The sequence below is a fragment of the Globicephala melas genome, chromosome 15 (assembly GCF_963455315.2).
Source record: "Globicephala melas chromosome 15, mGloMel1.2, whole genome shotgun sequence".
NCBI lineage: Eukaryota > Metazoa > Chordata > Mammalia > Artiodactyla > Delphinidae > Globicephala > Globicephala melas.
The window spans coordinates 55,863,387-55,924,334 of NC_083328.1; the positions used below are offsets into that span (position 1 = coordinate 55,863,387).

Genomic DNA, 60,948 nt, shown 5'->3' on the forward strand with positions numbered 1-60,948 from the left:
CAAAGAATATATACAAATGGCCAACAAGCATATGAAAAGATAATCAACATCACTAATCATCAGAGAAATGCAAATCAAAACCACAATGAGATATCACCTTATACCCATTAGGATGACTACTATTTAAAAAACCTAGAAAATAACAAATGTTGGTGAGGATGTGGTGAAATTAGAACCCTTGAGCACTGTTGGTGGGACTGTAAAATGCTGCAACCACTATGGAAAACAGTACAGAGGTTTTTCAAAAAATTAAAAATAAAACTACCATATAATCCAGCAATCCCACTTCTGGGCATATACTCAAAAGCAGGATCTTGAAGAGATATTTGCATACCCAAGTTCATAGCAGCACTATTTACAATAGCTAAGAATCAGAAGCAACACAAATATCCATCAACAGATGAGTGGATAAACAAAATGTAGTATATGCATACAATGGAATATTATTCACCTTCAAAAAAGAAGAAAATCCTGTCACATGCCACATTGATGAAACTTGAGGACATTATGTTAAGTGAAATAAGACAGTCATTGAAAGACAAATACTGTATGGTTCTACCTATATGAGGTATACAAAATAGTCAAATTCATAGAAACTGAAAGTAGTACGGTGGTTACCGGGGGTTGAGGGGAAGGGGGGAGGGGTGGTGATTGTTTAATGGATATAAAGTTTCAGATTTGCAAGTTTAAAAAGTTCTAGATCTCTGTTTCAGAATAATGTGAATATAATTAATACCACTGAAATATACACTTAAAATGGTTAAAGTGGTAAATTTTGTTATGTGTCTTTTTGTCATAATAACAAATTTTTAAAAAATCAAATTTCTATCCTTCTTTTCTTGCATAATTATATTCCAGAATAACCAAAAAATGATGACGGAAAGTTCTTCATAGATGAATCACAGCTAATAAATGCAGAAGGAATGACAAATGTAGAAAAATCACAGTTTCACAACCTCTAAAGAAATAATGAATCTAGGCAAAAAATGGCTACACGAACCATTGTGTGAAGTTTGTGAGGAAGCTTTATAACGAAGAGACTGGGCTGACAACACCTAAACTCACAGTTTAGTCTTAACATCCTAAATATATGACAGGATATTACAGAATTCCTAATGTGATGCAGTAGGAAATATACAACACAACCTATGAAATGTACTTGCTAAAGAAATAAAGACAAGAAAACAGAAACACAGAAAAACAAAACAAAATCTAAAAACACCCAGATGAATATGTTAAACAACATCATGAGGAGATGGCATGAGCAAAAATGGCAGAGTAAGGATCTCTGAAAATTGTCTCCTCCATAAAAGCAAAATTCATCAGAATTAGCTTTTTTACAACTCTGGTAATTAACCAGGGTTTATTGTTAACAGAGTTATTTATTCAAAGAAAAACAAGTGAATCTTATTAAGAACAGTGAGCTTTGTTGCATTTTAACTTGTCTTCATCTCATTCCCCACTCTCCAGCTCCACAGTAGTCTTAAGAAAATAACAACCCACAGTCTCAGTGAAAAGTAGCTGCCTGGCAGCCACCAAGAGCACCACAGAGTTGGAGCGCTTTCAAAACTACAATCCTTAAGAATTTCCATAATTTGACCAGTTTGATGATTCCTTGGAAGATCTGCAGACTTGCAAGGCTGTCTGTATTTGACCCGACTCATTGCTTTCCAAATATGAAAAATGATTAAAGGCAAATGCTTAACTCCATGCTATCTATAGTGGTGGACAGCAGTTGGATCAAACATTAGACTAACCAAAAATTTTAAAGGAAAACATTAAGAGTGAGATATCCATAGGGACTTTGAAAATCTCTGACATACTCCTGGGAATCTAGAAGACCACTTGCATGCACAGGGCTGCGCACATGCTCAGAAAAGGCCTGAGAAGGCCCTCAATTCTCATCCCTGGCTGACTTTGAGGAGATACACAAGCAAGAGAAGGCAAAAGGAGGAAGGGGTATCAATTGCCTGGCTGAGTGTTAAGTTTGTGCCTCAATATGAACACAGATCCCCTTGGCCAAGAATGGGAGACTTATCTAAGGAAATCTCTGTTTATTCATTATCTGACAACTGAGCTACCAAGCAGACATTTCAGTGGCCACACATGACAAACAACACAGACTTTACAGAAGTAGTTCAGAAAAGTCATTAAACAAACAAAAAACAAAAACGCTTACAAAAAACAGCAACAATGGGCTTCCCTGGTGGCAGAGTGGTTAAGAATCTGCCTGCCAATGCAGGGGACACATGTTCAAGCCCTGGTCCAGGAAGATCCCACATGCCGTGGAGCAACTAAACCTGTGCACCACAACTACTGAGCCTGCCCATGAGCCACAACTACTGAAGCCCTGTTACCCTAGAGCCCATGCTGCACAAGACAAGCCACTGCAATAAGCCCGCACACAACAACGAAGAGTAGCCCCCATTCACTGTAACTAGAGAAAGCCCGTGCACAGCAATGAAGACCCAACGCACCCCAAAATAAATAAATTTATTAAAAAAACAAACAAACAAACAGCAACAACAACAAACCCTGTTGGGGAGGAGGGGGAAGAATCTGATTTCCAGACTTGCCATACTGTATTTTTTTACAGGCTGTATTTTTAAATGTACAGATTTCAGCAAAAATTTAGGAGACATGCAAAAAATCTAGAAAGTATGACCCATATACAAAAAAAGGGCAATCAATAGAACCTATTCCTGAGAAACCTAGATGAGGAATTAACTAGACAGAGACTTTAAATCAGCTACTTTAAATAGAATGGAGCAATATTCATCCATAAAGAGGAATGAAGTACTGAAACATACTACAACATAGATGAATCTTGAAAATATTAAGCAAGGTGAAAGAAGCCAGTCCCAAAAGACATATACTATTCTGTTTGTATGAAATGTCCAGAATAGGCAAACCTATGGAGATAAAAAGTAGATTAGTGATTGCCTAGGACTGGAGAGGGTAAGTGTGAAGGCATGGGAAGTGACTGCTCATGGGTAGGGATTTTATTTTGGTGGAGGAAGGAGAGTAAGTAATGAAAATGTTCTAAAAATGACTTTGGTGGTAGTTGTTCACATCTATGAATCTAATAAAAACCACTGAATTGTACTCTTTAAATGGGTGAATTGTATGGTATATGACTACATCAATAAAGCTGTAATTTTAAAAAATAATAAAACTAGACCTAAGCAAGAAGTGCAGCCAAGGTGTGACCATACAAGGGAAAATCATTTCTTTGCCAAATGCTGCTTACCCAGCTTCTTCACACTCAAAGGAACTCTTGAAAAAAATTGTACTTACATACCATGTCTACTTTAACTTGCCACAATAACCACTTGTGCCCATTCAATTCAGCCTTGATGATTTAGATGCTGATGCACTGAGAGAGAGTCACTTGCTGGCTTAAACTGCTGCATGGAATTAAAGTGGAAACCCGCTACTATTCATTTATTCATTACTTCAGTAAGTATTTGCTGGGGTTTTTATTTTCTCCTCTTTTTTGCTATTGTGGTTCTGTTTTACATTCTGGTTATTGTTTTGTCTATATTTTTATTTTTTTAATTTTTTCTAATATATCTGTTAGTTTTCTAATATATTTTAATTTTGCTCTTTGTTATTTTTCTTCTCATTTTTTCTGCCACCCCATGTGGCTTGTGGGATATAGGTACATGAACAAGGGGTGGGCGCTGAGCTCCTACAGTGGGATCTCTAAGTCCTAATCACTGGACTAACAGAGAACCTCAGACCACAGGGAATGTTCATTGGAACGAGTTCTCCTAGAAGTCCTCATCTTGGCACCAAGAACTAGCTCTACCCAACAGCCTACAAACTCCAGTGCTGGAAGCCTCAGGCCAAACAACCAGTAAGAAAGGAATAAAATTCCACACATCAAAAAAAAAAAAAGTGAGACAACAAAAAAATATGTTACAGATTAAGGAGCAAGGTACAAACCTACATGACCAAATAAATGAACAGGAAACTGGCAACCTACCTGAAAAAGAATTCAAAGTAATGATAGAAAAGATGATCCAGAATCTTAGAAATACAATGGAGGCATGGACTGCGAAAATACAAGAAATGTTTAACAAAGACCTAGAAGAACTAAAGAACAAACAAACAGATGAACAACACAATAACTGAAATGAAAAGTACTGTAGAAGGAAGCAATAACAGAATAACTGAGGCAGAAAAACAAAGAAGTGAGCTGGAAGACAGAATGGTAGAAATAACTGCTAAGGACCAGAATAAAGAAAAAAGAATGAAAAGAATTAAAGACAATCTCAGCGACTTCTGGGACAACACTAAACACACTAACATTCAAATTATATGGGTCCCAGAAGAAGAAGAGAAAAAGAAAGGGTCTGAGAAAATATTTGAAGAGAGCATAGTGGAAAACTTCCCTAACATGGGAAAGGAAATAACCACCCAAGTCCAGGGAGCACAGAGAGTCCCATACAGTTTAAACCCTAGAAGAAGCACACCAAGACACATATTAATCAAACTAACAAAAATTAAATTCAAAGAAAAAATATTAAAAGCAGCAAGGGAAAAGCAAAAAATAACATACAAAGGAATCCCCATAAGGTTATCAGCTGATTTTTCAGCAGAAACTGCAGGCCAGAAGGAAGTGGTAGGATATACTTGAAGTGATGAAAGGTTACTCTACCCAGCAAGGATCTCATTCAGATTTGACAGAGAAATCAAAAGCTTTACAGAGAAGCCAAAGCTAAGAGAATTCAGTACCACCACACCAGCCTTACCACAAATGCTAAAGGAACTTCTCTAGGCAGGAGAAACAATAGAAGAAAGAGAGCCACAAAAACAAACCCAAAACAATTAAGAAAATAGTAATAGGACCATACATAACAATAATAACCTTGAATGTAAATGGATTAAATGCCCCAACCAAATGACACAGACTGGCTGAATAGATACAAAAACAAGACCCTTATATATGCTGTCTACAAGAGACCGACTTCAGACCCAGGGACATATACAGACTGAAAGTGAAGGGATGGAAAATGATATTCCATGCAAATGGAAATCAAAAGAAAACTGGAGTAACAATACTCATATCAGATAAAATAGACTTTAAAATAAAGACTGTTACAGGACATAAGGAAGGACACTACATAATGATCAAGGAATCAATCCAAGAAGATATAACAATTATAAATATTTACACACCCAACACAGGAGCACCTCAATACATAAGGCAAATGCTAGCAACCATGAAAGGGGAAATCAACAGTAACACAATAATAGTAGGGAACTTTAACACCCCACTTACACCAATGGACAGATCATCCAAAAAGAAAATAAATGAGGAAACACAAGTATTAAATGACACAATAGACAAGATAGATTTAATTGATATTTATAGGACATTCCTCCTGAAAGTGGAAGAATACACTTTCTTCTCAAGTGCATATGGAATTATAGGGGTCCCAGAAGAAGAAGAGAAAAAGAAAGGGTTTGAGAAAATATTTGAAGAGGTTATTCTCCAGGATACATCACATCTTGAGTCACAAGTCAAACCTCAGAAAATTTGAGAGAATTGGAATGGTATCAGGCATCTTTTCTAACCACAGTGCTATGATATTAGAAATCAAGTACATGTTAAAAAAAACTGTAAAAATCAAAAATACATGGAGGCTAAACAGTGCACTACTAAATAATCAAGAGATCATTGAAGAAATCAAAGGAGAACTTAAAAAATACATAGAAATAAATGACTTTGTAAACATGATGACCTGGCACTTCCCTGGTGGAACAGTGGTTAAGAATACACCTGCCAATACAGGGGGACACAGGTTCGAGCCCTGGTCCAGGAAGATCCCACATGTCCCAGAGCAACTAAGCCCATGGTCACCTGTGCTCTAGAGTCCATGAGCCACAACTACTGAGGCTGTGTGCCACAACTACTGAAGCCCACACATATAGAGCCTGTGTTCTGTAACAGGAGAAGCCACTGCAATGAGAAGCTCATGCACCACAACGAAGAGAGCCCTCACTTGCCACAACTAGAGAAAGCCCATGCACAAAAATGAAGACCCAACACAACCAAAACTAAATATATTAATTATTTTTTTTAAAGTAAAAGAAAATATGACAACCTCAAACCTATGGGATGCAGCAAAAGCAGGTATAAGAGACAAGTTTATAGTAATTCAATCTCACCTCAAGAAACAAGAAAAATCTCAAATAAAAAATCTAACCTTACACCTAAATCAACTAGATAAGGAATGAAGGAAACCTACGGTCAGGAGAAGGAAAGAAATCATAAAGATCAGAGCAGAAATAAATGAAATAGAAATGAAGAAAATAGCAAAGATCAATAAACTAAAAGTTGGTTCTTTGAGAAGATAAAAAAATGGATAAACTGTTAGCCACACTCACCAAAAAAAAAAAAAAAAAAAAAAAAGGGAGAGGACACAAACAAATAAAATTAGAAATGAAAAAGGAGAAATCAGAACTGACACCACAGAAATACAAAGGATTATAAGAGAATACTATAAACAGTTATATGCCAATAAAGTGGACAACCACAAAGAAATGGACAAATTCTTGGAAAAGTACAATTTTCCAAGACTGAACCAAGAAGAATTAGAAAGTATAAACAAACCTATCACAACTAATAAAATTGAAACTGTAATTAAAAATCTTCCAACAAACAAAAGTCCAGGACCAGATGGCTTAACAGGCGAATTCTATCAAACATTTAGACAAGAGCTAACACCTACTGTTCCAAAAATTGCAGAGGAAGGAACACTCCCAAGCTCATCCTATGAGGCCACCATCACCCTAATACCAAAACCAGACAAAGATGCAACAAAAAAAGAAAATTACAGACCAATCTCACTGATGAATATAGATGCAAAAATCCTGAACAAAATCCTAGCAGACAGAATCCAACAGCACATTAAAAGGATCATACACCATGACCAAGTGACATTTATCCCAAGGATGCAAGGATTCTTCAATATATGCAAAACAGTCAATGTGATACACCATATTAACAAATTAAAGAATAAAAACTGGGCTTCCCTGGTGGCGCAGTGTTTGAGAGTCCACCTGCCGATGCAGGGGACGCGGGCTCATGCCCCAGTCTGGGAAGATCCCACATGCCACGGAGCAGCTGGGCCCGTGAGCCATGGCCACTGAGCCTGTGCATCCAGAGCCTGTGCTCTGCAACGGAAGAGGCCACAACAGTGAGAGGCCCGCATACTGCAAAAAAAAAAAAAAAAAAAAAGAATAAAAACCGTATGATCATCTCAACAGATGCAGAAAAAGCTTTTGACAAAATTCAACACCCATTTACAATAAAAACTCTCTAGAAAGTGGGAATAGAGGGAACCTACCCCAACATAATAAAGGCCATAAATGACAAACCCACAGCAAACATCATTCTCAATGGTGAAAAACTAAAAGCAGTTCCACTAAGATCAGTAACAAGACAAGGATGTCTACTCTCGCCACTCATATTCAACATAGTTTTGGAAGTCCTAGCCATGGCAATCAGAGAAGAAAAAGAAATAAAAGGAATACAGATTGGAAAAGAAGAAGTAAAAGTGTCTACTGTTTGCAGATGACATGATACTATACATAGAGAATCCTAAAGATGCCACCAGAAAACTACTAGAGCTAATCAATGAATTTGGTAAAGTTGCAGGATACAAAATTAATGCACAGAAATCTCTTGCATTCCTATACACTAACAACAAAAGATCAGAAAGAGAAATTAAGGAAACAGTCCCATTGACCATTGCAACAAAAAGAATAAAATATCGAGGAATAAAACTACCTAAGGAGACAAAAGACTTGTACTCAGAAAACTATAAGACACTGATGAAAGAAATCAAAGATGACAGAAACAAATGGAGAGATACACCATGTTCTTGAATTGGAAGAATCACTATTGTGAAAATGACTATACTACCCAAAGCAATCTACAGATTCAATGCAATAACTCTCAAATTACCAGTGGCATTTTTTACAGAACTAGAACAAAAATTCTTAAAATATGTATGGAGACACAAAAAGCCCCAAATAGCAAAAGCACTCTTGAGGGAAAAAAACAGAGCTGGAGGAATCAGACTCGCTGACTTCAGACTATACTATAAAGCTACAGTAATCAAGACAGTATGATACTGGCACAAAAGCAGAAATACAGGTCAAAGGAACAGGATAGAAAGCCCAGAGATAAACCTACACATCAATGGTCAACTAATCTCTGACAAAGGAGGCAAGGATATACAATGGAGAAAAGACAGTCTCTTCAATAAGTGGTGCTGGGAAAACTGAACAGTACATGTAAAAGAATGAAATTAGAACAGTCCCTGACACCATACAAAACAATAAACTCAAAATGGATTAGAGACCTAAATGTAAGACCAGACACTATAAAACTCTTAGAGGAAAAGATAGGAAGAACACTCTTTGACATAAATCACAGTGAGATCTTTTTTGATCCACCTCCTAGAATAATGGAAATGAAAACAAAAATAAACAAATGGGACCTAATTAAACTTAAAAGCTTTTTCAAAGCAAAGGAAACTACAAACAAGATGAAAAGACAACCCTGAGAATGGGAGAAAATATTTGTACATGAATCAATGGACAAAGGATTAATCTCAAAAATTTCCAAGCAGCTCATGCAGCTCAATATTTAAATAAAAAAAAAAACCCAATCAAATGATAGGCAGAAGTCCTAAATAGACATTTCTCCAAAGAAGACATAAAGATGGCCAAGACGCACATGAAAAGCTGCTCAACATCACTAATTATTAGAGAAATGTAAATCAAAACTACAATGAGGTATCACCTTACACCAGTTAGAATGGGCATCATCAGAAAATCTACACACAACAAATGCTGGAGAGGGTGTGGAGAAAAGGGAACCCTCTTGCATTGTTGGTGGGAATGTAAATTGATACAGCCACTATGGAGAACAGTACGGAGGTTCCTTAAAGAACTAAAAATAGAACTATCATATGACCCAGCAATTCCACTACTGGGCATATACCCAGAGAAAACCATAATTCAAAAAGACACATGCACCCCAATGTTCATTGTAGCACTATTTACAATAGCCAGGTCATGGAAGCAACCTAAATGCCCATCGACAGATGAATGGATAAAGAAGATGTGGTACATATATACAATGGAATATTACCCAGCCATAAAAAGGAATGAAACTGAGTCATTTGTAGAGGCATGGATGGACCTACAGACCATCATACAGAGTGAAGTAAGTCAGAAGTGCAAAGCAAATATCATATGTTAACGCATATATGTGGAATCTAGAAAAGTGGTACAGATGAACTGGTTTGCAAGTCAGAAACAAAGACAAGACGTAGAGAACAAACGTATGGACATGAAGAGGGGAAAGCCAGGGATAGGGTGGTGGTGGGATGAATTGGGAGATTGGGATTGACATATATACATTAATATGTATAAAATAGATAACTAATAAGAAGCTGCTGTATAAATAAATAAATTTTTTTTAAAAAAAAAAACACTACTTAACACCATACACAAAAATAAACTCCAAATAGATTAAAGACCTAAATGTAAGACCAGACACTATAAAAACTTTTAGAGGAAAACATAGGAAAAACACTCTTTGACATAAACCACTGCAAGATTTTTTTTGACCCACCTCCTAGAATAATGAAAATAAAAACAAAAATGAACAAATGGGACCTAATGAAACTTAAAAGCTTTTGCACAACAAAGGAAATCATAAGCAAGATGAAAAGACAACCCTCAGAATGGGAGAAAATATTTGCAAATGAAGCAACAGACAAAGGATTAATCTCCAAAATATATAAACAGCCCATGGAGCTCAATATCATAAAAACAAACAACACATTAAAAAATAGGCAGAAGACCTAAATAGACATTTCACCAGAGAAGGCATATAGATGGCCAAGAGGCACATGAAAAGATGCTCAACATCACTAATTATTAGAGAAATGCAAATCAAAACTACATTGAGGTAGCACCTCACACTGGTCAGAATGGCCATCATCAAAAAATCTACAAACAATAAATGCTGGAGAGGGTGTGGAGAAAATGGAACCCTTTTGCACTGTTGGTGGGAATGTAAATTGATACAGCCACTACGGAGAACCTTAAAAAACTAAAAATAAAACTACCATATGACCCAGCAATCCCATTACTAGGCATGTACCCTGAGAAAACCATAATTCAAAAGGACACTTATACCCCAATGATGATTACAGCACTATTTACCATAGCCAGGACATGGAAACAACCTAAATGTCCATCAACAGATGAATGGATGAAGAAGATGTGACACGCATATACAATGTAACATTACTCAGACATAAAAAGAAATGAAATTGAATTATTTGTAGTGAGGTGGATGCACCTAGAGTCTGTCATACAGAGTGAAGTAAGTCAGAAAGAGAAAAATAAATAACATATGCATATATATATATATATATATATAAAAACAAAAAATAATAAAAGGTTCTGATGAACCTAGGCACAGGACAGGAATAAAGATGCAGACCTTCAGAATGTACTTGAGGACATGGGGAGGGGAAAGGGTAAGTTGGGACGAAGTGAGAGAGTAGCATTGACATATATACACTACCAAATGTAAAATAGATAATGGGTAGCAGCTGCATAGCACAGGGAAATCAGCTTGGTGCTTTGTGACCACCGAGAGGGGTGGGATAAGGAGGGTGGGACGGAGACACAAGAAGGAGGGGATATTGGGATATACGTATACATATAGATGATTCACTTTGTTATACAGCAGAAACTAACACAACATTGTAAAGCAATTATACTCCAATAAAGATGTTAAAAAAAAAAGGTGTGGTACATATATACAATGGAATATTACTCAGCCATAAAAAGGAATGAAATTGGGTCATTTGTAGAGATGTGGTTGGACCTAGAGTCTGTTACACAGAGTGAAGTAAGCCAGAAAGAGAAAAATGAATATCATATATTAACGCATATACGTGGAATCTAGAAAAATGGTACAGATGAACCTATTTCCAGGGCAGGAATAGGGAAGCAGATGTAGAGAAAGACATGTGAACACAGGGAGAAAGGGGAGGGTGGGACGAATTGGGAGATTAGGTTTGACATAAATACACTACCATGTGTAAAATAGATAGCTAGTGGGAACCTGATGACTAGCACAGGGAGTGCAGCTCAGTGCTCTGTGACAACCTAGATGAGTGGGATTGGGGGAGTGGGAGGGAGGTCCAATGGGGAGGGGATATAGGTATACATATAGCTGATTCAGTTAATTGTATAGAAGAAACTAATACAACATTGGAAAGCAATTATACTCCAATAAAAAAATAAAAAGCATTTGCTGGACACTTGTAAATCTCTTGCAAGCAGGAAGCATGTGGAATGGTCAAGCTCATAATCAGAAGAGTTGCTTCTACCTTAGATGGTCAGTGGGTCAGTCATGATGAGTGACCCAAGCCCAGAGTGGAAACCCAAGGGTGAACAGAACCCCCATGCTCCTGCCCGCAGGGAGCCTTGAGTCTAGTGGGAGAGGCAGCCATGAACCATATCATCAGTTCAGGTGAGGACTGAAGGAAAGATGGCTGTCCTGCAGGAGCCCCTAACTAAGGGGCCTTACCAGGACTGGCAGCTGAGAAGGTCCAGTTGCTCACCAAGAGTCTCCAGTGGGATGAGAGTGGGTTAACATTGGGTTTCTTTATCTGGGCAATGGTTACACAGGTAGGTTTACTTTGTGAAAATTCAGCAAGCTATTTACCTATGATTTGTTCATTTTTCTCTATATATGTTATACTTTAAAAGTTTACTCAAAAACATTCCATTGTGTAGAAATTTGAAGTTAAATACAGATGCACAGATTTCTACATCCTTGTGTGCCCCCAGCTTCCTCTCTAGCAGCAACTCATGCCCTCAATCCTCATACTCTATGCTCTAAGCTCACCAGCCTTCATTTGGTGCCAAGAATGCCAAGATTTTCCTGGTCTGAGACTTTTCTACTCACTTTTCTTATGTCTGAGTGCATTTGTCTGCTCTTCACAAACCTGGTATTTCTGAAAATCCAATCTCAGTTGAAATGCCACACTCTCACCTAAGTTGCCCAGTGCCCTCCATGATCCGGCACAGTGCCTTGTGTGTGTTCCTTGCACTAGATTCATTGCACTTTTGTTTTTATCATCTGTCTCCCATGATAGACTATAAGACCTGTGAAAGTCAGAGCTGTGTCTTGCTCAACATTTTATCACCAGTGACCAGTAAAGTGCCAAATATATAGTGCCTGATACACTTGTAATTCATATTTGAATGAATGAATCAAGAAATGGAAGGCAATGCTCAACCCAAAAGAGTGGAGCAATATGTGGCCTTTCTGGCACTGTGGTAAGGAGTGAGTGAGGTTTCAAAGATGACATAAATGTATGGAGAAATATACCATGTTCTTGGATTGGAAGAAGCAATATTGTGAAAATGACAATACTACCCAAAGCAATCTACAGATTCAATGCAATCCCTATCAAACTACCAATGGCATTCTTCACAAAATTAGAACAAAAAATGTTACTATTCATATGGAAACACAAAAGACTCCAAATAGTCAAAGCAATCTTGAGAAAGAAAAATGGAGTTGGAGGAATCAGGCTCCCTGACTTCAAACTATACTACAAAGTTACAGTAATCAAGACAATATGGTACTGGCACAAAAACAGAAATATAGATCAATGGTACAGGATAGAATGCCCAGAGCTAAACCCATGCACATATGGTCACCTAATTTATGACAAAGGAGGCAAGAATATACAATGGAGGAAAAACAGCCTCTTTAATAAGTGGTGCTGGGAAAACTGGACAGCTACATGTAAAAGAATGAAATTAGAACACTACCTAACACCATACACAAAAATAAACTCCAAATGGATTAAAGACCTAAATGTAAGACCAGACACTATAAAACTCTTAAAGGAAAACATAGGAAAAACAATTTTTGACATAAAACACAGCAAGATATTTTTTGACCCACCTCCTACAGTAATGAAAATAAAAACAAAAATGAATGAATAGGACCTAATGAAACTTAAAAGATTTTGCACAGCAAAGGAAACCATAAACAAGACAAAAAGACAACACTTACAATGGGAGAAAATATTTGCAAATGAAACAACTGACAAAGGATTAATCGCCAAAATATACAAACAGCTCATGGAACTCAATATCAAAAACACAAACAATCCAATTAAAAAATGGGCGGGAAACCTAAATAGACATTTCACCAAGGAAGATATACAGATGGCCAAGAGGCACATGAAAAGATGCTCAACACCAAATGCATTATCTATAGATAATAATACATGAACCCCTTGCGCCTTGCTGCTCATGGCTTGTCAGATTCATGCCAACCTGGTAAATCAGCACTGGGCTTGAACTCCACACCCTTTGTATTGAATTCTCAGCTGTTTATTACCAGTTTAGCACCCAGGTTTTGTTATTGGTTCCCATTTGTTTGCATCGTTGGTGGAATTAGGACATTCCTTTTCATCTTTTTGGTTCTCTTTTATGCTTCTATTTTGAGTGATGCTGTTAAAGTTGTTTTTTGTCACAAGAAGGAGAAGCACAAGGAAAAACACAGACATAGGCCCCCTTTAGGCTTGTTGATCAAGCCAGCCTCATACCCCTCATAGGTGACTTTGTGGTTCTCATTTATACTGGCTGTAGGTCACCAATAAAACTGGGTAACATTCTTCTTTCATCCCAACACTTTTCCCAGACAGAGTATTCTCCCTGGCTTTCTGTAGGGAGTAAATTGTCAGCTCTGCATTTGGAGACAGCCAACTGTCAAGCTGAGGGTCCGAGACACAAGATGCCCAAACATCACATTTCTATCCACCATTGCCAGCTCTCATGGGGTCATCAAAGTCCTCTCCTCCTCCAGGAAAAACTACTGTTTTTTGTATGTATTCTCATTAGAATCCTAATTCTCTCTCTAAATGGATAAACTTCACCAGGGATCATTTGGACCTGCAATTGCCACTCTAGGAAATATGTGACTTGAACAAAATTGTTCATTTTAGAGGTGCTTTAGAAAACAAAAGGAATAAGATACTTTGATCAGTATTCAGAGGCTTCCAAAGGAAATTCTGATTTTAAAACTGCTTCACTAAAAGATTCTTTGGCCTATAATGAGCAATAGGACAAACTTAGGCAACAACAAACTAGACTCATTTTTATAATAAATCTCCCCCCTCCTTTTCCTCCAGTTAATTCTTTAGATCTAATCCTACCTCTTCCACCTTCTCCTCCCAAATGTTCAGCCTTCACACCTCCACTGATGCTTCCCTGCTCATCCCCTGTCCAGCCCTTACACTTTCCTAACAAATCCAAAGATCTTTAAATATCAGTTACCTCTAAAGATATAGATAGCCCTTCCATAAGGTAGCTATGCAGACAGCTGTAGAATTTAAACCTTGGACCAGAGCTGAATTAATGACTATAATTAAGGATTGTCCTAAACCCAGACAAGACCAGCAACTAGTCACAGAAGAATTTAGAATTCTTTTGGGCACATATGACCCAGGGTTTCCTGACCTATATCAATTTTTTACATGTTGGTCAGAACCTCAGGTACTGAATCATGGATGACAAAAGCTGATTAGACTGACTTGGATTCCTCTTTCTACTATAAACTTGAAGGTCAAAAACAGGTCCAAAAAGCAGGGTAAAGTCTCCTAAAAGCCATAGCTAAAACATTTCTATAAAAATCTATTGGCCCATAATTCAATTATGCAAAAGTATAAAAGCTGGGCTATGGTTCCCTGTTGTTTGCTCAAACACTAACCTAGGTGTTGCAGTGAAGGTATGTTGTAGATGAGATTAACATCTACAATCAGTTTACTTAAAATAAAGGATACTACCCTCAATAATGTGGGTGGGCTTCATCCAATCAATTGATGGTATTAGGAGCATAAACTGAGGTTTCCCAGAGAAAAGAAATTCTGCCTAAATAATGTAAAATAGGGGAGAGCAGCCAAGATGGCAGAATAGAAAGACCCTGAGCTCAGCTCTTTTCATGAGCACACCAAAATCACAATTATCTACAAACCAATCACAGATTAAAAGTACTGGAACCTACCAGAAAAGCTCTTCTATGACTAAAGATATAGAGAAGGAAGCACAATGAGACAGGTAGGAGGGGCAAATTCATGATATAATTAAGTTCCATACCCTCGGTGGGTGATGCACAAACTGGAGAATAATTATATTGCAGAGGTTCTCACACAAGAGTGAGAGTTCTGAGCCCTACATCAGGCTCCCCAGTCTGGGGGTCCTGCACTGAGAAAACAAGGCCAGCAGGGCTTAGTTTTGGGAGCCCCACAGGACTGGGGAAAATAGAGACTTCACTCTTAAAGGGCACACACAAAATCTCATGCACACTGGGACTCAGGGCTAAAGAAGTAATTTGATAGGAGTCAGGGTCAGACACACTTGCTGGTCTTGGAGAGTCTCCTTAAATGTAAATGGAGTGAATGCCCCAACCAAAAGACACAGAGTGGCTGAATACATACAAAAACAAGACCTGTATATATACTGCCTATAAGAGACTCACTTCAGCTCTAGAGACACATACACACTGAAAGTAAAGAGATGGAAAAAGATATTCCATGTAAATGGAAACCAAAAGAAAGCTGGAGCAGCTATACTTACATAAGCTAAATAGACTTTAAAATAAAAACTGTTACAAGAGACAAAGAACCCTAAAGATGCTACCAGAAAACTACTAGAGCTAATCAATGAATTTGGTAAAGTAGCAGGATACAAAATTAATGCACAGAAATCTCTTGCATTCCTATACACCAATGATAAAAAATCTGAAAATGAAATTAAGAAAACACTCCCATTTACCACTGCAACAAAAAGAATAAAATATTTAGGAAGAAACCTACCTAAGGAGACAAAAGCCCTGTATGCAGAAAATTATAAGACACTGATGAAAGAAATTAAAGTTGATATAAATAGATGGAGAGATATATCGTGTTCTTGGGTTGGAAGAATCAACATTATGAAAATGACTCTACTTCCCAAAGCATTCTACAGATTCAATGCAATCCCTATCAAACTACCACTGGCATTTTTCACAGAACTAGAACAAAAAATGTCACAATTTGTATGGAAACCAAAAGACCCTGAATAGACAAATCAATATTGAGAAAGAAAAACGGAGCTGGAGAAATCAGGCTCCCTGACTTCAGTCTATACTACAAAGCTATAGTAATCAAGACAATATGGTACTGGCAAAGAAACAGAAATATAGATCAATGGAACAGGACAGAAAGCCCAGAGATAAAGCCACACACATATGGTCACCTTATCTTTGATAAAGGAGGCAAGAAGATACAATGGAGAAAAGACAGCCTCTTCAATAAGTGGTGCTGGGAAAACTGGAGAGCTACATGTAAAACAGTGAAATTAGAACACTCCCTAACACCATACACAAAAATAAAATCAAAATGGATTAAAGACCTAAATTTAAGGCCAGACACCATCAAACTCTTAGAGGAAAACATAGGCAGAACACTCTTTGACATAAATCACAGCAAGATCCTTTTTGACCCACCTCCTAGAGAAATGGAAATAAAAACAAAAATAAACAAATGGGACCTAATGAAACTTAACAGCTTTTGCACAGCAAAGGAAACCATAAACAAGATGAAAAGAGAAAACTCAGAATGGGAGAAAATATTTGCAAATGAAGCAACTGACAAAGGATTAATCTCCAAAATTTACAAGCAGCCCATGCAGCTCAGTAACAAAAAAACAAACAACCCAATCCAAAAATGGGCGGAAGACCTACATAGACATTTCTCCAAAGAAGACATACAGATTGCCAACAAACACATGAAAGAATGCTCAACATAATTAATCATTAGAGAACTGCAAATCAAAACTACAATGGAATATCATCTCACACCAGTCAGAATGGCCATCATCAAAAAATCTAGAAACAATAAATGCTGGAGAGGGTGTGGAGAAAAGGGAACACTCTTGCACTGTTGGTGGGAATGTAAATGATACAGCCACTATGGAGAATAGTATGGAGGTTCCTTAAAAAACTAAAAATAGACCTATCATATGACCCAGCAATCCCACTACTGGGCATATACCCTGAGAAAACCATAATTCAAAAAGAGTCATGTACCAAAATGTTCATTGCAGCTCTATTTACAATAGCCAGGACATGGAAGCAACCTAAGTGTCCAACAACAGATGAATGGATAAAGAAGGTGTGGCACATATATAAAATGGAATATTACTCAGCCATAAAAAGAAACGAAATTGAGATATTCAATTTTGTAGTGAGGTGGATGGACCTAGAGTCTGTCACACAGAGTGAAGTAAGTCAGAAAGAGAAAAACAAATACTGTATGCTAACACATATGTATGGAATCTAAGAAGAAAAATAATGTCATGAAGAACCTAGGGGTAGGACGGGAATAAAGACACAGACTTACTAGAGCAAGGACTTGAGGATATGGGGAGGGGATAGGGTAAGCTGTGACAAAGTGAGAGAGTGGCATGGACATATATACACAACCAAACGCAAAATAGATAGCTAGTGGGAAGCAGCCGCATAGCACAGGGAGATCAGCTCAGTGCTTTGTGACCACCTAGAGGGGTGGGATAGGGAGGGTGGGAGGGAGGGAGATGCAAGAGGGAAGAGATATGGGAACATATGTATATGTATAACTGATTTACTTTGTTATAAAGCAGAAACTAACACACCATTGTAAAGCAATTATACTCCAATAAAGATGTTAAAAAAAAAAACTAAAAATAGAACTACCATGCGACCAAGCAATCCCACTACTGAGCATATACCCTGAGAATACCATAATTCAAAAAGAGTCATGTACCAAAATAGTCATTGCAGCTCTATTTACAATAGCCAGGACATGGAAGCAACCTAAGTGTCCATCAACAGATGAATGGATAAAGAAGGTGTGGCACATACATACAATGGAATATTACTGAGCCATAAAAAGGAACAAAACTGAGTTATTTGTAGTGAGGTGGCTGGACCTAGAGTCTGTCATACAGAGTGAAGTAAGTCAGAAGGAGAAAAACAAATACCATATGCTAACACATATGTATGGAATCTAAAAAAAAAAATGGTCATGAAGAACCTAGAGGCAAGATGGGAATAAAGATGCAGACCTACTAGAGAATGGACTTGAGGATATGGCGAGGGGGAAGGGTAAGCTGGGAAAAAATGAGAGAGTGGCATGGACATATATACACTACCAAACGTAAAATAGATAGCTAGTGGGAAGCAGCCACATAGCACAGGGAGATCAGCTCAGTGCTTTATGACCAGATAGAGGGGTGGGATAGGGAGGGTGGGAGGGAGGGAGATGCAAGAGGGAAGAGATATGGGGACATACATATATGTATAACTGATTCACTTTGTTATAAAGCAGAAACTAACACACCATTGTAAAGCAATTATACTCCAATAGAGATGTTTTTAAAAAAAGACGAAGAAGGACACTACATACTGATCAAGGGATCAGATGAAGAAGTTATAACATTGTAAATATATATACATCTGACATAGGACCCATAAATATATAAGACAAGTATTAACAGACATAAAAGGAGAGATTGACAGTAACACAATAACAGTAGGGGACTTTAACACCACACTTACACCAATGGACAGATCATCCAGACAGAAAATCAATAAGAAAACACAGGCCTTAATACATTAGACCAACTGGACTTAATTGATATCTGTATAGAGCATTCCATATGAATGCAGCAGAATACACATTCTTTTCAAGTGCACATGGAACAGTCTCCAGGATAGATCACATGCAAGGTCACAAAACAATCTTCAGTATATTTAGGAAATTAAAATCATATCAAGCATCTTTTCCAACCACAACACTATGAGACTATAAATCAACTACAAGAAAAAAACTGTGAAAAACACAAACACATGGAGGCCAAACCATATGGATGGCCAAAACAACCAATGGATCACTGAAGAAATTAAAGAGGAAATCAAAAATTACCAAGAGAAAAATGAAAACAAAAACACCTATGGGATGCAACAAAAGCAGTTCCAAGAGGGAAGTTTATATCAATACAATCTTACCTCAAGAAACCAAAAAAAATATCTCAAATAAACACCCTTACCTTACACCTAAAGAAACTTAAGAAAAACAAAACCCAAAGTTAGTAGAAGGAAAGGAATAATAAAGATCAGAGCAGAAATAAATGACATAGAGACTTTAAAAAAACGATAGAAAAGATCAATGAAACTAAAAGCTGGTTTTTAAAAAGATAAACAAAATTGATAAACCTTTAGCCAGACTCATCAAGAAAAAAAGGGAGAGGGATCAAATCAATAAAACTAGAAATGAAAAAGGATAAGTTACAAATAACACTACAGAAATACAAAGGATCATGAGAGACTACTACAAACAACTATATACCAATAAAATAGACAACCTAGAAGAAATGGACAAATTCTTACAAAGGTAAAATCTCTCAAGACTGAACCAGAGAAAAAATAGAAAATATGATCAGACTGATTACCAGGAATGAAATTGAATCAGTAATTTTAAAACTCCTAACAAATGGCTTCACAGGTGAAGTCTACCAAATATTTAGAGAAGAGTTAACACCTATCTTTCTGAAACCATTCCAAAAAAATTGCAGAGGAAGGAATACTTCTGAGCTCACTCTATAAGACCAACATCACCCTGATACCAAAAGCAGACAAAAAAAGAAAATTAGAGGCTAATATCACTGATGAACATAGATGCAAAAACCCTCAGCAAAATAGTAACAAACCAAATCCAACAATACAGTAAAGGGATTATACACCATGATCAAGTGGGATTTAATCCAGGGATGCAAGAATTTTCAATATCTACAAACCAATCAATGTGATACACCACATTAACAAACTGAAGAGTAAAAACCATATAGATGATCACCTCATTAGATGCAGGAAAAGCTTTTGATAAAATTCAGCATCCAATTATGATAAAAACTCTCCGGAAAGCAGGTAAAGAGGAAACATACCTCAACATAATAAAGGCCGTATATATGACAAACCCACAGGTAACATCATATGCAATGATGAAAAGTTGAAAGCATTTCCTCTAAAATCAGGAACAAGGCAAGGATGTCCACTCTTGCCACATTTATTCAACATAGTTTTGGAAGTCCTAGCCACAGCAATCAGAAAAGTAAAAGAAATAAAAGCAATCCAAATTGGAAAGGAAGAAGTAAAACTATCACTGTTTGCAGATGACATGGTACTATACATAGAAAATCCTAAAGACCCCACCAGAAAACTACTGGAACTCATCAGTAAATTCAGTAAAGTTACAGGATATAAAATTAATACACAGGGGCTTCCCTGGTGGTGCAGTGGTTGAGAGTCCACCTGCTGATGCAAAGGACATGGGTTCATGTCCCGGTCTGGGAAGATCCCACATGTCGCAGAGCGGCAGGGCCCATGAGCCATGGCCACTGAGCCTGCGTGTCCGGAGCCTGTGCTCCACAATGGGAGAGGCCACAACAGTGAGAGGTCCACATACCACACACACACAAAAAAATTAATACACAGAAATCTGTTGTATTTCTATACACTAACAACATAGTATCATAAAGAGAAATTAAGGAAACAAGCCCATTTACCATCACATCAAAAAGAATAAAATACCTAGGAATAAGTCTGCCTAAGGAGGCAAAAGACCTGTACTCCAAAAACTATAAGATGCTGACAAAAGAAATTGAAGACGACAAAACAGATGGAAAGATATACCATTTTCTTGGATTGGAAGAATCAATATTGTTAAAATGACCATAGTACCTAAGGTAACCTACAGTTTCATTGCAATCCCTATCAAAATGTCAATGGCATTTTTCACAGAACTAGAACAAATAATTTTAAAATTTGTACAACAACATAAAAGACCCCTCCCAATAGCTAAGCAATTATTCAGAAAGAAGAATGGAACTGGAGGAATCATGAGCCCTGACTTTAGACTATACTACAAAGCTACAGTAGTCAAAACAGTATGGTACTGGCACAAAAACAGACACATAGATCAATGGAAAAGAATAGAGAGCTCAGAAATAAACCCACACACCTAGGGCCAATTAATCTATGACAAAGGAAGCAAGAATACACAACAGAGAAGAGACAATCTCTTCAATAAGTGGTGCTGGGAAAACTGGACAGCTACATGTAAAAGAATGAAATTAGAACATTCTCCAACACCATATACAAAAATAAACTCAAAATGTATTAAAGTCCTAAATGTAAGACAGGATAGTATAAAACTTCTAGAGGATAACATAGGCAGAACACTCTTTGACATAAATCGCAGCAATATTTTTATGGATCCATCTCCCAAAGTTAAGGAAATAAAAGCCAAAGTACACAAATGGGACCTAATTAAACTTAAAAGTTTTTCCACCACAAAGGAAACCATCAACAAAACGAAAAGACAACATACTGAATGGGAGAAAGTATTTGCAAATGATATGACTGATAAGGAATTAATATTCAACATATATAAACAGCTCATACAACTCAACATTGAAAAATAAACTCCATTAATAAATGGGCAGAAGAACTGAATACACATTTCTCCAAAGAGGAAATGCAGATGACCAACAGGCACATGAAAAGATGCTCAACATCACTAATCATCAGTGAAAATCAGAACTACAATGAGATATCATCTCACACCTGTCAGAATGGCTTTCATCAAAAAGAACACAAATAACAAATGCTGGTGAGGATGTTGGAGAAAAGGCAATCCTCATATACTGTTGGTGGGAACGTAAATTTGTGCAGTCACTGTGGAAAACAGGATGGAGGTTTCTTAAAAAGCTAAAAATAGAAATACCATATGCCCCAGCAATTCCACTCCTGGGTACATATCCAAAAAGAAACCAAAAATGCTAGTTCAAAAAGATACATGGATCCCAATGTTCACAGTAGCATTATTTACAATTGCCAAGATATGGAAACAATCTAAGTCCATCAACAGATGAATGCCTAAAAAAGATGTGAGATTTTATATATATATATAATCTCACATACACACACACACACACACACACACATATACACAATGGAATACCATTCAGCCATAAAAAAGAATGAAATTTTGCCATTTGCAGCAGCATGGATGGACTTGGAGGGCATTAGGCTAACGGAAAAAAGTCAGACAGAGAAAGACAAATACTGTATGATATCAATGGTGTCTGGAATCTAAAAAATACAGTGAACTAGTGAATATAACCAAAAAAAAAGAAGCAGACTCACAGATATGGAGAACAAACTAGAGGTTACAAGTGGGGAGGGGCAGGGAGGGGCATTATAGGGGTGGGGAGTGGGAGGCACAAATTATTAGTTGTAAGATAGGTTTAAGGATGTACGATATGTATAATTTTTTAAATTAAAAATAAATAAACAAACAAATAAATAAAACACCTTTCCCTCAGAACAAATAAAAAAATAAAAAGCACCTTCCCCTCAAAAAAAAAGTCTACCTGAGTCTCCAGCCTGCTGGCCTGCCCTACAGATTTCAGACTCAAGACTGAAACTTAAACCCTTAATTTCCAGCCTGCCCTAAATACAGATTTTGGACTTGCCAACACACCACAATTGAGTGAGCCAATTCCTTGAAATAAAAATAAAGCTTAAATAAAGACTTCTAAATTTATTTATTTACAGATATGTATACCTCTCTCCTATTGGTTCTGTTTCTCTGGAAAACCTGACTGTTACAGCCCTGCAGATCAAAGAGCTAGATGGCCCACTTCGCAACTGACCACCTTTGTTAATAAGGACATGTGTCAATATTGTAAACAGAATGCACACTGGTAAAACATCATCCCATTTTACAAACAAACAAACAAAAAAACCCCAAGACAACTAAAAGTCTGTCAATTTAGGTCAATGAAGGTGCTACAAGAAAGGAAAATGCACCCAATATATTGTCTTACCCCTAAACATCCAAGGTATATTAACTATAAATATAGATGGTCACCCTCATCCCTGTTGACGCCTCTCAGAAGCATTCCTCCTAGGAGAAAGGTACTCATGCCTGCCCTAACAGACCAGGCTCCCTATAATGTGTGAAAACCCTCCCTAGTCTATTGCAAAAGGCTGGAACTCTGGGACCGAGACATATACTCTAACCATCAGTGACACTCGAAGGTGCACAGTCCTTCATGCTTTTGTGCATTTATTCATTTCTTCATTTGTTGATTCATACTTTCACTATCTCCAGCTACCACAGGTAAACAATGAAATTACAAAACACTAATCAACAGAGGAATAAATCAAAGATACTGGGGACCCAGAGGAGGAGGTAAATGGGATTTTTGCCAACAATCTTCATGTGGGTCAGAGTTATTATCACTATTTTACACTTATGGGGAAACGAAGGATCAGAGAGATTAAGTGACTAACCCATAGAGGACAGAGGAAGGGAGAACTGGTAGAAGCCCAAGAGATAAGGCATGGAGAACACTAAAGTGGGGGAGAGCCAGCCTCACTTCCTAATTTTTTTCCTGGGACACTTGGGATTTTTTGCTTCTTCCATTCTTCCTTTCCTCCAAGGAATCATTGTCAAGGGAAATCCTCCTTTCTTCACAGTCTTCTCCAGAGACTGAATCTTGCCCCAGGAAAAAGGAAATAGAAAATGGCTCTGTGCCATCTTATTTGTGAGCTGGAAGCTTGATATCTTAGCAGGAGTTGCCTCAGCCTCCCTAATTGGGATTGGAGTCATGCAACCCTCTCAAGTTGATTACATGTCACTTCCTCAGAGCTGACTGGCCTATTTTGATTCTGTTTTAGGAAATCTCCCTCATTAGCATTTGCTGCTCCATTTGGGGGTCAGGTTAGCCAAGTTTACACCTAGAATTTTCTCATATTTCTTTTCATTACCACAGAATATCCCTATGGAACTTGTTCCGCACTCCTCACAGTTCCACATCGCACAATGGGTAATCAGATCTCAGGGGCTGGAGGAGATGGTAACCTTATATGTCACCTCTACTAGGAGGTACAAAGAATTTGTAAAGTAATGAGAAACACTGGTTCTTGGAGTTAGAAGACCTAGATTGTAAGGGTGGGATTTGGGGCTGTAATAAAGGAAGGGAAGAGATTCCCCTTGCCACTGGGTGGACTCTACTAGAGAGGGGTTGCTTATTCTCCAGGGAGGTTAAAGCAATGCTAGCTGAGTTCCCACTGCCCACCTTAATTCTCCCTTTGTATTCCCAGAGCTGAGTGAATTGGAATTATCATTGTCACCACCACATTCCCAAATGGCATTCTCAACTCTAATGTTTTTTTAGTAAACCATACTGGAAATGTGTACATTGGGCTTGGTCTAGAAGGAATAGCCACATGAAGAGTGTCAGCGGCCTGGGTAGAATATTAGCCAGGGGTTCAGATCAGCCAACCTACCTGCTCTTTTCACAATCCACCCATCGGGAATTGCCTCATTAATGCTCCAATGGAGTCTTCCTGGGACTCTTGCTTTCCTACAGCATAATGTCCTGCAGGCTGAATGGCCATCAAGTCTATTCCCTATTCTTGAGCACTTGGCTGACCCACATTTCTCCCTTGCATCTAAGTGGGGGCATGAGCTTAGACACGAGCGCTGTGCTTGACTCCTAAAATGTCTACATAATCCTCCACAAAAGGAATCCCTTTTTTCTTTGGGCAGGTGGATGTAGACAATCTAGAAGAGGTCTCCAGGGCCCTGGAGAATTCCAGGGCTCTAGAAAATAGTGGCGTCACACACTGTGGCTTTGTCCAATATCCTGCTTCCCAGCTTATTTACTCTCCTGAAGAAAATAAAAAGAAACAAAAGAATATCTCTTCGGGGCAGAAGAAAACACAGCTGCAAAGCAAACAGCCACACCAAGGGTCCCCAGAGCAGTAGGCTGCTTGCCAGGCTTCAACAAGGAATATCATTCCACTGGTGCCCATCCCCATCCCCATCCTCTACCATTTCTACTATCATGGGAAATATAGTCACTAACTTCCAACTCCATAAATAATCAAATAACGGGCTTCTCGTTCCCTGTAGCTTCTGTTGACATAGGAATGAGGCTGCAAAGATGAACTACCAAGTACATATCTCCTTTCTGCTTTTCAATAATATCTTTTCCCCACATACTCAACAATATCTTTTCCCCACATACTCCATAACCCACAACCACTGAGAGGTAGCCAGCAACAAACTCTACTGTCTTTATGGTGGAAGAGAGTAGCACTGAGCCCTTACCCCTTTACGCAGTACCCCTGTTGACCATAGTAGGCATCTAGGATGAATGGCACTATTAGGGGAATTGGAAGGCTTAAGTTTGGGGTCAGTCAGGTTGTGGGTCAGCTTGTAGCCAGAGCCATTGTAAGCTTAAAGGTCAGGCCAGAGGTAGAGATCCACTTGCAGCTGAAGAATAGAAAGGATGTCTATGTTCTTCATAGGAACTGATCCCAGGAAGTGGCAGCATTAGCCAAGTTTTCTAGTTGACATACATGAATTTACACCCTTTCAGCCTCCACTGCTATTCTGAGGCAGGGAAGAATTGGAAAACAGTTCCTTTGCATTTGGATTTTCTTTGAGAATTTAATTGAAAAGAGTCTCCAGGACCCAGATACCAAACCCAAAGAAAACTTTTTGTCCATAGGAAAGATCTCCTCTTAACTCTTCTGGGTAGCACTTTCTACAATTTGAATGTAAGCCCCAGGATGGCAGGGATTTTACTTTATACAACATCATATCCCCAGTGCCAGGAAAAGTTCTTAGCATATAGCTAGTGCTTAGTTAATTTGTGTTGAATGAATGAATAAAAGTTGTCCAGGCTTGGTGGGGTAGGAAGGAACTGTAGGTTGACTGGCTGGCCCCCACAAACAGGATATCTGTCAGGAATGCCTGCCTTCTCTCCCATTCAACACCCTGACTGAAAGAAACAACCACCCTGCACCATTTCCATGAGAGTCCAAATCTCCTCATACCTCTCATGATCTCTTGTAGGGTTCCTTTAAACCTCCTCTTTAAGGGCTAAAGTCCCAGTTTACCAGCCTAGGAGTTAACTTCTCAGTTGTGGGATAAACCTTTCCTTTTTCTTTACTCTCACTCTAAAGGGATCTCATAAAGGAGATGCTTAGTTTTCCTTCTTAAACTAGAAGCCATGCTGTTGGATCACAAAGAAGCCAAGGGCCAGCCAGGTCTCCAGGGCTCACAGGTCCAGCAATTTGATCCCTTCCCAGATTTGAGCATAATAAACTGGTAGAGAAAGCTCACAATTTCACACCTCCTGCCTTTCCCTGTTTCTTCCCCTAGAGCTCTAGAACCTCCAAAGCCCTCTTGTAGACCAAGATCTGAGACGTGGTAGAGCTGCCCCATCTCCTTCCAGGCACACTATCCCACAATTTCTCCTCACCCTGCTGGCAAGTATACCTCCAGCCAGCCTTATGCTGGTTCTCTAGACCAGGATCAGGCACAGATCTCTATGTGACACCTGTCAGGTGTGACCTACCACCCCAGGCTCAGCTTAGATTTAACTTTGTCTCCTATTCCCAGTCATCCTTGAAAACTGACCCAGCCCAGAATCAGATGTACTCCACAAGGGTTATCCCTGTCTTACACTGTGAGATGGCAGCCAGTCACAGACACAGAGGCTGCCATCTGACACTCCCATGTGAGAAGCTCCTGGCCTCTCCTTCCGGAGCCCTCTGCCCCTCTCCTTCAGAGAGGAAGCCCAAACCCACAGTTCTGCTTTTGATCAGCTGCCAAATAATCCTCATAAGGCACCTTGCTTTCAACTCTCCACAGTAAGCCCCCAAAGACCCCAGTAAAAGATGGAAGATGGAATGGGAAGCTGAGGGCCTTGGAAGAGCTGTTTCTAAGCTATGACTCTAACAGCTTTGGCTTCCTAGGCTGGGGAGGGGATGGGGAGGGGGGGTTACCCATCTCTCCCATTTCTCCCATTTTTCTTCTTTTCTCCAAAGCACTTTCTCATCTAGGACTCTCATACATCCTGAGATGTCATTCACAGCTAGTGGGCACTGAGGCCATGAGTTCTTTGCCCCCTCCCAGATACCTCTGTAAACAGGTCCTCATCTCCCTGGCATGGCTCAAGACTTCCTCATCCTGCACTTACTTGGTGGCATTATTCTCCCTGCAATTCCCCCCTCCCCTGGCCACCCAGAGTGTCCAACATAGCTTGACACATGACAGCAGCCTGGTTAGTATTTTTATGTTGGCCAAAGGAATGGTCTCTTTTTGTTTCTCCCTACCCAGTCTTGTTAGTCAACAAGAGGCTCCTTAAACCCACCCCTCCACCTGTGGCCCGAGTTCATACCAGCTCCACATTCCCTCTGTCCTCTGTCCTACCTGTTCAAATCCTGCCCTGCGTAGTCCCACTCAGCTAACAAATATAGGCACTGCTCTGGGGCCCTAACAGATATTAATTCATTCAGTCTTCACGCTGGTAGGTAGACACTACTCTTATCTTCATTTTACAGATGAGAAACTAAGACACAAAGAGGTCAAACAGCTAACATAGGGCGGAGCCTAGATTTGGAGCCAGACTGTCTGCCCCACCTCCTTTAACCATCCCGCCAAGTGGCCTTTCCCACCCTCCAGTACTTAAACCCTCCCTCCCTAGAACGAGGCCACTTATTTAGTGTAGCAATGGGAAGTTTTATTTCGACATCCGATATGGAGTAAAGTAACAGTGCAGAAGTTGGTGTATGCAGACCAGTGTGTCCTGGGCAGGGTCTGAAGGCTGTAACCATATAAGTAGTCTCTTGTTCCTTCCCCCATCATAGGCCCGCAAAGCTTCCGACACCCTCTGGAGCTCTCCATGCCACGGCACTGAACAGAGGTGTTTGAGACCCTCCTTTGTCCAGTCCCCTGAGAGAAGGAAGGAGGTGCAGCAGCTCCATCCGCGGCATGGCGTGGTCCCGTCAGCAGGCTGCAGATCCCAGGCGCTTGCTGCTCTCTGGCGGCCGGAGCCGGGAGTCCGGGGACCCGGGAATCGCACCTTCTACACTCGGCGCGCCCAAGGGCACCAGCAGTGACCGAGACGCTGGGGAAAGGGCGGGAGGGAGACTTAACTGAGTGGTAAGAGAGAGGAGGCGGGGTAGGGGCGCGGGAGGTGGAAGGGAGCGGACCGCGAGGGGAGAGGGCGGGCGTGAGCACCAGCGGCGCGGCGGGGGTGGCTTCCGCGGGGTCGGAGCGCGAGCCAGCGCCACCGCCCTTTGGGACCCCGGAACGCCAGCTCGCCCAGAGCGCAGATTCCCTTCTTCCGGCAACTGTGGCGCTGGGTCCCTCGGTGCCAGCGTCCCCTCTTCATCCCCGGCGCTGCCCTTCCTCCGCTCCGTCCCGGCCCCGCGCCCAGTAGCTAGCTCCTCAGTGGTCGCCGCCCGCACCGCCCGGCCCCGAGCCGTCGCTTTGCCCGCTCGCCTGGGCACGCTGCGAGAGAGGCGCGCGTCGCCAGCTCGGGCTCTTCGGTCCCACTCCGCAGCCGCCCGCTCCGCTCGCGGGCAGCAGTGCTCCACGTCACAGGAACTGAGGCAGGACCCCGACAGGACCAGCGCGCGGGTCTGGAGCCGGAGCCCCCAGCCCTACCAGTCGCTCGTCCTGCGCCCAGCCCCGGCCCCCGACGGCTGCGCGTTGAGATGACTTTCCGCTATCTCCTGAACGTCAGTTTCGAGGGACCCTGCTCAGACAGCAGCGCCGGGAGCTCCAGCGCGGGCGGTGGCGGGGGTGGCGCGGGCGGCGCGGCCGCCTCCGAGGGCCGGGCGGTGGACGGCGTGCGGGTGACCGCAGGCGGTAGCAGCGGCGGCGGCGTGGTGGGCGCGGGCAACGGCGAGGACAACCGGAGCTCCGCTGGGGAGCCGGGGAGCACTGGCGCCGGCGGCGAGGTGAACGGCACGGCCGCCGTCGGGGGGCTGGTGGTGAGTGCGCAGGGCGTGGGCGTGGGCGTCTTCCTGGCTGCCTTCATCCTCACGGCCGTGGCGGGCAACCTGATGGTCATCCTCTCCGTGGCCTGCAACCGCCACCTGCAGACGGTCACAAACTATTTCATTGTGAACCTGGCCGTGGCCGACCTGCTGCTGAGCACCACAGTGCTCCCCTTCTCAGCCACCATGGAGGTTCTGGGCTTCTGGGCCTTCGGCCGGGCCTTCTGCGACGTGTGGGCCGCCGTGGATGTGCTGTGCTGCACGGCCTCCATCCTCAGCCTCTGCACAATCTCGGTGGACCGGTACGTGGGCGTGCGCCACTCGCTCAAGTACCCAGCAATCATGACCGAGCGCAAGGCGGCCGCCATCCTGGCGCTGCTCTGGGCCGTAGCCCTCGTGGTGTCTGTGGGGCCGCTGCTGGGGTGGAAGGAGCCGGTGCCCCCTGACGAGCGCTTCTGCGGCATCACGGAGGAGGCAGGATACGCTGTTTTCTCCTCCCTGTGCTCTTTCTACCTGCCTATGGCCGTCATTGTGGTCATGTACTGCCGCGTGTATGTGGTAGCGCGAAGCACCACGCGCAGCCTGGAGGCAGGAGTCAAGCGCGAGCGGGGCAAGGCCTCAGAGGTGGTGCTGCGCATCCACTGTCGCGGCGCAAGCACTGGCTCAGACGGAGCCCACGGTGGGATGCGCAGCGCCAAGAGCCACACCTTCCGCAGCTCACTGTCAGTGCGTCTGCTCAAGTTCTCCCGTGAGAAGAAGGCGGCCAAGACGCTGGCCATCGTCGTGGGCGTCTTCGTGCTCTGCTGGTTCCCCTTTTTCTTCGTTCTGCCACTGGGTGAGTGATCCCTCTCCCACCAGCCCCTTCTCTTCCTCCCTGAGCCTGTGACCGTCCCTTCCTGGCACCCAGACTTGTATGGCCCTTCCCAGTGGAGGGTGACTCTCCACCTGAACATGGAAGGTTTACTGCCTGGTCTCTTAGACACGTGCGCATGCTGCTTTGTGGGACACAAATAGGTTCTTCATGCTTGCAGGATTTGTTTTATGAGCTTCTAACTTTTGTGGCCTTCCCCCTTCTTCACTGCCATTACAAGCCCTGGGCTTGTTTTACACTCCCCACTCCTCTAAATACAAAAGGTCAGTGGAAATCTGTGCGGGCATCTGCTCCCATAGTATGTGGCAAGCAGTGTATGTGCTTGTCTACATATCTCCCTCCCTCCACCACCAGGGCCTACATTCATTCATGGGCAGCAATCCCTGGCCAGTCTACGTGAACATCAGCAGACACCGGAAGCCACCTGCTTTCTCTGTTTGGAAGCTGGGCCCCCCTGGGAGGCCCTCCCCAGCTGGTATCTGTGAATGCTGTGGGCTCTCATTTCTGAAATCTCCTCTTGGTGGGGGGGGGGGGGGTCTGTGTGGGGGTGAGAAAGAAAGGGAAAGGGCATCTTATCAAATGGAAAGTTAATATTGTTCATCGTAGTTTCTTAAATTTACGGAGTCCTAGCACTTCTGGAGAACTTTGTTATTTCTTTCACAGGCTTTCCTGTAGTCCTGGGAGGTGGGCAGCTGTTCTCAGGACCTTCCTCCCATGCCTTGAGGCCCCTCCTGGAAGCCTTGGGGCTCGGTCAGCACAGGGAGAAGAAAGGGAACGGCATCTATGGGGTTGCTTTTGCCCTGAGTCACTTCACCCACAGGTGCAACCAGCCAGCCCAAGCCAGGACCTCCCATGTACCTGTAATCACCCACATTGAACAGATGATAACATTTCGCCATATTTGCCTCAGATCACTTCGTCTCTCTCTTTTCAGATAAACAGAACAGCCACAACTAAGTTCCCTCCTCCTGTCCCTTCCTCATTTTCGCCCTCTCTCTGCAGAGGTAAATCTGGTGTTTATCACTCCCACACACATGTTTATACCCTTACTACAAACACCTGAATCTATAATAATAAATAGCATTGTTTTGTGTGTCCTTTGGACTTATATAAATTGCACCAGCTGTGCACATCCATCTTCCGTTTGCCCTTTTCACCCAATGTTTTGTTGTTGAGATTTATCCGTTCTGGTTATTTTAGCAACAGTATAGTATTCTGTTTGAAAGTATGCCATGGTGTGTTGATGCAGTCTCCTGCTGAGTGTTCGGTTTTTCTAATTTTTCGCTGTTATAATCTACACTGCAAAAGGCTACTGTTTTTTGAGGTCGAGATCACGTCTCCCTCTTCCAAAAAGCATCCCTAAATCTCCATGGCCTCTGCCCTTGCTGGCAGACACTGCTCTTCCTCAACCCCTCATCTCTGCTGCTCCTCACACCTCGCATGGGAACCCTGGGGCTATCTTGCCTCTCCCTTCCTGCCGGTCTGCACTGTGCCCAGCCTCCCATGGCATCTCACCAAGTCTAGAACAAAGCCCAGGGCCACAATGGAGCTGAATTTAGTGGAATCTGGTAATAATGAGCAAGTAGGACAGAGGCCAAGCAGGGAAACAGAATATTCTGATCTGCCATGACGTGGCTTGGAGGGCAGGACAGCAGAGAGAACAGGAGGACAGAGCCTGTGGTACAAGCAGGAGTGGCCTGAGGGTTGTGCAGGAAGAAGGGGGGCCAGGAGCAACCCCCCCCCCAGGAGCTCTGGGGCCAGGCCTGGGAGGAGGGAGGCATCTTTGGAGGAACAGGGAACATTCTGAGCAGCAACTTTTGGGGTTGAATGTGGAATCCAAGGGGCTGGCATATTTTGGTAGGAGGTGCCAGTATGTGCTTGGGGGAAGAGGATGTTGGGAACTTAGATAAGGGGACCAAGGATGGATATGGTTGCAGAAGCAGGAGTGTGGGGTACAGTCTCCCAGCAAGAGGATGGATGGGCAAAGAGAAGAGATGGGCTGGGGAAGGAGCCTTGGGGAGTACCCACTTTGAAAGAACCCAGAAGGAGGCAGAGAAGGGGGCAGCCAGGAGAAGGTGGTACCGCCCTCCTTGCAGGCCCTGGTTCCCACACCAGGTGTGAGGAACAGCAAACATGGGAGGATTGAGAAAAAGCACTGTGTGCCAGCCAGGGCCACAGGCCATGGAAATGAAGGTGCCCAGTAGGGCCACAACCTGGGGTTGTTGAGCAGACCCAGGGTGCCCTTCACCCACATCTCCACACACAAAGCCAAGTGGAAGCAGGAGCCCCAGCCACAGCAGTGATATGGCCAGTGAGCAACCCAAATAGCCCGGAGGATATCAAAAGCTTTAGGAAGTGGGCCCAGGGTCCCAGTGGTACACGCACAGGGGGCCATGAACAGCCATCTATCACCTGAAATGTTTTAGTCAAGCCAGAGCTGCAGCAGAGGGAGATATAGACAAGGTATGCTGACCTGTGGGGCCATTGGGGCTCAAGTTGCTGGGCAGGAAAGAATGGCACACAAGCACAGGGCACCTAAAATCCTGAGGGTCTCAGAGAGGGACTAGGGGTCATCCCCCACACCTCCGTTTCCCTGTCTGTGACTCGATCTAGGCAGTGACTACATTGGTGAATATATATGTAAAGTCATCAGTCTATACTCTTAAAATGTACACACTTTATAAACTTGACTGTCAGCATCTTATGCCTTAATGAGAGAGAGAGAGGGAGAGAAGGCGGGAGGAGGCAGGAGGAGGTTGTGAGCCATCTGAGGAAATGGTGTCTAGGCTGGAAAGCACACTTTGGCAGCCAGGTGTGGAGGGCAGATTCAGCGTTTGTGTCTCAGAGTGCTGGCCAAGTACCAAAGGACCCATCTCCACAGGCTCCCTGAGGTGGTGCAGGGTCCACAGACTCAAGGAGAGAGGCAGGGGGTGCGCTGCAGCAAGTTCTCAGGAATGGCATTACTGTTCCCTGGCCCAAAAGCCTGAAGAAGAGGCTGGCATTACATGTCCTATCTGTGCCTTTGTGGCACCTGGCACATAGTAGATGCTTGGTCAGTGTGAACCCATGGCCTTTTCACATCCTTCCGTGCCGAGGATCTGGTTGACAAAGCACAGCCCTCTATCTTTACTATTATTATTATTATTATTCCTGTGGTAAGAACATAACATGAGATCTACCCTTTTAACAAATTTTTAAGCATGCAGTATTGTTAACTCTAGGCACAAGGTTGTACAGCAGATCTGTAGAATTTATTCATCTTGCTTAACTAAAACTTTATGCCTATTGATTAGCAACTCCCCATTTCCCCCTCCCCTGAGCCCCTGGCACCCACCATTCCACTCTTTCTTTGAATTTGACTATTTTAGCTACATTCATGGAAGTGGAGTCATGCAGTCCTTCTGTGACTGGCTTATTTCACTTAGTATAACAGCCTCTGTGTAAGCAGAGACCTCCCTTACTTGCAATGCATTGGGGGTGATCCCCATTTATGTGACCTAAAAAAGTTTTTAAACATAACAGCTAACATTTATTGAGTGATTATTATGAACAAGCAGTGAGCTAGGGGTTTTATTTTCCATTTTTAAAAATCATGGATAGTTTCAAACACATAAGTAGACAGAACGGTGTGATGGCCCCAGCTTCAACAATATCAACCCAAGGCTGATCTTCGTTCATTTCCAACCCCGCCCACTTTCCACCACTGCTTATTATTTTGAAGAAAATCCCAGACACCATATCAGTTCATCTGTAAATTCTTCAATGTATATTTCTAGAAGAACTTTTAAAAAATAACCACAATCCATTATAACACAAAAAATAGTTGTTTAATAGTACCAAATATCTTAGTGTTCAAATGTTGCTGATTGCCTCATAAAATTTTAGTTTATTTGTTTGAATCAGGGTCCAAAAAAAAGTACATACATTGCATGCACTTGATTTGTCTCCTCAGTTTCTTTGATTAATAAGATTCCCCTACCCCCACCTTTTCCCTTTCAGCTTGTTTGGTGAAGAAACCAGATTGTTTGTCCCAGAGGAGTTGCCCACAGTTTGGAGTTTGCATCCCTATTAGTGCCATTTAATGTGTCCCCTTGTTCCCTGTACTTCCTGTAAACTGGCTTGATCAGATTCAAGTTCAGTGTTTGGGACAAGATTTCTTTTCTTTTGTGATGTTAAGATTGATCAGGGGTTCAGATGCAGTCAGCCTGATTCATTCATTATAAAATGTCCCATCAGCTTTTCACCTGCTAGTTTTAGCAGCCATTGACCATGGCCTGGACCCATTATATCACTGGGACTGAAAGTGGTGATATCCAAATTCTGTCATTCCTTCTGCATTTGTAGACTAAAATTCTAAAAAGAATTCACCACTAGCTGTTTGGTCACTTGAAATAGAGTCCATACAGCAAAATCAGGAGAGCTGCTCGATGCTCTCCTTTATCAAAAGAAGAGTCGGGCTTCCCTGGTGGCGCAGTGGTTGAGAGTCCGCCTGCCGATGCAGGGGACATGGGTTCGTGCCCCGGTCCGGGAGGATCCCACATGCCGCGGAGCGGCTGGGCCCGTGAGCCATGGCCGCTGAGCCTGCGCGTCCGGAGCCTGTTGCTCTGCAACGGGAGAGGCCACAACAGTGAGAGGCCCGCGTACCGCAAAAAAAAAAAAAAAAAAAAAAAAAAGAAGAGTCAATTTCCTAGCAATCTTTCCAAAGGGGACCAATAGGTTTTTTAGTACCATGTTAAAAGTGATTTTTAAATCTGTCACACATTATAGACATCACTATTTTGGGGTTGGCCAATGGGTGCCCTTGGCCCTAGGGTCCTTGTTACTTCCTGCCTAGGTCAGAGATCAGAGGTCAAACTGAAGCCAGGGTTAAGGGTCAGTTGACAGACATGCTTTAAGCTTTAAATCTCACCAAATGCCTCAGCACCTGCTTACCTCCCCCCAGGCTCAGTTCCAGGCTCGCTTCTGCCCCAGATCCTGGCCATGAGGGCCCTGAGCATTGCCATAGGACATGACCACTTCCTGTGTGGCTTGGTCCTCCCAGACCACCAGAGCCTTTGAGCCCATTCCTCATGGGAAAGTCTCTGAGTTCCTGAGCCCACCTCTGACCCCACCTGAACCCTGCCCCATCCTGCTTCATGAGCTATATGCCCACGAAAAAGGTCTCCTTGAATGCTAGAAGATTTGCCTGCCCTCCTTTGCAGATGGTGACCCAGCAGAACATTGGCCTGGGCCCCTGAGAGCCAGCATTGGGACCTAGTGGGCAATGCCCCAGCAACTCAGTGCTGGGACTCCTGGACAGAGTGATCACTGTCTGGGAACTTCTCTCCTCTGGCGAAAGCACTGGTCTGCTCCAACTTATGAGCCATTTGTCAGTGTGGCCTGAGAACTGAAAGGTTCATGTTCAGATCAGGGTCATGTTCAGCCGAGCACAAGGGCCATTTGGCAGGGACTTCAGCCTTGGGCACGCAGAGCTTGGGGTGTGACCACTCCAAGGCCACAGATCAGGGAATGAGTTAAGAAGTGACAACAAGAGTGGAAAAGAGAGGGAGAGAGGGAAGGTGGAGAGAGAGAAAGGGGAGAAGGGGAGGGAGAAGAGCTGAAGGGGAATGGGTGGGGTCCAGTGTAGGACACTGAACAGGTCTGTGACTCATCTCCCTGCCTTGGGCCCCACCAGGCAGCCTCTGTGGCTCTAGGAACTACCCCTCCCTGCCAATCCGCACAGCTGCAGAAGGATGTCCAGGGCCAGACCAGTAGCTCTAGGCCAGCCCCACAGAGCTCAAGGATCCTGAGGTAAACACAGGGCACAGAAGGACTTCTGATCTATTCCTTGTCTATCTCAAGCCAGAGGACCCACCAGTTACCTCTCACCATGGAAGATTGGCAATGCAAGGAATTCAAGAGATTTAGCTTGGCACAGCTAGCCCCACAATATCCTCAACTCTGTGTCTTTATAATCCATCTGAGACCTGGACCCTATTCAGGTCACCTCTTCCTGACAGCCTTTTATGATTGTCTCTGCTTCAAAATGGCCTTATCTCTTACCATCTCTCCCTCCCCTTCTCTGTTCCAGCAGTCCTAACTTCTTGGTTGTCCTTGAACTTGTGCGGTACCCTGCTGCCTCAGGGCCTTTGCACATGCCCTCTCCTCTGTCTGGAATTCTCTTTCTTCAGGTAGATGCATGACTCACTCCCTCAGAGGGTCTTCAGGTCGCAGCTCAAGTGTGCCTTATGAGAGAGGCCGACCCTTTAAAATATTGCAAAGAGGTCCACTGCTTCCCAGCCTCTCTTGGGGAAGGTGCAATTGAGTTCTAGAGTCAGAAGCACTGAGTGAGCAGCTGAAAGAACTAGGAGAGAGAAAGGGAGTCTAGGACTGGGAATTCCATCTCTGCTAGCCCTGTTGGCAGAGAAAGACCTGAATATGGTACATGGTATTTTTAACCCCTCTCTTTCTGGCTAGAGAAAATGGCTGCTTGTGGATAGAAAAGTCACTGGTGAGGGAGGAGGTGGGAAAGGGGAAAGGCTGGGGTGCAGCCTAATAGTTCATGGTTGGCTGCAAGCTATGAACAAGACTGGCTGTGAATTATGACATTCTGCCAAGAACAAGTTCCCTTCTGGTGATGCCAAAAGAGTGCTGTTAATCACACAGTCCCCCCTTGGCTTCAGCGCTGTCACTCCTCAGCAAGGCTTGGCCAGATTGGCCAGTTTCAGCCTTAACCACCATCTCAGCAGCATCTCCTGGGCCTGGACATTGCTCTTACTTAGGAGAGGGGACTGGCCTGTGATAAGGCTGCAGACCTCCGCCGCCAATCTCAGCCTGCCTTAGTTTCCCTAACAGTGTGCAGGCCAGGCTAGCCCAGCCAACATGCCAAAGAGTGGGGTAACCTGCTGACACAGGAGAGGCCCTGCCTCTTCTGACTAGTGGATGTTCAGCATCCCTGGACATTACGTTAGACTCCTGACAAAGGCACCCCAAAACAGGGAATAGGGGAAGGCAGGTGGGAGCAAGCTTGACGGATACATGCAAGAAAAGGCTAAGGAGCAGAGAGAAGCAGGAAAGAGTTGTGTTTGCAGTCATCTCCTACCTACATCCTGACCACCTCTCCTCATAGGTAGGTCAATGTGTTCACTCCTGTGCTCCAGCCTGCCTGTTGAGTGGAGAGAAATGGGCATGAACATGCAAATTCATGCCCTGCCTTTCTCAGCAGTGGGCGGAAGAGTTGAAACAGTGACCAAGAGCTAATCCCTGGATTATAGGTTTAGGACCAATCAAGAGAGCTTGAAGACACATCCATGCAAAGAGTGTCCTGGGTCATGTCCCTGTACGTAGAGACTGAGACAGGAGTTCTTATGCGAGTGATGGATTGAGGGAAGCTCTCAGGAGGTAGCTGGGAGGGAGGGAAGCAGGATAAGTCAGAAAAGAGCTAAACCTAGGATGTGGTCTCAAAGTCTGGCCTCAGCCTGATCCCTGGAACAAGAACGACAGCAGAGAATTGTGCCACCTCGAGACAAGGAGTCTGGCCTTTTCCATCCCCGCTCAGTCTATCACTGGGTGTGGGCTGCCACCTTGGTGGGAAGGTGTCATCTCCCAGTTGAAGCAGCTCCCATCGGTCAAGGGCAATTCTCCATTAGCAGCCAACTATAAGCCATTAGCAGCCAACACTCACAGTAGCTGGGGACCAGGGGCACCTGGGTGGGGCACTAATAGCATCAACTTCAAACCTTAAAGGTGACTTTTGAGCAAAGACTTGAAGAAGGGGAAGGAGATGGCCAAGTGGCTTTCTGGGGCTCCTTCCAGGAGGCTGGGGTCTGTTTCCTGAGATGCAGCGAGCAGGCAACAGCCCAGCCTTTCTGAGTGTTCTGGATGGGCATGCATGCACAGGAGCCGAATTCAATGTGGCAGTCCTCACAGGCCACCCTAAAGGCCATAGAGAAGGCCAATGAATGCCACTTGGTGGAGGCAGAATCAAGAAGTGCTCAAAGGCACACACACTCCAGAAACCAGTCTCACCTCCGCAGACCCCGGGAGTGGAATTAATCACAGAACTGCTCCTGGAGAGGTGGTTCTATGCCCAAGTCTGAAGAACTGGAGAGACCTGCTATGGAGAAAGGAAGAGGGCCATCTTCCAGACCAGGCCAAATGTACGAAAGTCCAGAGGTAGGGATGGGCATGCTGCTTGTGGATCAGCTGCTGGAAGGTATTGAGTCTTTGTGGATCCTGACCCCAGGACCCCTGGAAGACCAGGGGAAGTTTTTTTTCTATCTTTACATGATGTCAAGGAAAGACCAAGCACTTTAGGGCTAGACTGACGCAGGTTCAAATCCTGATGCTGCCACTTGCCCTCCGGAGATAACTAGAATCTCTGCAAAGTGGGATGCTAATGCCATGAGAATTAAATGAGAAGTGCTACATACAGGGCCCAGCATGCAGCCTGGTAGGTACTGAACACTCAGAAAGCAAGTGTGAGCTCCCATTTCCTTCCTCGTCACTTTAGAGGCTACCTACATCTACGCAAACAGCACTTATTCACTCACTCAACAGATACTTTATGACCCCTGCTCTGGATCAGGCAAGTGTGTTAGAGGCTGGGATGAAAAGAATAATTAATCCCATCCCTGTCCTCAAGAAACCTAGAGTCTAGGAGAGTAGATAGAGCAGTAACAAATTTTATTTGTTAAGATGCAGGCGTACATAAAAGTGCACCTAACCCAGGCTTGGTGGGGGAGGACACCTGACCTGGGCTGGAGGGATGGGTGGACGGAAGCAGAAAGCACCGTGGGAGCAGTTAGAGCCACGCAGGAAGGCAGTAGGAGCCCAGCCTCTGTGGGAAGACATGCTTGTGGCTTCGTATGGCCAATTTGGGAGGGATGTAAGCTGAAGACAGCTTAGGATTCTAAAAAGACTTGAATGCAACACAAGAAAATTTGGGTTTATTCCTCAGAGCCATTAGAAGCCACCAACGGTTTTCAGAGGGGAAAGGAGAGAAACCATTTTTTTTTACAAGAAGTCTCCAGCAGCTGTGTGCAGAGTAGAGGAGACAAGGGACCACTGGGGGCTGTCACAGCCATGTAAACAAAATGAGATGCCAGAGTCAGCAAAGGCTTCAGGAATGAGGTGAAGGGAGGGACTCCACTAGAGAGAAAACTGAATGTACCAGACATGGTGACATATAGCGTAGAAAAGAGGGACTCATTCAGCAAACTCAGCAAGTGTTGAGCGCCTACTGTCTTCAGTGTGTTCATGAGGTCTTCTGGGCAATGGGAGTGCAGCATCAAGCAAAACAGACACTAGTCCTGCCCCATGGACTCTTACTGCAGGGAGAAAGGTGATAGACAAAATGAAGAATAACTCAAATAGTACAAGAGAAGGTGATAAGGGCCACAGATAGAGCCAGCTGAGGGAGATGGGGAGTATGGGGTGGGGGACACTGCAATTTTTTTTATTGTAGTTGATTTATAATATCGTGTTGTTTTCAGTTGTACAGCAAAGTGATTCTGTTTTTTTTCAGATTATTTTCCTTTATAGATTATTATGAGATACTGAATACAGTCCCATGTGCTATACAGTAAATTATTGTTGCTTATCTATTTTATTTATAGTAGTTTGTGTCTGTTAATCTCACACTCCTAATTTGTCCCTCCCTCCCTCCCTCTCCCCTTTGGTAACTATAAGTTTGTTTTCTATGTCTGTGAGTCTGTTTCTGTTTTGTATATAGATTCATTTGTATTATTTTTTAGATTCCACATGTAAGTCATATAATATTGGTCTTTCTCTGACTTACTTCACTTAGTATGACAATCTCTAGGTCCATCCATGTTGCTGCAAGTGGCAATATTTCATTCTTTTTATGGCTGAGTAACATTCCATTGTTTATATATACCACATCATCTTAAACCAGTCATCTGTTGGTGGGCCCTTGGGTTGTTTCCAGGCACACTGCAATTTTAGATGAGAGGTCAGGGAGCCATGTGGATTTCTGGGGGAAGAAGATTCTGGGGAAAAGCAAATGCAAAGGCCCAAGGAGGGAGTGTGTCTGGCATGTCCAAGAAGCAAAAGGAGGGTAGTGTGGCTGGAACAGAGTGGGGGGGGGGGAGTAGGAGAGGATGTCAGGGGGTCAGGGGACCACATGTCGAGCTGTGAGGGGGAATGGCAGCCCTTAGAGGGTTTTGAGCTTGAGGAGTGACATGATCTATTTCTATTGGGTTGGCCAAAAAGTTCCTTCGGTTTTAAAGTAAAAATAAAAGACACATCTTTATTTTCACCCAGAACTTTATTGAACAACATAGTCACTGTTTTGTTCCACTACCTTCTGAAATTTTTCAGACAACTTCATAATTCCATCTTTCCAAAACTTTTTATCTTTTTGAGCAAAGAACTGTTCCTTTTACAGTCTTCCAGGGAATTGAAATTTTTTTCCATTAAGAGAATTTTGTAAAGACTGAAAAATGTGGAAATCCGAAGGTGTAATGTCTGGTGAATATGGTCAATAGATCAGAACTTCCCACCCAAGCTGTAACAGTTTTTGCCTGGTCATCAAAGAAACATGTGGCCTTGCGTTATCCTGATGGAAGATTATGCATTTTCTGTTGACTAATTCCAGATGGTTTTTGTTGAGTGCTGCTTTCAGTTGGTCTAATTGGGAGCTGTACTTGTTGGAATTAATCATTTGGTTTTCCAGAAGGAGCTCCTAATAGAGGACTCCCTTCCAATCCCACCATATACACAACATCATCTTCTTTGGATGAAGACTGGCCTTTGGTGTGGTTGGTGGTGGTTCATTTCGCTTGCCCCACCATCTCTTCCATTCCACATTATTGTACAGTATCCACTTTTCATCGCCCGTCACAATTTCTTTTAAAAACAGAAACTTTTCATTACGTTAAGGTAGATAATCACATGCAGAAATACAGTCAAGAAGGTTTTTTCGCTTAACTTCTGTGGAACCCAAGCATCCAAGCGATTCACATAACCAAGCTGGTGCAAATGATTTTCAACACTTGATTTGGATATTTTGAGTATGTCGGCTATCTCCCACATGGTATAATGTTGATGGTTCTCAATTAATGTCTCGATTTGATCCCTGTCAGCTTCAACTGGTCTACCCGACCATGGAGCATCGTCCAGCAAGAAATCTCCAGCATGAAACTTCACAAACCACTTTTGACACGTTCGATCAGTCACAGCACCTTTTCCATACACTGCACAAATCTTTTTTTTATGTTTCAGTTGCATTTTTACCTTTTTTGAAATAATAAAGCATAATATGCTATAAATGATGCTTTTCTTCTTCCATCTTCAATATTAAAATAGCTACATAAAAATTCACCAATTTTGATAAGTTTGTTTTTAAATGCATGCTGATATGACAGCTGTCACAATACAATCTAACAAAATTGTTTTGAATGAAGTTAAAGATAACTAAGCACTACTCGAACCATCTTATGGAAAAAACTGAACAAAACTTTTGCCCAACCCAATATTTTTAAAGGATCGTTCTAGCTGCCAAGTTGAGGGTAGATTTCAGGCTGCAACGGTACATGCAAGAGACAGTCGGGAGGCTGCTGAATTACTCAAGGGGAGAGGGAATTGTGTCTCAGACAGGGTAGGAGGGCGCAGGGAGGAGGGTAGTGGTTGAGTTTCAACCTCATCCCCTTCTGCTGTGCACTCAATCACTCCATTCTATCCACACTAGCCTTGTCATTGTTCTGCAAACATACCAGGGCCACCTCAGGCCCTTTGCACTTGCTGTTTCCTCTACCTGGAATGCTTTTCCCCAAAATGTCCACATGCCTCATTCAGCTCTTTACTCAGACGTCATAGTCTCAGCAGTTTACCCAAAATTTATAGCACCACCCCCAGCCACACGCACACACATACATAAACACACACTAGGTATCTTCCTTCCCTGCTTTGTTTTTTATTAGCATGTTTTATTATCTGATACGTTTGCATTTTCCTTGTTTATCATATGTTTTGCTGGTCTTGCCCTATGAAATGTAAGCTTTATGAGGGCAGGATAAGCGTGAGATGCCAGTAGACATCCAAGTGGAAATGTCTGGGAGGCAGTGAGTCTTGGATCTATGAGTCTAGAATTTGGGAGAGCAAACTGAGCTGGAGATAGAACGGTGGGCATTACCAGCCAACAGTCTGTGAGCCTGGCTGAAATTGCCAAGAGAATGCAAAGAGAAGAGATTACAAGACTCTTCTTATAAGGGCACTCCTACACGTAGCAGTGGGGACATGAGGAAGGAGCAAAGGCAATTGACAAGGAGTAGAAAATCCAAGAGAATGGCGCCCCAGAAGCCCCGGGTGAGATGAGAAGTGTCCAGGATGGATGAGAGCTGTATCTGCATGTGGGAGGGCTGGGGTGGAGTGGGGCAGTGGGGCAAAGCAGTGGAGTGAAAAGCAGGTGGGGAAGAGGAGATGGCATGTGTGGATAGAAAGCGTGGAGGGAATGAAGTCATAGCCAGAGAACCAGCAAAGAGGGTGCAGCTGTGACAGAGGCAAGCTCACGAGTGACTGATGGGTCGAGAGCTTTACAACACAAGTAGGGACGTGAACCTTGGGTGGGAGGAGAGACTCCTTTCTTACAAAGGAGGAAGACAGGTGAAGAAGGTTTAAGTGAGTGCCCAACTTCTTTGTCTTGTTTTCTCTGTGAAACAGGAAGTGAGATCAACTGCTTTGGAGAAGGGAAAGGGGCAGACTGCAGAGCCTGTGGAGAGGGGTAAAGGCTCAAAGGAGCTGGTGCAGGAATAGGTGGGGGTGGAGGAGTGGGCTGAGAATGGGTGGCAAGATTGCTTGAAGCCAGGACACAGAGCTGAGGTTGGAGACCCTAAGTGTGTTCAGAGTGTGGGTGAATCTCTCCAGAGTTAGGCTCTGGCTGGATAAATACAACCCAAATCCAGAAGGACATGCACATGGAAGGACTGAGGAAAGAATGGCTGGGGTGCAAGTGAGGAGAAGTCTCAGCTAAGCAGAGATGATAGGAGAAATCCAAGGGGCTGGCAGGTCAAAGTTCAGATGAGAAAAAGAGAGAGGACAGAAAGCTGCAGTCAGCAGTGGAATATAGATTTAAGTGAAGAAATGAACTGCTCAGCCTTATGTTTTAAAAGGACACACACACACCCAGCTGCTATGTGGAGAACAGGGTACTATGGGGGGCACAGGGGCAGGAACAGAGAGCCCACTTGGAAGGGCACTGTAGGTAGATGATGATAGTAGCTGGGACCAGGGTGGTAATGGGGGATGGTGCAAAGTGGGGGATTCAGGACTAATGGGAGTTGGTGATGGATGGGATGCAGACTGTGACAGAAGGAGAGGGGTCAGAATGTGTGGAGCACCTACGATGTGCCAAGGATGGTGTGGGGAGCTCTCCATTTAAGGATCAGATAGATGGGAAACTGGTAGTTACCCGCAGTGTTCTTGGCATTGAGAAGTGAATAGATGTGCTAGGGGAGGGGGGAATACAACTAACTCTGCTGGGTCGGGAGGGGATGGTGTGACGAAAGCTCCCAGGAGGAGGTGCCACTGGAGCCAGCACTACCAGGTGGAGGAATGAGGAAGGGCAGTCCAGGATGATCCTGTGCAAAAGCACAGAGACAAGACTGGGGAGCCCGCTGTGGCCAGAGGGCAGTGAACAGTCAGTGTGGCAACTTAGCTGATGCACATGAAGACAGAAGAGAAGCGGGAATTGCAAGAGAAAGGAGAACAAGGAGGTGGTGCTGGGCGCCTGGATGGCGGGAGGCCGAGAGAGGAGGGTCCCATGAGCACCTGTTTCCAGTGACAACTGCCAAGATGAGTTAGCACAGCTGTGCTTTATGCCTGCAAGAATGGCTGTGGACAATGTGGGGAGTAGGAGAGGGAACCAGCTCAGGACAGAGAAGGGGAGTGCCAGGTACTGGGAGACAGAGGCCTTACTCAGAGCCCCCATGTACCCATTGAAGCTTTCCTGTAGCTGGGCTTCCGGGGCTGTAAGAGGCTTGTGCTGGGCAGCTGGAGAGGACTGTGAAGGCAAGAGAGGTGAAACCAAGTGGTCGACCTAAGAGGCCATAAGTCAGAGTAGCTGGAGGAGGAGAAAGTTGGGAGTGGCTGAGAAGGGGCTTGTCCACTGATGCCCTGACAGCAGGGCAGTGCTGCAGGGATAATGCCAGTGAGCACCCTCGGGAGTCTCAGGACAGTTACCCACCTCGTCCATGGCAAAGGGGAGGGAAGTGCCCACAAGCCCCTTTCCCCCGACCCAGAGATCCTTAAAAGAGGCTGTGGGCAGAAGAGAGAACGTTGGGGCAGGCAGGCAGCAAAGAGTGAGGCAGGGTGCAAGGAGGCATGGGGGTAGACTGCAGCACTCTGGGCAGAAGTAGGTGTGAGGCTCAGGACTGCCATATGTGAAAGGAACAGAGTAAAAATCTCTTAGGAGCTCCTGCCTGTGAAAGCTGGAGCCCAAGGCACAGACGTCTGTATTTTCCAGGCAAGATGTCTGTGCACAGAGGGCAGACAGCAATGAAACAAAATTGTGGCGACTGCTGTCAGTGCCCCACCCATCCCCCCTGAACATGGGTCACTTTCCGCCCCAGCAGCTGCCTCCATATCTTCGCCTGCAGCATTCTCTGACCAGCAATATCCTCACTGTCCACCCACACAGCAAGCAGGAAGTATGGAAAATTAACACCCTGAGGGAGCAACCCAAACACTGGCTTATGGTAATGGGAGTATAGATACCCCACCTCCCTCACCTTACTGATCCTGTTCTCCAGTCCCCCAGAGCTCCCAGTGAGAGTGACTAACTTGTTAACTCTCCTTTTATTGGCTTCCTTCTCTTCCCTCTTTTTATCACACTTCACTATTGGTGTTTCATTTACCTTCCAAATTAACAACTTGCATTTGAATCCTTGTCTCAGGTCTGCTTCTGGGAGACCCCAAAGTAAGACAGAACCCTCAGCAGGACACAGTAGGAAAAACCTGGGGCTGAAAGGCTGAGTTTGTATCCCAGCTCCTTTGTGTGTAAGGAATTCCCAGCTGGCAGCAGGCTTCTGCATAGGTTGGTTGAGCATGAATTAGAATTTTAATGCTTAAAACAAGGCCCAGGCCACACTACTATATGCCATGTTGCCCACCAATCCGAATCAAAACCACACCAATAACAAAGCCCTTTGGCTGGCTTTTGGCTTACTGCTTAAAGCATAGTCCCCTGATTTGTCATCCTGGGCTAAATATAAAAGAATTCTAGCCTGAGTCAGAAAGTTATTTTCAGCACTCTGTCTTATTTTGCAGCCATTAAGGGATGCTGTTCAGAAGGCTGCCTTCCTGGAGGCTAAGGTCAACACTGGTGGCCCCCACATTCCAGGGACAACTGCCCAATTCTTCTCCCAAGGGAAATTATCTCCTTACATTCTGATTGATGCCCCAGCCTCCCCCAAACCCACCGGGTCTTGGCTACTGTTTCTGGCCACTCTCCAGAGCTGGGAACAGGGTCCCTTCCCAGGGCTGAGGTCTCCTCTCTCAAAAGCCACAGAAGTAGGGAAAGGGGCAGTGAACAGACTCCAGTATTTACTACAAAACTGTGAAGTCTTGTGCCCTGAAATTTATGAATTGTCACAAAATCCCTTCAGAGAAATTGTTGTATATATCTCACAGAAAAGAAGAGTGAGACTTAGATGGCCAAATAACTTGCTCAAGGCTGCGTGACCAGGGTTTGAAAATGCTGTGCCACGCGATACTGCCTGACACTCCTCTTCCTCCACAGTGTCTCTTAGCATCAGGAATCCCACTGGGTGGGAGGTGGGTGATACGCAAGGGTCCCCAGGTCAAAGAGAGGGGCATGATGCCTCTGCTCCCTCAGTAGGGGACACTGCTCTTATTTCTTTGAGGGCAAGGAGAAAAGAAAGCAGGTCTTGCTTTGTCAAGGACCACTACCCCTGGTCTGCTCAGCCTGGCAGACACCTGAAGCTTTTGCCTGGGATGGGACGCTCCTGCCGCCTACCCCCAACCCCTGCTGATGTTGAGGATAGTGAGGGTGACAAAGTGGCCTCTGCTTCCTGGGTGATGTCTTTGCATTTTGTTAGGTGCCTTTGGAGACATGACTCCTTGAGGTCTATGGTGGGGAAGACAGGGGAAAGGTATGCAGGGAGGAGGGTCTTCCTGGCACAGCTCAGACCCCAGTGTCCCCACCTCCTCCTGCCTGGCACTCTGCTCCCTTTCCAAGCCATCCCAGAAGCCTTCCTGACCACTTCCCACTTCCACTGGGACAGCCCCACTATCCTGCATTCTGACAGCTCATGGGCATTGTGTTTATTGAGGCTTAATTCTAGGTTCTATCTCTTGCCTGCTCAAAAATATCCATGGCTCCTAACTACCCACAAAATAAAAGCCACTTCCCAGCATTTAAGGCCCTTCACCATTTGTCTCAAATGAAGTTTTCTGAGCATATCCTACAGGACATTCCCATGCCCCAAACTTGTTATCCTCTTGCCCACCTGTCCCTTCCACTCCTGATACCCTCTGCCCTTCCTCATCCTGCCTGGCTCCTGTCCATCCTGAGACCCTGGAAGCCCCCCGCCCCAACAGACTGAGCACCACCATCATCCCACCTGCATGCCCATGATATGTGACCCACATTGCTACCGGGAGAGCAAGGCCTCAGGTGTTTGATGACAGCCCAGCACAGTGCCTGGCTCAGGGCAAGCCTTGGTCAACATTTAATTCAGGAGTTCTTACCCTTTTTATGCTAGGGACTACTTGGGCATCTGGCAAAGTGTATGGAGGCTTTCTCAGAGTTACTCTTTCAAATGCAAAAAATAAAATACAGAGGATTGCAGATGAAATCGACTTCATTTAATTGAAATCTGTGATTTAGTCTCCAATGTGTTTCCATGTGAAGGCTTTAAATAACAAGATCTAGTGGCGTGTTCTAGTGACTGACACTTCCAAATAGTGAGAAGCATAGACAATATTCCAAAATATCTGTAGCAACTGCTAATATTAGGGGGTAAACTGCCAATACTGCACCAGTTTTGAGCTACAAAACAGTGATTTCATATCGTTTTGTCTAATTCTACTCAGGTTTGTTGCTTACACTCGCTGGAAATGCTCAATTTCAGGTAAACGTGAGTAAAGCTGAAGATGACTATTTTTTTCTCATTCAAGTTCATGGACACCCTCGAATTATATCAGGGACTCATTGAGGAGAGATATCTTGAGAGCCACTGGTTGATGAATGGCCAGGGCCCCTGAAAGGGGTGGGGGGAGGGGAGTAGTGCAGAGAGGGTGGCCCCTTTGCACCAGGCGCTGCCTGGAACTCCCTCTCCCTGAGCATCTAACCAGCCTGGGTCTCTGCTTCCCACAGGCTCCCTGTTCCCACAGCTGAAGCCCTCAGAGGGCGTCTTCAAGGTTATCTTCTGGCTGGGCTACTTCAACAGTTGCGTGAACCCGCTCATCTACCCTTGCTCCAGCCGGGAGTTCAAGCGGGCCTTCCTCCGCCTCCTGCGCTGCCAATGCCATCGTAGTCGCCAGCACCACCGCCCCCTCTGGAGCATCTACAGTCACCACTGGCAAGCCTCGAATGGCGGCCCGCGCCCTGACTACGCTCCTGGCCCAGGCGCCGCACCCTCCGGGGCCCTGCTGGCCCTCACCACGCCCTCAGCCCCCGGCTCCCCAGGCACACGCAAGGCGCAGGCTCCGGTCGTCGGCCGTCGAAAGCCGCCCTGCGCCTTTCGCAAGTGGAGGCTTCTCGGGCCGTTCCGGAAACCCACCACCCCGCTGCATGCCAAGGTCTCCAGCCTGTCGCAAAAGAAACACGCCAGAGAGGCTGCGTGCGCCCTGCACTTGGAGGTGGAAGCTGTGTGCTTAGGCGTCCGCAGTGAGGCAGCTGAGGGCACTACCTGCCAGGCCTACGAATTGGCAAACTCTAGCCTTCTCCGGGAGACTGATATTTAAGGACCCCTGAGTTAGGCCGAGGAGTGTGCTGGGGGTGGGAGAAGGGTGTGGAGATGGAGGCTGGCTTTGTTCAAGAGGCCGGTGAGAATCAAGGACCCAGAAATCGATCAGGGCGACTGCTCTCCAGAATCCCCGAGGAACTGAGGTGTGGGTGAAGCCCCTGAAGGGCAGAAAGTTATGGGCTCCCCCTCCTGGACACAGATGCCCCCAGCTCCTCCTTTCAAGGGAGAGGCTGAGGGCTCCTTGGGGCCATTTGTTTCCAATCCCTGTTTGAGAAACACTGCCCCATCCATGCCTTGAACCCTGGGTAGATGGCCCCAAGTATGGCCAGGCAGCCCTGTCCCTCCTCTTGGGGAGGAAAGGGCACAGAGGCCCTGCCTGGCTGCCGCCAATGCCTCCCCTCCGGAAAAAGTCAGTGGGGCCAAAGCTTCTCAATGGACACAATTTATCCTTACTGCAGACTGGAGGAATCCAGTGGCCTGCCATTGCCACCCACAAGCTTTGGTGGCAGATTGGACGACTGTCCTACAAGCCTGTTGTATTAACCTGTGGGCCCACTTTGCCCTACTGAGGCTCCGCCCTGCCCCTCACTTTGTCTCCCCAAAGGCCTTACTGTTTACACTGTATATAGCTCCTTGTGCCTGTGCCCATCACTTCTTGCTGGGCTCTGGAACCATCAAATGGGGAGAACTTTGTCATTTTTAGACATATTTATTGGTCAGAGTACTTCTATTTTGTCCAAACTGTGCAAACTGTTCATCTTCAGCTTACAACCCATAAAGAACTACTTTTTGTTTTTCTAAAATCCTTCAAGTACTAAAGGCCCGCAAGAGGATAAATTGGGTCTGTGTTCACCTTTCTAGTTTCAACCTGTCTCTTTAACTGATGGCTGCTGTCCTTTGGGACTTTCAGCATAACCAAAAGATTCGGGCATTTTGTTGGCTTTTAAAACTCACATGATTAGTCTTGGGAACAAACAGTAATTATAAGCACAAAGTTTCGCTTTTTCAGTCTCACCAGATATATCTGTGATGCTCTGAGGGCCTCAGTCTGGAAGGTGGCCATCAGTTAAATGGGTGAAACATTACTTTACATGAAAAAATGTACAAGCCCAAGTAGACAGGTATACATGGTGAGAGAACACCTACTTAGGAACCATGCTTATTGGCTTTGAGTAAAATGTCCAACACTTGTCATGTTCCCAAGAGACTACAGGTAGTTCAGTCTTCAGCTAGATAATATCAACCACATACATCCAACCAGCATGGGAATGATGACTGTAGCCCAATGGACCCTTGGAAGGAGAGCTGGTTAGATAATACTCTGGGCTGTCTGGAGTGGTGGTGTTCTGAAACTGGAAGAACCAACTGCTGGGGCCAACATGAACCAGTATTTTGAGCCAAAAGCTTCCATCCTGTAGTAGGGAGGTAGTCTGTTTAAAAGGTCACCACAATTTCAGACCCCTCATCCCAATATTACAAGGTAAAAAGACAGCCAGTATCTGGGCTCGGGAGCAGAAATTTCACACTGTGGGTCTACAGCAGGTACTGGACTTTCAGGCCTGGTAACCCCCACAAGGCACAGGAGGGGCAGTTAAAAGCAGGTACTGGGAGCATGTTGCACACCCCAAAGAGGGCCCCATCTTGCAGCACACTGGCTGCCCTAAAGCTGGGGACACTGGGCACAGCCCCCACAGTCTTCTCACAGAGGTGGGGGCCATCCGTCAAAGCAAAGTTCAGCAAGGAGGCAGACCCTAGTGTCAGAGGATTGAACTCTGGGCTCCCCAGCAGGGGTTCAACAGCAGGGGAGGGTCTCTAAGAGGGTTCCCACATGCCAGGGCAGCTGAGCCCACAGGAGGTCGACAGTGAGGACAAGGGAGAAATGTAGGGAGGGAGCCTTCATCAGAAGGATTTTAGGGGGCCTCCCTGTGCTGGATAACAGTGGGTGTAGAGGCAGGTGGGGTCAGCAGCTTGCCCAGTACTTTCTCTAGGCTTGATGATCAATCAGCAAAACATATCTGACCTTTAAGCCTCAGCTCATGTCTCCTGCACACGGGACTCTCTGCACACAGCTGCCTCCTCCTGTGCCCTCCACACCAGGGAAGGAGCTTTCCAGGAGAGCGGGATGGGGCTACAGAGCCCCAGAGAGGCTGTGCCACAGCAGAGGCATCCAGCATCCCAGTTCTAATCATCAGTAAAGCACTGAGCTGCTGACCTTGTTCTCAGGACATGGCAAAGAGTCCTGGAGTGGCCAAGAGGAATGGAGGGAATAGCAACAGCCCTTCTAGAGGAGGTAGCCTCTTGCAAGTGATTCTGGGACATCTGGGAGAAGGTCCTCAGGTACCCCAGCCCAGCCCATACAACTGATTAAAGAGACTGTCCCTGAGGTGCATATAAAAAATGGGGCCCTAGACTGCAGGAGGCCCCTGTGAAATGTCAAGGTGACTGGGGGAGCGGGGAAGACTCTCAGTACCCATCAAAATGGGACTAGGAGTTCCTTTACACAATCCTCAAGGGATTGAGTGAAGCCTGAATGATTCTGTGAGTGGGAAGGAGGATGGTCTTGTGAAATGTGACAGAAACAGAAGCAAGCCTCCAAGGGCACTGGTATTTGCCCAATTTCCCCCCACCACACACACACACACACACACACACACACACACACACACACGCAATTCCTTAGAAAGCTGCATTCCCACTTCCCTCCCAAGGCCCCAGCTCCAGTCTACCCTCCCTCTCCAGCTGGGCTCTTGCTACCCATCTTGCTTGCTTCCCACACTCTTTCCAGGACCTCTGTCCCAGCATCCCCCAGGGCTGCTTTTGCAAGTCACCTGGGACCTTTCACGTCCCCAATCTCCTCCCCACCCCCGTCTCTGCCATAGTCCACACTGGTGGCTGCTCCCTGCTTCCTGAAATATTCCTCTCCCAGCCTGAACCACACCCCTGGGATCTTCTGGTCCCCTGACCACATACTCTCTCTCTCTCAATCTCTCTCTCTCTCTCAGTCTCTCTCTCTCTCTCTCTCTCTCTCCCCCCCCCTTTCTCTCTCCCCCCTTTCTCTCTCTCCCCCTCTCTCCCTCCCTCCCTCCCTCCCTCCATCCCTCTCCCCACCCCTCTCTCTCTCCCTCCCTCCGTCTCTCTCCCCCGCTTTCTCTCTTTCTCTCCCCCTCTCTCTCTCTCCATCCCTCCCTCCCTCTCTCCCTCCCTCTCCCCCCCCTCTCTCTCCCCCCCCTTCCTGTGCAGGTGCCTCTCTATGCCCTTAAGTGTCCCTCAGGGTTTTTTTTTTCTTATCTCAACTTGCTACCCAATCTCATCCACTCCAAATCATCTAAATGACCACTTGTACATAAATGGATCTCAAGGGTCTACTCTAGCTCTAAATGCGTGCTCACCCTCCCCTGGATGACCCCAGACACCCCAAATACAAGCCCACCGGCCTCATGCAAAGCCATGTCCTCTACTCCATGCAGGCATGACAAGGCCACTGATGTTGAGGCTTCAGGCTCCCAGAGGCCCTGAGCCTGCCCGCCCTCTCCACTTGCCATTATCTTCCCAAGACCTTCTTCCCAGACCCCCTGTTCAGAATTAAGCCCTGAGTAGCCCTCAGCCTCTCCAGTAGCTCACACCAAGCTCATCCTGGCTTAGAGTCCACTGATAGAATCCATGTCTTCATCCACTATGAGGAAGTGGACTGTCTGACCCTGGGCTGCTCAAGACTAGGTGTAAGTGTTCATTAAATACTAGATTGAAGGAGTTGCCCCATTACCCTTGCCTGGGACACTGCCCCAGTGCCAACCTGATAGCTGGCTGACATCACCATCTTTGCAAGACCCTCCCCTCAGCTGGTTCCACCAGTCCTCAAGGGGCTAGAGCCTGTATTCTTCCCCAGCCAGAGAGCCAGCTACACCCTGGACTTCTGCAGAAAGAAGTCCTCCTGCTCCAGGTGCCCTGCAGCCCACCCACCCCTCCCACCTGGAGCCCCACTCTCCCCTGCAGGCCCCTCACCACAATTACCACCACTACAAGCTAGTCCCTTAGTCCCTCCTGCTCCAGGCACTGACAGGTCCTGGGGAAAGGTCTGGGACCTTGGTGACCTGTCAGATCCCTGACTCCTCAGTGCCCTCCTGACCCTGTTTCTATTCCCATCCTGTCATACCCCCAGGAGGTTACATGTTCACTGTCCACTTGGAAAAGAATTTCCTTTTTTTTCTTCTTCTTGTGGTTCAGCGAAGCACAAAACCAGATGCTTGTAAAGGCTAAATCCGTCCCATAGCCTCTCAGCTCAGAATAACTCTCTGGGGAGCCCAGTGGACCCAGGTGGTGCTGGGGGTGGTACCTTTGGGAAGTGGGGCTGCACTCAGCTCTCCTGCAGGTCTGGGCTGGCGTTTCTTCCCTTCCCCCATCCACCCCTTGGTGGAAGCAGGGAAACAAAGGGAGTGCTGAACAAGCCCCTGGCCTACATTCTCAAATTGCTCTTGTCTGGAGAAGAATGAAGCAGGAATTCCAGGGTGAATTTGGAACCAAGAAGAAATCCAGGAACTGGGGCCACAACAGGCTGAGCTTTTAGAGCCAGGGGCAGGAGGGAAGGATGCGTTGGAGGAGTACCTCACCCATGACATTTGTGGACATTCCTTCCAGGAGTTCGCCATTCATGTGACTCCATCATGCTGTTTGCATCCACCTTTTTCTGTCCCGCCAGAAACCATAGGAGTCTCAGCTCTCATTCCTGAGACCAGCCACAAAGATCATGGTTCACTAGCCAGCCTATGGATTGACTAATTTAAGGTCAGGTCTGAACAGCTGAGCAGGCAGATGGGCATGAGATGGAGCATGTGATACAAAACACAGCTGTTTGTGTACTGGTGTCTGTGGGCAAAGTAATTCTCCTAGATGGGGGAGGGGTGGAGCACATAATGAAGGACATCTCTAGCACACTGGATCAGTTAAAAATGCAGCTGCAAGTAATAAGGAAGCTGCTTAAACATTGGTCATTATTTTTCTCACCTGACAATTTATGAAGTAGGTAGTTTCTGGCAGTGTAAGTCACACACACAAGCTCTTACTGTCTTTGCTTCATAGTCTTCGGTGTGTTGGTTTTTATCCTCCTTGTTGCTTCACCATGACCAATGGCACCATAACTCACATTCATATTCAAGGGGCAGAAAAACGGAGAAGGGTCTGGGCTATGGAATCTGCCTCCTTTTATCAAGATAATAAAGTTTGCCCCAAACCACCCTTCCCCAGCACACCTCCACTTGGGTCTTAAGGGCCAGAAGTGGGTGCCATGCCCACCCTGCAAGGGAGGCTGGTAAAATAAAAAACAAGATGGAGTGATTGGTTTAGAGCAGAGGTCTGCAGAGTGGGCCAAATTTAGCCCACCACCTGACTTTGTACAGCCTATGAACTAAGAACGGGTTTATACATTCTTAAATGGTTGGAGAAAAAAAAGTCAGGAGAATATTTCATGACAGGTGTATTGTATGAAAGTTATCTCTTGGCCCACAAAGCCTAAATTAAAAAAAAAAAAATTTGTTGAAAAGTTTGTCGACCCTGCTTTAGGGCAACGTGGATCATTGCCTCCTGTTGGAAACACTGCTGTTCTGAAAAAAATCACGATTCTGGCAGCAGAAGGAAGCAATGGATATCAGGCAGGCAGCTTTCAGTGTCTGTCACATAGGCGAGTCACCACACTGCAAGCCTGTGACAGTTATCTAATCTGAAACAGCATAAGCTAACAGTTCCCCCTCTCACCACAAACATAACACAAGGGGTTTTTTTTGGAAGCCCTCTACCTCAAGGACATTTTCCCTAACTGACCAAATGTGTGGGATTTTGAAAGAGACTAGTAAAAAGTAAAAGGGGACACAACGAAATATCTGGCTGGCTGTGCCCCAAAAGGCTCAATGAGGTATTATTTGCTCAATGAACTTGCCTCCAGCTAAGGGGCAGGTCCTCAGTATTACAGGTCCAGAAAATGGGTCTGGTCGGTGTTCCACAGTGTTCCACAGTCTCATAAAAGCTGACACAGATGGCCTAACTCACTAGGACATGAAGATCATAAGCCCAAAGCCAATGTGCTCATTTTTAATGGGAACTATAATTTAACTATCACACAAGCCAATGTCCTCATGATGATAAATGAACCTGATAGGAAGTCAAACTGTGGTCTGAAAGCCACTAGTTGAGTTCAGAGACCAAGCCAGGAAGTTAAAAGGAAGAGTCACTTATTTAGTGCACCAGGCATGGAGATCGGTCCCCAGGCCAGGGTTCCATCTCCCAGTGCATTGTGCCTCTGTTTCCATCATATATCCCTCTCCATCCTCCCATCTCATGCTTCAATCCCAGCCTTTTGTCTCACTCTGTACCTTGAAGTTTGCTTTACTTGTCTCTAATCTCATTTATCATGGGTCCAATTTCAGAGTGGAACCCTCAGAAGCCGGTCTTGAGAGCTTTTATGTTCAAGCTCTCAGGGAATAGTCACCCTAGTAGACAAGCCTACAAGTACCAAATGCCTGGGCCTCTTACAGATTAGGCATTTGGTATTCCTCCAACCCCAGGTGGGAAATGCACCTGCTCAGATGGGCCCAGGTGCCCTCTGATGCCTCTCAACCAGTAACAAATGGCCAGGTGACGATCAATAAACAATGCATGCATTTTATAATATTTACTGACCACCTACTATGTGCCCAGTCAATGGGGATACATCCATTTAAAAAAAAATGTCAGTCTCCATGGAGTTCTCATTTCAGGAGAGACAGGAGTGATAGGTAATAACAACAAAACATATAGTAAATGGTGATAAGCAAAAGAAATATAACAGGGAAAGGGAACAGGAAGTGTTGAGGCTACAGGATGTTGCACTTTCAGTTTGAGTACCAGGGAAGGTCTCAGGTAGAAGGTGATGTGTGAGAAAAGGCCTGAAGATGGTAATGATGTAAACCATGCAGATTGCTGGGAGAAAGCATTCCAGGCAGAGGAAACAGCAGGTGCAAAGTCCTAACTTAGGAGGAGACCTGGTATGATCAGATTAGCGAGGACTGTCCTACTGCCAAGAATTGTTTTCTGAGCAGCTGAGAACAAAGTAATGATCACCCATCCTCCTGATTCCCTGCAGGAACTTTCTACCTTCAGCAAAGACTTTAATACTGTCCAAACTTGTGGGTCTGGGTCAGAAGGGACCTTGAGAGCAGAGGGAAACATTGTAGCTTCTCAGGTTCTCCATTTGGTGGAAGAGGAGTAGCAGCAACTCTGAATTTTTAGAACAAACTTCTTCCTCATGAGCTGAGAACTGGGCAGTGGCAGTTAGAAGATCTTTCTGCAGTCTGGTAGAACGGAACTAAAAAAATGCCACTGGCTTCTATCTCTTCCAGGTCCTTAAGCCACAGTCAAGCCATGAAATGAATCCTCCAGGAATCTGAATCCCTTGGCCCATTCCTGCCAGGCCCCTTTGCTGGAACTGTACCACCCTGTACCGTGGATGGCTTCCCAGTCTATGGGCCATTGCTCACTCTATCACTAGTGCCTAGAAATATCCTTCTTGGGCTAGATGACTCCCCCATAGAGAGGTGTAACAGTCAACTATTGCCATGATAATGCTGCAAAACAAGCCACCCCTAAATTCACAGGTTATAAGAACAAGCATTTGTTTTTCTTGTTTATGTGTCTGTCTGCAGGCGGTAGGTTTGGTTCCAGGCTTCTGTAGGCTCACATCTATTCCCCTTTCTCCATGTTCTCCTTGAAACATCAGCTATCAGGGACCTGTTCTTCTTATGACAAATGGCAAGTAAACGAGAGGCCAAACCCAACTGTGCAAGCATGCTGGGAGTTTCTGCTCATACCACATCATGTCTGTTCATTTTCTGTTGGCCAAAACAAGTCAGATGGCCAAGCCCAAAGTCAATGGGGCAGGAAAATATATTCTGCTCCCAGAGGAAGAGGAAAGAGATTGAATATTTGCTGAATAATCTTTAATCCATTATAGGGAGCTGGGTTAGGACTTCAACACATGAATTTGAGGGGACATAATTCAGCCAATAACAACCTCTTTAGTGGGAGGAGATGCAAGATCACACAGCAAAGCAGGGAGAAATGAAGAACTGAGGTCACTTTTGCCATTAACAACCACAACTGGCAACACCAATCTAGCTTTTGCCCCGAGCCAGAACAAGCTCTATTAAAAGGAATCAGGGTTCCCTGGAGAAATGGCTGTTTCAATGACAGAAGCAGGAAATATACAAGATAAGCCTGGAGCATCTTAATAGTGCAGAAAGTAAGGAAGTGCCCCAAAAAGAAAAAAAACCCACGCATTGATGGGGGCATGTCAAAGGGACATATGAGCCAAATGAAAGAGCTCCCAGTGACCAAAGTGGGAACAATTTAACAACAGTATAAAGTAGTATTAGATTATAATCCAAAGTATAAAATAAATATCCATGAGTCCATTCTGATATAAATAAATGATTGAATAAGTTAATAAATAGAGAGAGGTAAGGGAAGAGAAGGGACAATTTTCATATGTAGAAGAATTCCAAATAAATTATGTAGATACTCTACTCTAAAGGAGGGGAGTATAACTCCTTAAGTGTGGGCTGCAAAGTGACTTCCTTCCAAAGAGGACAGTATGATGGCGCAGGGTGGGAGGTGGGTGGTGGTGGGGGTAGGGGTGGAGATAACTTTACAGTACAGAAACCTGACAAAGTCTATCTCAGCAAAGTGATCAAGGTCATGTGATGAGATGAAAATGGCACTTTTAACTCTGTGGTTTTCCTCCAGAAACCTATAACCCCAGTCTAGTCATGAGAAAAACATCAGACAAATTCTAATAGAGGTCCATCCTACAACATGCCTGACTATACTCAAAACTGTTAAGATCATCAAAGACAAGGAGAGTCTGAGAAAACATCACAACCAAGAGGAACTTAATGAAACATGATGGCTAAATGTAATGTGGCATCCTGGATAGAATTCTGGAACAGAAAAAGACATTAGTTTATTCATTTAACCTGTGGACTTTATTTAATAATAATATACCAATATTGGTTCATTGATTATAACAAATGCATCATATTAATGTAAGATTTTTTTCTGTAGTTGGATTTTTTAAAATATTTTATCTATCTATCTATCTATTTATTTATTTATTTGGCTGCGCCAGGTCCTAGTTGCAGCACATGGGATCTTCATTGCAGCATGCAGGATCTTTTAGTTGCAGCATGCAAGATCTTTTTCAGTTGCAGCATGGGGATCTTTTAGTTGCAGCATGCGAGATCTTTTTTAGTTGAGGCATGTGGGGTCTTTTAGTTGTGGCATGCGGGATCTTTTAGGTGCAGTACGTGGGATCTTTAGTTGAGGCATGCAGGATCTTTTAGTTGCAGCACGTGAGATCTGTTTTAGTTGCGGCATGCGGGATCTTTTAGTTGTGGCATGCAGAATCTTTAGTTGCGGTATGTGGGGTCTTCACTTGTGTCATGCAGGGTCTTTAGTGAGGCATGCGGGGTCTTTAGTTGCAGCATGCAAACTCTTAGTTGCAGTATGTGGGATCTAGTTCCCTGACCAGGGATCGAACCCGGGACCCCTGCATTGGGAGCGTGGAGTTTTAGCCACTGGACAACCAGGGAAGTCCTGTAAAATGTTAATAATAGGGAAAATGGAGGTAGGGTCTATATACTCACTTTTTCTGTACATCTAAAACTGTTCTTAAAAAAGTCTATTAATACAAAAAAACTGATAGGGTTGAAAGCATAAAGAAATACACAATTATAATTGGACACTTCAACTATTCTCTCAACAATCAGTAGAAATAGACAGAAAATCAGCAAGGATATAGAGGAAATCAACAACACTGTCAGCCAGCAGGATCTGATCAACATCTGTAGAACACTCCACCCAACAACAGCACACTACACATCCTTTGCAAGCACCATAGATCATACACCAAGATAGACCATATCCTGGGCTATAAAACAAACCTCAACAAACTTAAAAGAATTGAAATCATACAGTCCAGATTCACTTGGGGAATAAAATAAGTTCATACTTCTTATTTATTTACTTAATAAACTTATTTACTGAAGCATAATTAAACATTTCTAGCACAGAAGCTGGCACACAAAAGTCTGCTGGATGAACAAAATAGTGAATGAACGAATGAATAAAAAAGAAAATATCTTGGGGGCCAATATTGGGGGGGAAATCTTACTTTATTAACTTATTCAGCATTAATTAAAGGTACTTTCTATGATTCATTGAATTTTTTTTTTTTTATTCATAAAAGCTCACAGAATCCAGGACACAAATGTTCCCTGTGCAGCAAGAGGGTTGCATTCCAAAATGGCCAGCAGATGGCGCCAAAGGATGTGGTTCAGCCCATGAGGTTGTGCTTCCGCAGACCTAGAGGTCCTCCTCACCTCTCCCAGCCATGAAAAGGAGAGCCAGCCCAGTCCTTCCTGTGTCTCCCTCTGCGGCCTGAGGACCCCCACCAACCACTGCTAGGGTGAGGATAGTAAGGATGCAGAGAGAGCAAGTGTAGGAAATGCTAACGTGATGCTTGGCCGAAAGAGAGGCAAGGAAAAGTGGGAGTAAGATGAGGGTTGGTGATGGGAAAGATGTGAGGACACTGAAGTGTGGGTGGCAAGCATGGAGTGGAGAGAATGTGGATAGGAAAGGACAAGCAAAGTCCCTGCGTTTGGGGCATGGGATGCACAAGTGATGGGTCACACACTTCCATCGTGCCTGGGAAAGGTCTAAAAGAGCAGTCCCCAACATTTTTGGCACCATGGACCGGTTTCGTGGAAGACAATTTTTCCACAGACCGGGGGAGCAGGGGGGATGGTTCAGGCGGTAATGCAAACAATGGGGAGCAGCAGACGAAGCTTCGCTCACCTCCTGCTATGCAGCCCGGTTCCTAACAGGCCGCAGACCGGTACCGGTCCTTGGCCCAGGGGTTGGGGACCCCTGATCTAAAAGGACAGGTGTGAAGGCTAGCAGTTTGTAGATTTGTCGAGGAAGTTGCCTCCAGGTGGCTTCTATTTTGTCCGTGAAGCAGGAGACCATGGTGCCTATTGACAGTTGGTGGGGGAGGGGAGGTATCAGAGTTGAAGGGGAGCTGACAAGGGAAGCCCACGAGGACTGCTGGCCAGCACCAATGGTGGGTCTGGGGGATGACGCCATTCAGCTCAGCTTCTTCATTCACTTGTTCATTCATTCTGCAAATATTCATTGATAACCCACTATACCAGGCACTATTTTGGACAATGTAACCTACATCCTGGGGAAGGGGTGGGGGGGACAGATGGACAAATAAATAAACAAAAAAAATATGACATCATGGAAAGAGAAGGGCTATGAAGAAACAGGCAAGGGGAGGGACAAAGAGTGCTGGGAGTGCTGTGAAACGGGGTGCTTAGGGAAGTTTTCCTAGAGAAGTGACAGCTGATTAGAGAACTGAATGCAATGAGGGAAAGAGACTTGCACTACCTGGGGGCAAGCATTCCAGATAAAGGGGACAGCTAGGGCCAAAAGAAGGGGGCCACGGAAGGAAGTGGGGCCACAGAACAGATCACACAGGACATTGGAAATCACCTTTTATGCTCAGTATGGTGGGAATCGCTGGAAACCAGGGAAGCACATAACTGGATTCATATAGTTTAAAGGATCACACTGGCTGCTGTGTGGAGAACAGGCTAAAAGGGCCAAGCATGGAAGAAGGGACACCAGCTGGTCATTATGAGAAAACACGGCTTTCATGTGAATATACCATTATGTTTGGCAGACCATTAATTAGACAGGCAGTTCTCTAGAACTGAACCAGCAGCCCACCTCACTCTGCACCTTGGGATCACCTGTGGGCTCATCCTGACAGCCCCGAGCAAATGCAGAGTGACTCAAACCAAAGGCACTTCACTCCTACCTTTGTTTGTAGGTAGGGCAGACATTCCAAGTGGCTCCCATGAAGGCGGAGCTAATATTCCTCACCTGTTCCAGAGCAGCAACAGTGGAAAGAGACAGTATTTGCCAAGTAACCCAGGCCCCCTGAAGGAACATTTCTGAGGCTTCCACAAAGCCATAACTGAACACCTTGCCCATGGATTCACTAATGCCCACAGCACAAGAAACCATGCAACAAATTCTACATAGAATCCAGTGCCAGGAAAGAACTTTCCTCGCAAGTGACCTCCCACAGGTGACAGAAATTGTATAGCAGGCATAGGCACAGGTGTTGGCCTGAGCATGCCATATTAGACACCACTAAGAGTCATTTGGGTTTCAATCAATGCCACGGCTGTTTCAGGAACCTAATCACAGCAAGGAACTCATCCTGTGTCCCTGGTACATCTAGTCTCTGCTACATATTTCTGGTGGGCATATGCACTCATTTCTTTTCGGTATATACCCAGGAGTGGAAATGCTGGCAGGCACATGGCCTGCTTTAGTAGAACCTGCCACCACAGTCTCCCAGTGTGGCTGTACCCAGTTCCACTCTGTCTGGTAATGGCCTAAGATTTTTTTTGATGGCACCAGCCTCTTCTTTTTATCATATAGTAACTAGAATAAGCCTGCACTGTGGCACCAAACAGACCTTGGATCAAGTCTCAGCATCACCACCTACCTGAGTGATCTTAGGCGCATTACTTGCATTACTTAACTCTCTGGAGGTTTTGCTTCCCTGATGGGATGAATCACCCTCCCCAGCCTGAGCTGGCATCCATGTCAAATTAAGAGACTACCTCCAGCACTTACGACTACCCTCCTGACTTGGGCACACCTGAAGCTCCCCAACATGCAATCACCAAATAAACATTTCCAGCCCTTCACCCTCATAGAGTTCTTCAAAATTCCTACACCTGTGATCCAGAGACTCTAAGTATTACTTTCATCCCCCATACTTATGTGATGGGCCACTTCTTTCACCACTTTCCCTAGCACAGTTGGTGGGGAAAATCCAGGACATGGGGAGGGTCCAAGACTGTATCACTTGTCCATTTAAGTATTGTTATGGAAATAGCTCCAAGATACATTATGTTAACTAAAACAAGCAAAATGCAGAACAGGATGAATACTTTGTCACTTTGGCATAAAAAGGAGAGAGAACAGTATACATTTACAGTGACATATCTAAAAACGGATACACAAGATAC

At 44.6% G+C, this 60,948-nt stretch overlaps 1 protein-coding gene across 1 annotated transcript; it reads left to right on the forward strand.

Annotated features, from left to right (window-relative positions):
* Window positions 1–27,919: 27,919 nt before the first annotated feature.
* On the forward strand, window positions 27,920–48,592 carry ADRA1D (adrenoceptor alpha 1D). Its single transcript, XM_030847563.2, has 2 exons — window positions 27,920–29,852; window positions 47,224–48,592. The coding sequence occupies exons 1-2, from the start codon at window positions 28,733–28,735 to the stop codon at window positions 47,811–47,813; spliced, it is 1,710 nt and encodes a 569-aa protein (XP_030703423.1). The 5' UTR covers window positions 27,920–28,732; the 3' UTR covers window positions 47,814–48,592.
* The last annotated feature ends 12,356 nt before the right edge of the window (window positions 48,593–60,948 follow it).

Bases quoted from the DNA above. Each gene is read 5' to 3' on its own strand.
- ADRA1D (XM_030847563.2), top strand. From the start codon at position 28,733: ATGACTTTCCGCTATCTCCTGAACGTCAGTTTCGAGGGACCCTGCTCA. The intron at 29,853-47,223 runs GTGAGTGATCCC...TGCTTCCCACAG, and splicing joins TTTCTTCGTTCTGCCACTGG to GCTCCCTGTTCCCACAGCTG.